We start from the raw sequence: 72,089 nt of genomic DNA, 5'->3' as shown, positions 1-72,089 counted from the left end.
AGAAGGTTCTGCAGAGTGACATTCTTTTTATCAATGAAATTGCTTCTATCATCTAAGTACCTGTTAGATATCTGGCAGCATGGATTCAAATGATGGTTTCTGTGATATCTATAAACCTATAGAAAACTCGGAAGACATCTCCTGGTGCTTCCCCCACCCTACGGATGAGAAAACAGTGGGTGGAGAACCATAAAGTTATTTCTCTTTTAAACTGTCATTTACTTCCAAATAATCACATGTCATGATCTTAACAGGTGTAGGGTAACCTGGATAACGTGCCTTACCTGGTTTCCCTCCAAATCAGAAAGGTAATCATAAATTGACTCAAAAATGTTAGTTGCTAAATCATGTCCAACTCTTTGAGGTCCCTTGGACTGTAGCCTGCAGTCACCCCTGAAATTCTCTGGGCAAGAATACTGGAGTAGGATTCCATTCCCTTCTCCAGAGGATCTTCCCAACCCAGGGATCAAACCAGGATATCTCCCACATTGCAGGTAGATTCTTTTCTATCTGAGCCACCAGGGAAGCTCAATAAAAATTATATCAGCATAAAAATAATCTCATATACATTTCCTGTTTGTATTTTTTATCATTTCTTTTTAGTTCAAATTGGTACTATTTTTTTAAATAATCAAATATGTGTTATGACCAAAGCAACAACTTTCAAATTTGTTAGCATAAAGAATGGTTAATATACTCCAAATTTTATTTCCTTGTATATTATAAATATAAGTAAGTAACCCAGACTTCTTGAATCAAAACAATTAGTACATTGTAAAATATTTAGCATTTTAGCTTTTAGACAAATGATCTAATAACAAAAGTTGGTTAATTCATTTTCTATTCTCTCCAGTGTTAACCTTCAGTGGGAGCTTCGCATGTGTTTTATCTTAAATTTATGCAAAAATAGATGAACATTTCCTAGCAATCATTTGTTTTGCATTTTTGCTGTCAGCCATTTTCTAAACCACCTGCTGTATTTGCCTTATGTTAAAAGTATGCTGTTGACAGTTACTAATAATGCAGATTAAATTTGCTTATGATGACAGGCAAAACACTAAGCAAAAACAAAACAATATAATCCTGCATTTGTTTTCTCTGTTTAAGTGGTGGCTTAAATACATTTGATTTGCAAGAGCACTAATTTAATACCATTTGGCAAGTCTTATTGAACTGAGATATAGACAGTATGTGAAAGAGAATATAATTACGCAGTCTTTCAAGTATGGGTCTGTTTTATAAAGTTAAAAGTATGTATGTAGTCTAAAACAAACCATGTTAGGTTCTTGTTATATTTTCAGAAGTCATGAGAATTTGCCACTAAGATATATTGTCCTTAATAAATGAAAACTTCTAAGCTGAAGACAAGCATCTTTTCTGAAGGCAAAACTTGTCAAGGCAGTCATGGATTTTCCATTTTGCATGTCCTTCTACTTTATTTTTCTTGGTGTGCATCTTAAAAAAAAGCAGCACAAAACAAGAACTTTTAAAGCTTAAAAGATGGTGATTAAGACCTGACCTATGGGACATTTGTTACACTTTACAAGCCTGTGTTTGGAGAGTAGGAAAAATGATGGATGTGATAGATAATTGTCCCTGAGACCCATGTATTTTGACCTGAAGAATTAGCCCTGCTTTGACAGACCTTCACTGTGAATTGTGGCTATCTCTGATGTTTCCATTTATTTAACAAGAAAAATATATGGACACTCATGATCCCATAGTCCTTGCCGCATGATCGCTTCTTGGATGCTTTTAACTCAGAGATTAATTCTTTGCATATATTGAGGCAAAAGCAATATAAGCAAATTAGATTCAATTTATCCTTGTAAATAATGTAGAAATTATAAATTATTAGGCAGAATGCTCATCTATATATCAAAAGTAAGCTTTTTATATTTAACACAATGAATTAATTTTTGACCATCTATGTTATCCTGATATATTGTCTCACACACTTTTGTTTAAAGGCCATCCATAAACAGATTCATATGAAATATCTGGTTTGGCCAATGCAGCATTTAATCAGTCCTACTAGGAGTGAAAGTGAAAGTGTTAGTTGCTCAGTCATGAAGCCTTTCCTTCTTATAGCTTACCTGTCCTAACCTGCCTCTCTCCAACCTATTCAATTAGGTTAGACATCTCTCTTGTGTCCTCAGAAGTATATTCTATATAATTCTTTCTTAAGTTTTCACAAATCATATTAAACATATTTGTTTTTATGTTAGTATTTCCCACTAGATGTTCAGCCACGTTAGGGAGGATAATATAGTTTTATTTTTTTCCTCAATTATCACTCTTGGCCCCATTTGGCGGAACATTGTCCTACACAATTATTCAAAATATAAGCAAAATATCATTAGTGCCACAACTAGCAACCAAAATGTTGAGGTTAGCCAGATGGTATGTCACATTACATATCGATAATGACACAATTACATGGCAAAGTAAGTTGAAGCAAACTGCAGAAACAGCAATGTGTAAACATTGCTGAAAGATCTGATGTAGTTACAACAAGTTTCTAAAGATCAGTCTGCTGAAAAAGTCCTTTGTAGTGAGAATGTTTTAGTTTTAATTTTTGATTTTGAAGTAATTTCAAATTTACTGAAAAGTTGTGAGCACAGTAAAGTATACTGCCTCTTATCCATCATATAGATTCACTAATTATTAGCATTTTGGCACATTTTCTTTTCTTTATCTATATTATTGTCATTATTATTTATGAACTATTATTTATTATTTATGAACTATTTTATTATTTACAAACTATATTATTTATTATTTATGAACTATTGTTACTGAATTATCTGAGAGTAACTGCAATAATTCAGCCACCTGATGCAAAGAACTGACTCATTGGAAAAGACCCTGATGCTGGGAAAGTTTGGAGGCAGGAGGAGAAAGGGACGACAGAGGATGAGATGGTTGGATGGCATCACCGACTCAATGGACATGAGTTTGAGTAAGTTCTGGGAGTTGGTGATGGACAGGGAAACCTGGCATGCTGTAGTCCATGGGGTCGCAAAGAGTCAGACACGACTGAGTGACTCAACTGAACTGAACTGGAATATGTATCTCATAAGAATAAATACATTCACTTCTATACCATCAGTATGATAATCAAATACATCTAATTTAAAATGTGTACATATTATTACCTAATGTATAGTTTGTATTATATTTTCCTGGTTGTCCAATAATTCCCTCTATGTATTTTCTTTTCCCAAATCAGAATCCCAACCAAGACTACCCTCTGCATTGAGCTGTCATCTCTTCAGCCTGCTTTAATCTAGAACTGTCTTTCATGACATTTCTGTCTTTGAAGATACAGACTTGTTCTTTTTGTAGACAGGGCTTGTCTGATGTTTGTTTTTGATTACATTCAGGTTATGCTTTTTTGGCAAGAACACGGCATAAGTGGTGTTATCTTCTCAGAGTATCACATTAGGAGGCACGTCATGCCAGTTTGTACTCAATATCGGTACAATATTGATGTTAACTTCACACTTGTGAAGTTGGTGCCTGCCAAGTATCTCATCATAAAGTTAACGCTTTCTGTTTGAAAGCTGGGAGAAAAACAACTTAAGATTTACGAAATGTTTTGTTCTTCACCAATTTTTCACCCAATATTTTTAGTATTTATTGATGATTCTTGGCTAAATTAATTATAATTATGATATTGATGGTTATTGATGATAAAAAGGATTATTTTATCACTGTTTAATTCTTTCTCCAGTTAGTAATTTATCTGTCACTGTAAGAAAGAAATCTTCCATCTTTCTTATTAATTAGCTAATTCATCCATTTATGTGGGCTTACCTTGTGGCTAAGCGGCGGTAAAGAATCCGCCTGCAATGTGGGAGACCTGGGTTTTATCCTTGGGTTGGGAAGATCCTCTGGAGAAGGGAAAGGCTACCCACTCCAGTATTCTGGCCTAGAGAATTCCATGGACTGTATAGCCCGTAGGGTCACAAAGAATTGGACACAACTGAGTGAGTTTTCACTTCTATTTATGTACTTATTTATAAATTTGAGCTTCGTGGATTCTTCTTTTTTTTCCCTTGGGTTTTCATTACTCTCTCTCTCTCTCTCCTCTCTCTCTCTCTCTCTCTATATATATATATATATATATATTTTTTTTTTTTGGTGCTTAAATTGTCTCCAATTTGACTAATGGAAGTTCCTTCAAGTAGGCTTTATAGCCTTTTGTCATGCTTAATAATTTTTCTTAACTCCTTATTTTCTGACACCCCTAGTAATGCCACAGTTACTTTTTATACTCCTTACCCTAACCTTAGTCTTTATGAGAAAATTCTTAGGTAGAACTGTGTAATTTTGTTATGTGTTTCCAGATTCCACTCCATAGGTATGGAGCCACTTTGTATTCCTGCTAGTCATGTGTAACACAGTCTATTTAGGCACATATCTTGTATTTCCTATTTGGCAAGTGAGTGATGGTATATCAGTATAATTTTTCATTTATGAGTGCTTTGTGAAGTCATCTGTAATTGTTGTGTTTTTCTTTTTTATAATTAGTGTATAATTGCTTTACAATGTTGTGTTCCTTTCTGCAGTATGATGAAGAGAGTCAGCTATATATATATATATAAAACCCCTCCCTCTTAGAACTCTCTCCCACTCCCCACCCCTATCCCACCCATCTAGGTGAGCACCCAGGCTGAGCTTCCTGTGCTTCATAGCAGGTTCCCAGTAGCTAACTATTTTACACATGGTAGTGTATATGACACAGTAATCCCACTACTGGAATATCCCCTGAGAAAACCATAATTCAAAAAGGTACATGTAGCCCAGGGTTCATTGCAGCCCTATGAACTATAGTCCACCAGGGTCCTCTATCCTTGGAATTTTCCAGGCAAGAATACTGGAGTGGGTTGGCATTTTCTCTTCAGGGGATCTTCCCAACACAGGGATTGAACATGCATCTCCTGCTTTGGGAGGTGGGTTCTTTACCACGGAGCCACCTCGGAAGTCCCTCCCTTAAAATGTTTCCTATCATACTCCAAGTTGCTTTTACAGTCGATTTTTCAATAGATGTGCAAAAATAGCTGTTGTTTGGAAGAGGAGTATTTCAGTACTTTACCACATCAATGAAAATTCTTCCCATCAGCAACTTATTCTTTTTCCCCAAATATTTAGCCAGCATATTTATTGGGTGGGCTTCCCTGGTGGCTCAGATGGGTAAAGAATCTGCCTTCAATGCAGGAGACCTGGGTTCAATCCCTAGGTTGGGAAGATGCCCTGGAGGTGGGAATGGCTACCCACTTCAATTTTCTTGCCTGATAAATCCCACAGACAGAGGAGCCTGTTGGGCTACAGTCCATGGGGTCACAAAGAGTCAGGCAGACTGAAGAGACTTAGAATGTATGTACCCACCATAGGTCCTCCAGCCAGGTGTCATTTGAGTTAATAGAGGGAGGCCAAGTTCAGTTCAGAAGCCAAGGAATCGGTTTTACTCTTTTTTTTTTTTTCATTTATTTATATTAGTTGGAGGCAATTACTTTAAAATATTGTAGTGGGTTTTGCCATACATTGATATGACTCAGCCATGGATTTACATGTGGTCCCCATCCTGAACCCCTCTCCCACCTCCCTCCCCACCCCATCCCTCTGGGTCTTCCCAGTGCACCAGCCCCAAGCACTTGTCTCATGCATCCCACCTGGACTGGTGATCTGTTTCACCCTTGATAATATACATGTTTCAATGCTGCTCTCTCAGAACATCCCACCCTCGCCTTCTCCCACAGAGTCCAAAAGTCTGTTCTATACATCTGTGACTCTTTAATCCAAGAGTGGAGAGCTGCAGGATCCCACCTCTGGAGCACAGGCTCTCCCCACAGGCGGCGGGTGGGGCTGCTTTGGGGCGATCAGGGCAGTAGGAGGGGATGGGGTTCTCTTGGGAAGGGCAGTGTGCTCCTGGGGCTCCAGATCGCAGGGCCCAGCTCGGCAGCCCTGCACGTTGCCCAGGGCTGCCTGCTTGAAATGAGTGCCATGAGCAACACTTTTGCACACGAACCACCAGGGATAGGAGCAGATGTGTCAGAGCAGACATTTAGCACCAGGACAGGGGTCTGAAGCTCTAAGAGGGAGGTTTCTGCATGCAACCCCGTGTGAGCACGGGAAATGAAGCACAACGGAAAAGGAAAAAAAATTTAAAAAAAGGTTAAACTTGGATTCTTTTTTATTTCCTAGTAATTGTTAGTGGGCTTTGTGGATGACACTCCCTCCCTGTTAATTTCATCTATCTTTTTTATAGAGTTCATGCGAAGAGTTGACTCATTGGAAAAGACCCTGATGCTGGGAGGGATTGGGGGCAGGAGGAGAAGGGGACGGAAATGAGAAGGGGACGGAAGAGGATGAAATGGTTGAGTGGCATCACCAACTCGATGGACATGAGTTTGGGTAAACTCCGAGAGTTGGTGATGGACAGGGAGGCCTAGCGTGCTGCGATTCATGGGGTCGCAAAGAGTCGGACAGGACTGAGCGACTGAACTGAACTGAACTGAACTGAACTATTGGATTTTATATTGTGTTTTATTAATATGTTTGTGATTTTTATTTTAACAAAAAGAGCACTCCTCTTTTAATTGCTGTCATTTTGGATTATACACTGATATCTAGCTATTCAGGCTCTTGACATGTCTCTTCAAAATTTTGGGCTACTTTCATAAATTTATTTCAAATAGACTCCCTCCCTGCCAATTCCAATAAGAACATTTAGGATTTTGATGATAAGCGCTTTAAATTTGTGTCTTATTTTGAGAGGAATTAACATCTTTACAATGGTGAAGCCTTCATAACTATGAACACAATTTATTATTTTAAGTACTTCTTAAAAAGATAAAGTGCTATTTTATTACCTTATGTCTTCCTGAGAAGTTACATTTTTTTTCCCCTCATTTAATGACTCTGATGGATTTTTAAAATTTCTGCTGTTTGTTCTATACCTACTGGTCTCAATTTACTTGATCCTACAGAGAGATCTTTCTCACTAGTAAAATAGGTGTTACTAGCCAATATTAATCCCTACTAAGGTCAAAAAATGTAAGGATTATTGTGTCTCAAATTCCTAGTCATGTCATTTTACTGCATAAATGTTTTGAATAAATGGCTGCTTGATAAATAAATGAAAGAGTTCATCAAATTATGCCCTAGATGTGACATGTAAAGCTATCATATTCAATCAACAAAAAAGGCAGACTTTTTCTTCCCCATGTTTTAAGGAAAAGATTAAATCAGTTACTTTCTCTTAATAAGAATGTGTGTGTGCACTTAGTCATGTCTGACTCTTTGCTACTCCATAAACTGTAGCTTGCCAGCATCCCCTGTCCTTGGAATTTCCAGACAAGAATACTGGGGTGGGTTGCCATTTCCTTCTCCAGGGGATCTTCCGACTGAGGGATCAAACCCACATCTCTTGCATCTCCTGCACTGGCAGGTGGGTTCTTTACCAGCTGAGGCACTGGGGAAGCCCCGGTGATAAGAATAGGAAAATCTCAACCATTTTTATTCTGAATTGAAACAGAATTAAGGCCTGCGAGTTGGGCAATTGAAATCAAAGCTTCTAAAAATCTGTGTGTTTGTGTCTGAGTGTTTTTTGTCTGAATATAGGTATGAAATATTTCAATATATAGTAAAAATATTTTCTATGCATTTTAGATATTGTTAATTATCAAGTTAAGATGGGTATTGCTTCTATCAAATACTGTAAAGTACAGAGATTATTATAGGCATAATAGAAAAATTTAAAAGTATAGGGAATGGTCAATAATATATCCAGAAAGTTTAGGTTTTTCCTTACACTTACTATCAAATGCCTTGACCATGATTACACATGTTAGAAATCTTGATGATGACTTTCTACCCTACCTTTGGTTTCCACTCCAGCCTCACCAATAATAAAACTGGTTTGGGAAAAAAAAAATTTGATTCTTAGATTTCATTATTAGGATGATGGTGGCTAGAGAGGTTGCAAAATTATGATTAATTACTCTCCTTAAAAGTTCATCAATAATTTCTAAAATAATTCCACAGTGACAAGAGAACAGACTGTAGGATTTCAGTATCTTTAGACCGTGAAATTTTTGCACCTTGCTTATGTCCCTGGATATGTTCCAGTGTCTCCTACTTTATAGTCTATGGGAACTGGAATAAAATTTGTATCCTACTGTTGTGTGAAAATAGTGTAAATCTTAATTATGGTGAATTAGTCCATAGCACTTTTCAGGTCTACTATATCCTTCTCTTTTCTGTATATTTATTTTATTAATTTTTGAGAGTTTTATATGAAACTACAATGAAAAATCTTAATTATTCTACTTTAAAAATAATTGTAATACACAGTGGAACTATAAGTAACTTTGTTCTGTATTTTCCAAGTCTTCTGTAAATGTATTATCATATTTTATAATTAGAAAATTGAAAAGAAAGAGAAAAAGTTCATTAATAAGAAATATAGGGAATTAAATAGCTATCAAAGTACCAATAAAAGAAAACTGGAACTAGAATACCTCAGTGTTTCTGTTTAAAGGTCTAAGACACCAAATGGTCTCATACCAGATGACTAGCCCCAGTTCCTTATATACAAATATCCCTGGGATAGAAAAGAATGCATTTGTTAAAGAACCAGTTTTGTAGAATAGCACTGAAACACATAGCCATCTTCTATCCAATTTTTATTCACTGGAAAAAATACTATTTTAATAAGTTGGTCATCTATCAGACTTTTCTAAAAGGAAAAGTTTTACATGTGGGAGTTATTTTCAAAAAGTATTGTTTTAAAACATTTTTGTAATTTATTCTGAATTATAGAGAAGGCCACAGAATTTTATATAAAACTATACTTTGTTGATTTTTGAGAGTAGGACACAAACTCCAGGATTGTACAATAGCAATACAGTTGAACCTACTGTATACCCAATCCCTTTTATTTCCTTCCAGTTTAAGATTTGTATAATTTCCCTCCATGTTTGTCATTTTTATTAGATATATTCATATATCATTAAAAATATGAGTATGTTTTATTTAATTTATATAAACTCTACCATATCATATGCTTGGTTCAACAACTTGCTTTATCCACTAAATTTCAATCTTGTCAATATATGAGACATTTCAAATAAATTATATAGTTATTTAATTTTTTAATATATTTGAGTTTATTTATATGCCTATTGACAGATTTTTAGGTGGTTTCCAAACTAAAACATTGTATCCTATCTATATTGTTTGTGTTTACAAACCTTGAACAAATTTTCTGGTAAGCAGAAATGATGTATTCTAGATGACTAGTTAGCCAGAGAAAGAGAAAGACAGAGAAAGAGGGAGAGAGAGAGTTAGGTTATAAATATATATTTTCAATTTTATTAGATTTTCTTAATATTCTCAAGAGTGGTGAAAACTGAAGTGTGTGCAAGTTCTTGCCATCCCATGTCTTTATCAACATTTGATTTTTATGAGTTTTTAATATTGGCCAATGTAATGGATATGCAATATATTTATTGTTTTCTCAATTTTATTTTCTGTTTAGTAGTGAGTTGAGCATGTTGTCATAGGTTAACTGACCACTTGGATTTACTCATATGTTATTTGCTTTTTATTTTTTCTGCCACTATAGGATTTTTTTTTATTATCAATTATAAGATTTTTTTTCCTTTGAAATGTATCTTTTTAAAAAATCTATGATGAAATTATATTCAGTTTGCTGCTTATCTTTTAACTCTGTACTGTCTTACAGTGCATCTGGTGTACCAGACTATTTAATTTTGGCCTAATCAGATATATTTGTTTGTTTATCTCTTTGCCTTAGTGATTTGTACTTTTGTTCTCTTATGTAAGAAAGCTGTTTTTTATTGAACTCATAAAAGTATTTATGCACTGTCTTTTTGGTTTCATGTAGTTTGGCACTACATTCTAGGATTTACATTTTTATTTATGATAACATGTAGTTGGAAACCACTTATATTCTTTCCACCGATGAACAACTAATAATCTGCCTAGAAATTCAGTTAATAGCTAAAGGTATATACTTCTGGGCTCTCTGGTTTATATGTTAATCCATTTGTCTCTTTCTACATCTCTATCAGACTGGCAATTCTGGCTTTGCAATCCATGTTGACATTTGTATGTTTGATTTACTGCCTGAGAGGTTTATTAGTAGATTTTTGTTTTCACTTTTCTTTCTTTTTTTTTTTTATTTGCATAGACTTTATTTTATTTATTTTTTTTTTAATTAGTTGGAGGCCAATCACTTCACAACATTTCAGTGGGTTTTGTCATACATTGATATGAATCAGCCATGGATTTACATGTATTCCCCATCCCGATCCCCCCTCCCACCTCCCTCTCCACCCGATTCCTCTGGGTCTTCCCAGTGCACCAGGCCGGAGCACTTGTCTCATGCATCCCACCTGGGCTGGTGATCTATTTCACCATAGATAGTATACATGCTGTTCTTTTTTTGTTTTCAGATGTTCAGTTTGTTTGTCTCTGAAATTTTGGTAGTTTCACTCCAATTTTTAAATACTTATTTGTCAACCTCAAAAAAATCCTATTAGAATTTGATAAGAAGCATACTGAATTTATTGATTAATTATATTTTTAAGATATTAATTCTTCCCAGTCTTGAATAAGTACTAATAGCTCTCAGCAGTCATAAATTGAAAGATTAAGTATTAAAAGATGTTAACCTTCATAAAACTGGTGCTTCCCTGATAGCTCAGTTGGTAAAGAATCTACCTGCAAAGCAGGAGACTCTGGTTCCATTCCTGGGTCAGGAAGATCCTCTGGAGAAGGGATAGGCTACCCAGTCCAGTATTCTTGGGCTTCCCTTGTGACTCAGGTGGTAAAGAATCTGCCTGCAACATGGGAGACCTGGGTTTGATCCCTGGGTTGGGAAGATCCCCTGGAAAAGGGAATGGTTACCCACTCCAGTGTTCTGGCCTGGAGAATTTCATGGACTGAATAGTCCATGGGGTTGCAAAGAGTAAGACAGGACTGAGTGACTTTCACTTCACTTTCACTTCCACTTCTCATAAAATTAATCTACAAAATCAAAGCAATATCTGACAAATAATTACATTTTGGGGACTTCCCAGGTGGCTCAGTTGGTAAAAAAAAAATCTGCCTGCCAATGCAGGGACATAAGAGACCATGGCTTCAATCCCTGGGTTGGGAAGATCCCCTTGGAGTAGGAAATGGCTGCTCACTCCAGTATTCTTGCCTGGAAAATTCTATGGACAAAGGAACCTGGTGGGCTACAGTCCATGGGATCACAAAGAGTCAGACCTAACAGTGCATGTGCATGTACAAACACACACAAAATGCACACTTAAAGTGATTGTAAAATTTATATGTGAATGTAAAAAATCAATGAAAGCAAAGGTAAATTTTTCAAAGAAAAAGAAGAAGATAGACTTTAACCAATAGAAAGATGTATTTTAACACTGAATTCATTAAGACAGGCAGTTCTAGTGTAAGAAATATGAGTTAGACCAGTGCAATAGAATAGAGACAGAAAGATTATGGTTTACTAATTTATGACAGAGAATACAATGAAATGAAGTTAAAAGGATAGTGTTTTCAATAATTATTGGAAGACCAATTTGTATCCATATTGGGTAAATGAAAAGAATATTAATTCCTATATCACATACTATATTCCTGACAAAAGTTGGTGAAAAATTTCTTTGAGCTTTGGGTAAGGAAATGTGTATTAAATAATACAAAAACAAGAATCATAAAGAAAAAAATGAAAATTTGTAAATTATATGAAATATGAACAATTTTTTGGAAAGACAAAATTAAGACAATGAAAAGATAAGCTGTAGACGTGGAGTATACACACACACACACACACACAAATATATATATATACACATACATATGTAAGTTCTTATAAGCAATAAAAAAGAGGCATAAGTCAAATGGAAAATTGGATAAAGTACTTGAGCTACTAAAGAATGGAAATACTTAAATGTTCACTACAAATTAAAAGAGGCTCTAATTCACTGATAATTAGAGAAAATAAATTCAAAATATGGTACTACTCTATACCGAAAAAAAATTAATGAAATGAAAAGACAGATAAGAGATGTTTTAATGGCAATGTGGAATTTCTGGAGTTTCTTGCTGGTGTTTCACTATAAAAGTAATTGCCAGTGTATAATAAAGGTGCCTGTAACCCAGTAAATCTGCTTCTAGATGGATCAGTTCAGTCACTCAGTCGTGTCTGACTCTGTGACCCCATGACTGCTTCATGCCAGGCTTCCCTGTCCTTCACTGTCTCCCAGAGTTTGCTCAAACTCATGTCCATTGAATTGATGGTGTCCATCCAGCCATCTCATCCTCTGTTGCCCCCTTCTCCTCTGTCCTCAGTCTTTCTTAGCATCATGGTCTTTTCCAATGAGTTGGGTCTTTGCATCAGGTGGCTAAAGTATTGGAGTTTCAGCTTCAGCATCAGTCCTTCTAATGAACACTCAGGGTTGATTTCCTTTAGGATTGTCTGGTTTGATCTCCTTTCTGTCCAAGGGACTCTCAAGAGTCTTCTCCAGTATCACAGCTTGAAAACATCAATTCTTTGGCATTCAGCCTTCTTTATGGACCAGCTTCCTTATCCATACATGACTACTGGGAAAACCATATCTTTGACCAGACAGACCTTTGTTGGCAAAGTGATGTCTCTGCTTTTTAATAGGCTGCCCAAGTTCTTCATAGCTTTTCTTCCAAGGAGCAAGTGTCTTTAATTTCATGGTTGCAATCACCATCTGCAGTGATTCTTGGAGCCCAAGAAAATAAAGTCTGTCACTGTTTCCATTTTTTCCCCCATCTACTTGCCATGAAGTAATGGGCCCCTAAAATATTTGTGCATAAATTGATATTTACCAAAAGTCATATACATGACTGTTAATAGAACTGTTTACAAAAATTAGCACAAATTCCATTCATGAATAAGCTGTGATACATCCAAATAATGGAATAACATATATATATATATATGAAGATACATAATAAAAAAAAAATGCTACTGTAATCAGTAGCACTGATGAAACTCAAAAGCAGTATTCAGTAAAAGATATTATTAAAAAGCAGTACACAGTATAAGATTCTGTAAAGTTTAAGAACAGAGTAAATGCATCCATGGAGTTAGTAACCAAAAGAGTGATTGTCCTCGTGGTAGAGAATTTAGACCCTGGAATGAGATGTGAGGGACTTGTCTTAGTTGCTAGAAATGCCTATTTCTTGTTCTAGGTGCTTTTAACACAGATGTATTCACTCAGTGGGCATCCCTTATAGCTCAGTTGGTAAAGAATCTGCCTGCAATGCATGAGACCTGGGTTCAATTCCTGGATCGGGAAGATCCCCTAGAGAAGGAAATGGCAATCCACTCCAGTATTCTTGCCTGGGAAATCCCATGGACAGAGGAACCTGGCAGGCTACAGTCCATGGGGTCGTAAGAGTTGGACACGACTTAGGGACTAAACCACCACCACCATTCACTCTGTGAAGGTGTTTTACTCTCTTTAGATCTTTGTGCTTGTCTTAATGTGTGTTTATATGAGTCTAATCAGGAGACAGTTCATCAATTATTTTTATAGGAATGCTTTACAAAAATAAATTGTTTACATATTGATGACCTAAAAAAAGGGGGATCACACCATAGAATCACAGCAGCAACAACTGAGAGAAGCATTCTCCCCACTATGACCAAAACATAAAGGGAAGACATTAGCGTTTTTAAATCATGGAAGGTTGAAAGAATGATGTCAAGTAACAAAAACATAGACCTTTGGGGAAGGGAGCATCACTCTGTACTCGGAGAAGGGGTCAGTGGAGTCAGCACCTAGACTCCAGAGCTAGAAACACCCCATAGTTGGTGTTAGTGTCTCTGAGAGACACGATGCAGCTGGTTCTTTAAATATTGCAGAAAACTGCTAAGAGTTGATACAAGGGAAGAAAACTGCAGTGGTAGAATCATTATGCCGGGGAAATGGATAGGAATAAACACACAGGGAAGCCGGCAGTAAGAAGCAAGTCTACCTCCTCCAGATCTGCAGCCTCCCTCTGGCACGCCTATTGGCAGAGCTAACTGGCAGGAACTGGCAGATCAAAAATGGAGTTTCAGCATCTCCTCCACTAATCACTAATCAGCATGCAGACTAATGAGCTCAAAGTAAAGAGGCAACAGCTTGACAACTGACAAAACATAATACTTCAACAGAAATCATCCTCCTACTGAAAAGAAAAAAAAAATTATACAGGAATTAGAACTAATGATGAGAGATTATTTTATGTCCATAATTTCTAACTGAGACACAAAACTAAGAAGCTATGAAATAGAGTTTATAGTCATACATTAATAAGTTATGAATGCACTTATCAATACAAACAAGGCTGAAATTTAAGTGATAAACTGAAATAAAAAACCACCCACTTCTCAAAGATCTAATTATCCCAAAATATAAGTGACTTCTATGATTCATTGAAAAGAACAGTGATCCAATAGGAAAATATGTGCATGTGCAAATTATTTGAAGAAGCAGTTCAACAAAAAGGGAATACATACTTCTCTTATTTATGTGCATAATTCCAAACTCATTTAAAATTAAAAGTAAGTTAAATTTAAAATTATACTAAAATTATATCAGATTGTTAAACATTTGACAAAATAGTGTGTTGATAAAGATATGGAGAAAAAGCAATTATATATTCCTGGTGGGACCCTAATGAAAATATTTCTAAAAATAACAGATGTTCATGCCATTTAACCAACACTTCCTCTTTCAGGAACTGGTCTGTAAAGATAATCAAATAGATGCAACATGCCATATTTAAAAGTGATTCATTATCTTTACAGTGTATTTATGGCTGTTAAGGAAAAATTGTTATTGCTAATCAAAAGTTATGAAACAAGCATGGATATTATATAATTTTTGCTTCTAAAAAGAAAATAAATTTATTAATTTACCTATATTTGTATAGAATATTCCTTAAATTAGGGCTTCCCTAGTGGCTGAGAGGTAAAGGATCTGCCTACAATGCAGGAGAGGCACAGGAGATGGGGGTTTAATCCCTGGGTTGGGAAGATCTCCTGGAGAAGGAAATGGCAACCCATGCCAGGATTCTTGCCCAGGAAAGCCCATGGAGAGAGAAACCTGGCAGACTACATACAGCCCATGGGGTTACAAAAAAGTCAGACAAGACTTAGGGACTAAACAACAACAAATTCCTTAAATATTATTCAAAGAAACCTGATAATAGTAGTTGCCTGTGGGGACCATATATACTCAGATTAGAAAAAGGGTGAGAGATACCTCACTATATGCTTCACACTATATTCAAAATATAAATAAATAAGGTTATTTTGTACTGATGGCAACCATAAGTTTTCAGTACTTTGAGTCTCCTCACAGGTCACTTAAATTATTAGAGTCATTTCCATTCATTTCTCCCATCCATGCTTTATTCAGCAGGAGAGTAAGAAAGATAAGGCAAGTAGAATGACATCACTCATCAGAAATAATTATTAATGACAAGTCATCATATTGCAAAGCAATGATTCATATAATTGCACTGGTTTGAAATAGAATAATATTTCTCCATGGGTAGATACTGTACATTTATGTTAATGGTAAATGTTTATTCAATTTCCAATATCTGAATATATTATTAGTATATTGGTATATTACATGCTATTAATATTGGTTCCACATTTTAATTTTTACTTGAAGATTTTAAGTGTTGATATTCTTAGGTATGTGAATAATACTGATAATAACAGAACAGTAAGGTTTTGAAGCTCTGTGAGATTTGTTGAGCTCTTAGAGGAATATTGCATTTTTCAAGCTAGTTATGTTTAGCACAGTTAATATTGAAATCTATAAACTACCTTTTTTATTCCGCTAATGACAAATAGAATTGTTATAGTTAAGTTAGTGATCAGATTTGTAGCTATTTCAACCATCTGTGAATGAGCTACAAACACAGAAATGAGCCCCTAGTAGAGATTTAACACAATTTGCATCATCTCACATCAGCTACTACTTTCAAATACTTATGCATAAGAGTAAGTTAAAATAGCTATCACTCATTAAGTCTTTATCAAATTACAAGCAGCGCACCATGCACTTTATACACAAATGTCACTGTCCAGCATATGACCTTGGGAGCACTCACTGGGTTGCCTGGTAAAAAACTGGTCAGAAAAATGGGGTTCTCCCATTTTAGAGGAAAGGCTATTCTTGCCCTCAGCTTTGAGGGAGAAAGATCCCAGTTTTCAGTCTCAGAGACTGCAGCCAGCTCTCCTAACTGTCCTTGAAAAGTTTGGCTCCAAAATTTTTGCTGTTATAGCATTGTTTGTCACTGAGTCCCTCGAGTCCACTCCCATGCTCTATTCATTAAAAACAGAACAAAACAGCAGAGGAGAGGCTTTTCTCGGCTGACTGGGGTCATTCTGCAGAATTCCAGACTCACTGTGTGGCCGGCTATGCCCTAGACCTAGCGCATGTTTCAAAAGGAGGCCAAGAGAAGTTGCTCTGTTCTATACATCCGTGCTTCAAATGCCAGTATTTGCTCCAAACTTCTTCCATAACACGTTATTGCTTTTCAGTTGTCATAGTCACATTACATATAACAACATTATACTAGGCTTGCCTCGTAGCTCATCGGTAAAAAAGCTGCCTGCAATTCAGGAGGCCAGGGTTCGATTCCTGGGTCAGGAAGATCCCCTGGAGAAGGGAATGGCAACCCACTCCAGTATTCTTGCCTGGAGAATCGCATGGACAGAGGTGCCTGGTAGACTACAGTCCATCCATAGTCGGACACCCCTTAGCAACTAAGCCACCATAACAACATTTTACTATTTAGAGTGTAGAACCATCTCTTTCTTTCACTTTGAGCTCAGAAGTCAAACAAGAACTGAATGAAGCAATAAACAGCTGTTGCCCCTTTTTTCTCTATGAATACGTTTTCTGTATGAATTCAGATTTTTTTCAGGAAAACAGAACAACATTTCATAGTGAAAAGAAAAATATGACAATAGCTACTTTATAAAAGTTTTACTCAACTGTCAGTGTTTGTTTCCTCTTCAGAGTTCATCTGAAATAATTAGTTTGATTGATATCTGTTACCGATAGATATATTTTGGCATGTGCAGAGATTCACAGAAATAAGAAACAACTGCTGATATAAATATAATCAGTTAGGGGAGACAGACCTGTTATTAGATAAATTACAACAGAGTGTGAGATGCAGAAGCAGAATTGAATGACTGACTTCCATTGTTTTCGCTTTCTTTTACTGAACAGTTTTCAAAATTTAACATGCAGCAGAACCACCTGGAGAGTTCACTCTAACAGAAGCTGCTAGGACACCTTCAGAGCTTTTGAACCTGCAGATCCAGGGTGAGGTCTGAGAATTTTCATGTTACCAGTTTCCAGGTGATTCTATTAGTGTTATTCTGGGACCATTCTTTGGGAAATTGTTTTTGAGTCTTTATTGCAACCCTTTCCAATACATAATATAATACACATACTATATAATGTGGGGCTTCCCAGGTGGCACTAGTGGTAAAGAACCCACCTGCCAATGCAGGAGACATAAGAGACATGGGTTCAATCCCTGGGTGATCCCCCTGGAGGAGGACATGACAACCCACTCCAGTATTCTTGCCTGGAGAATCCCATGGACAGAGGAGCCTGGTGGGCTACAGTCCACAGGGTCGCAAAGAGTCGGACACGACTGAAGTGACTTAACACATACGCACTATATAATGTAACCACATCCACCTGTGTAAAAAATTGCCTTAAAATGTCTTTGCTTTTTCCTCCTCTATTTCTCTATTTTTCCTTTTTTGAAGAACATTGACAGAGCGTTTAGGAAAATTACATTCTAACACCCAGTTAGAATGACATGTAGAAAGCAATTCCAATTTCCTAGCCTGCCTTCTTGTGATTTACACAAAAGCTTAGTGAACTCTATTCAAATTCATAGATAAAAACTCTAATCTGCTTTTGAATCAGGTAAGTTTTAATCAACTTCTACAGTAACACCAATATTAGTAAAACTGCTAATTTTCTTAGCTAAGTTTGATTTAAATAAAAAGTGGAGACAAAACTAAAATAGATAACATTATGCTACACATAGTTTTTTGACTTTCACATTTTCAATTTTTCAAATCATGAACTGTTCCATGAACAATAGGCTTAGACAGAACACAGTTAATAGAGTCTAGGACATATTTTTTACAAGTAAAATTTTAATCTGCCTTGCATTTTTAATTGTGCATTAAAAACTTGTAGATGTGCTCAGATGCTTCTTGACTGCAAATAACAGAAACCTTCTGTGACTAACTTAAAAAGAAACCCATCAGAAAATATTAGAGCTTTCAGTCTAAAAGGTGCAGTCTAAGACTGGAGCTCCCAACCAGTGGGCTATCAAAAGAGATCATGCCATTGCTCTCATTGTCTGGTCTGGTTGCTCCAGTCTGGAAATCTAGTCCTGGCTCCCAGATCTTAACCTCTCCATAGGTGTGTTAGTAAACTCTGACTACCCATGACAGTTTAGTTTCATTCTTGAAGAATTCAATCCCTAGTGTATGGATCCAGTTGGCCAAACCCTGTTATAGGCGAGCATGGAGATTCCAGAGAGTGGGAGAAGGACCATCTGACCCTTTTGGGCTACTAGAGAGGGAAGCAGTCTCCACTGCTCCTGTGTGTGATTCCTTTCAAACCAACAAGTGTTTAGATGCTTCACAGCCCCTCTGTAACAGGGGTAATTGTTGCTGTTCAGTTGCTAAATAGTGTCTATTTGTGACCCCATGGACTGTAGCTCTCCAGGCTCCTCTGTCCATGGGATTTCCCAGGCAAGAATACTGGGGTGGATTGCCATCTTCCTTGGAAGATCTCATTTCCAAGAGATCTTCCCAACCCAGGGATTGAACCAGTGTCTCCTGCTTGGCAGGTGGATCCTTTACCACAAAAACAAAAACCAATTATTCCTGTTGTTATCTTTTCATTCATATACAGTGACTCATATCCCCTTTCCTAATATAACATTGCACAGCTTGTTAAATTCATGTAAAAAAAAAAAAAAACTTTACAAATGATGTCATCATTTGATTTCACACCTTCAGGGACAAGAATTCAAAGGAGATGTTATTATTTTTTGAAGAATTAGAAAACCACACCTCAGAAAAGCAGTGTAATGTCTTCATAAACACATACAAAAGTCTGGAACAGAGAGAGGGTGCTTGCTTTGGCTTCCTTTCTACAGTAACATACTGGTAAAATGTTTGCTTAAAAAAATAGTTGCATGTTTACTTCTTTCAGCAATGGCCCTGCATCCATGAGGATGCATCGGACCTCAAGCTACAGAATACACAACTAGCATTGTCCTACAATTGTAGACAGTTGTTATATCACAGAAATATGAGTCTCAAATTGGGGCTGCTCCAGGCTAGATAATATACCAGTTCAGTGATGTCAGACCCTTTTCACTTCCATCACTCTTAGCTGCTCCTCATGGCAGCATTGCCATGCATAATGCACACAAACAACCCCAGCTACAGACAGGAAGTCACAGACTTGCCTTTTAAGCCTCTTGAATCGAGAGACCCTCCCCAGAGATCCAGGGCACTCTTCCCCTGAACCCAACCTGACAACAATATGGCAGTGGATGTCTAAGCCAATCACTTTTGTTTGAAGATACTGAAATATAGTTCCTCCTTGCAGAGAAAGTCTTGTAAATGTGTTGAAGATAATTTTCTTTATCATTGTTGCCTTTTCATTGCAGTTATTGCAAAATTTTTCAAGGCAGTAGACAACTGCAGCATTCATTGGGCACATTCCATAAAATGCCATTCAAGTCAGCTGTATAGGATCTGTGTAGGAGCTTGACATGTCATGAAAATTCTCTAGTAATGAGTGAATGTTTCCCACCTTGTGTTATGTTAGAAATGCTATCAGCACTTTCAGAATTTTTTTTCTTTTTTCTTTTTTTTTTTTTGACTTTTCATCATTTTATTTTATTTTATTTTATTTTTTTTATTAGTTGGAGGCTAATTACTTCACAACATTTCAGTGGGTTTTGTCATACATTGATATGAATCAGCCATAGAGTTACACGTATTCCCCATCCCGATCCCCCCTCCCACCTCCCTCTCCACCCGATTCCTCTGGGTCTTCCCAGTGCACCAGGCCCGAGCACTTGTCTCATGCATCCCACCTGGGCTGGTGATCTGTTTCACCATAGATAATATACATGCTGTTCTTTCAAAACATCCCACCCTCACCTTCTCCCACAGAGTTCAAAAGTCTATTCTGTACTTCTGTGTCTCTTTTTCTGTTTTGCATATAGGGTTGTCGTTACCATCTTTCTAAATTCCATATATATGTGTTAGTATGCTGTAATGTTCTTTATCTTTCTGGCTTACTTCACTCTGTATAATGGGCTCCAGTTTCATCCATCTCATTAGGACTGATTCAAATGAATTCTTTTTAATGGCTGGTGTATATGTACCACAGCTTCCTTATCCATTCATCTGCTGATGGGCATCTAGGTTGCTTCCATGTCCTGGCTATTATAAACAGTGCTGTGATGAACATTGGGGTGCACGTGTCTCTTTCAGATCTGGTTTCCTCAGTGTGTATGCCCAGAAGTGGGATTGCTGGGTCATATGGCAGTTCTATTTCCAGTTTTTTAGGAAATCTCCACACTGTTTTCCATAGTGGCTGTACTAGTTTGCATTCCCACCAACAGTGTAAGAGGGTTCCCTTTTCTCCACACCCTCTCCAGCATTTATTGCTTGTAGACTTTTGGATAGCAGCCATCCTGACTGGCGTGTAATGGTACCTCATTGTGGTTTTGATTTGCATTTCTCTAATAATCAGTGATGTTGAGCATCTTTTCATGTGTTTGTCAGCCATCTGTACACTTTCTAACACCATACACAAAAATAAACTCAAAATGGATTAAAGATCTAAATGTAAGACCAGAAACTTTAAAACTCCTAGAGGAGAACATAGGCAAAACACTCTGCGACATAAATCACAGCAAGATCCTCTATGACCCACCTCACAGAATATTGGAAATAAAAGCAAAACTAAACAAATGGGACCTAATGAAACTTAAAAGCTTTTACACTACAAAGGAAACTATAAGTAAGGTGAAAAGACAGCCCTCAGATTGGGAGAAAATAATAGCAAATGAAGAAACAGACAAAGGATTAGTCTCAAAAATATACAAGCAACTCCTGAAGCTCAATTCCAGAAAAATAAATGACCCAATCAAAAAATGGGCCAAAGAACTAAACAGACATTTCTCCAAAGAAGACTTTCAGAATTTTTTAACTTTGTTTTGTTATTAACACTGTGAGGTTTAACACTTTATGTTATGTTAGATATGCTCTCAATACTTTGAGAAATTTTTGTTTTGTTTTAAATAGTGTGAGTGCTCCCTGTCTGATGTGTAAATTAATGATTAAGAATGCTGGCAGTTGTTTGATATTGGGAATGATTCACTATTGAAAAGACACTCTCCTAATAATTTCAAATTTCTGGCTTGGTTTAAGTGAACAAGGCATAGAAATACCAAGACAAATTGTTTATTAAAGACTGTCCATTTGCAACTGCACATGTGGGAGAATCAGTTTGAGAGGTCAGAGGTAGTGAGGGGAACAGAAATAGAAAGTGTTTATGTGTCTGTGTGTTTGTTTTGAAAGTATAAGAAATAAGTTTTTTAAATAATATGCAGAGATGTAGACTTATAAGTTTTGGTTATAAAGTAAACCTTATGAAATCTAATGCTAGGCTACCTTATCAATATGAAAAGAGAAAAATTAGAGAAAATTTTTATTTCAGTTACGTCAGGGGAAAAAGTTGGAATAAATGGAGTGAAATTTTTCTAGATTTAAATTTTGCATCTTTTTCCTGTCACAGATACAATTTTCTCCCAAGTTTTACTAATGAATAGGGAGATGTAAGATTTGGAAAATGTAGTAATATAATCATTTAAGTATTAAAGACAAGCATTTTTTCAGAAATTACATTTATTTATTCAGGTGAGTTCAGTTGCTCAGTCGTGTCTGACTATTGGCGACCCCATGGAATGCAGCACGCCAGGCCTCCCTGTCCATCACCAACTCCCAGAGTTCACCCAAACTCATGTTCACTGAGTCGGTGATGCCATCCAACCATCTCACCCTCTGTCGTCCCCTTCTCTTCTCGCCTTCAATCTTTCCCAGCATCAGGGTCTTTTCAAATGAGTCAGCTCTTCACATCAGGTGGCCAAAGGATTGAAGTTTCAGCTTCAGCATCAGTCCTTCCGATGAATATTTAGGACTGATTTCCTTTAGGATGGACTGGTTGTTTCTCTTTGCAATCCAAGGGACTCTCAAGAGTCTTCTCCAGTTCAAAAGCATCAATTCTTCAGCACTCAGCTTTCTTTATAGTCCCTCTCTCACATCCATACATGACTACTGGAAAAACCATAGCTTTGACTAAATGGACCTTTGTTGGCAAAGTAATATCTCTGCTTTTTAATATGCTGTCCAGGTTAAGCATAGCTTTTTTTTTTTTTTAAGAAGCAAGCATCTTTTAATTTCATGGCTGCAGTCACCATCTGAAGTGATTTTGGAGCCCAGAAAAATAAAGTCAGCCACTGTTTCCTCAGCTATTTTCCATGAAGTGATGGGACCAGATACCATGATCTTAGTTTTCTCAATGTTGAGTTTTAAGCCAACTTTTTCACTCTCCTCTTTCACTTTCATCAAAAGACTCTTTAGCTCTTCATTTTCTGCCGTAAGGGTGGTATCATTTGCATATCTGAGGTTATTGATATTTCTCCCGGCAATCTTGATTCCTGCTTGTGCTTCATCCATTCTGGCATTTTGCATGATGTACTCTGCATATAAGTTAAATAAGTAGGGTGACAATATACAGCCTAGACGTACTCCTTTCCCAGTTTGGAACCAGTCTGTTGTTCCATGTCCCATTCTAGCTGTTGCTTCTTGACCTGCATACAGTTTTTTCAGAAGGCAGGTCAGGTGGTCTGGTTCTTTAAGAAAATTCTTTAAGAATTTTCCAGTGTTTTGATCCACACAGTCAAAGTCTTTGGCATAGTCAATAAAGCAGAAATAGATGTTTTTCTGGAACTCTCTTCCTTTATCGATGATCCAATGGATGTTGGCAATTTGATATCTGGTTCCTCTGCCTTTGTGGGGTTGCAAAGAGTCAAACAGGACTCAGTGACTGAACTTAATTGAACTCCTCTGCCTTTCCTAAATCCAGCTTGAACATCAGGTAGTTCACGGTTCATGTACTGTTGAAACCTGGCTTGGAGAATTTTGAGAATTACTTTATTTATTGCAGTTATAGATATTATGGTATATTAAGCATGTTTATTTAAGCTTAAAAGTAATCACATCAGTCCTATTTTTTTGTTTACTATGGATACATGTTCTTTGGATTTTCTTGTGTACTACTTAGAAAAATTTTATTTTTCTAATGTATCAATTACTATCAGAGGCTGTTAAAATCTGCCATATGATTGTGGCTGCATCAATTTCTTCATTGTAATTCTGTGATTTTTTTTGTGTCATGTAAATTTCAAAATGCTTTTATTATTGTCATAGCAAGACTTTTATTTTTCCTTTATGCCTATTTTTCTGTTATTCATATAAATCAATACTAGCTTCCAATTTGTCTTTTTGTATCCCTTTCGTTTTCTTTTTAGTGACAGGTTTTCTTTGTTCTTAACTTTTAGTCATGTCTTCTGTAAACAGAGGAAAAAAAAGCCAAATTTTATCTTTTGATCAATCTGAAATGCATTAGCTTTCACCTTCTGATGTGTTTAGATACCATTTCATTTTGTGCTTCCTTTCTTTTTTTTATGACTTTTTTACAGTGTTTCCATCTATTGGTTTTCATTATTATTTTTTCTGTCACATAGACATAATTTCTCTATATTTTAGTGAGTATACACATATTCAGTTTAGTATATCTGTACTTAATCAGTATCTCTCACTTTATCCTCTCAAAACTAAGAAATTTACAACATGATAGTCTAAAATCAAGTTCTCCCATCACTTCTTGGCAGATTTCTGTTTAGTATTTTAGTTTGACCTTGATCCTGATTCATTCTAATGTATACTTAATTTTACCAAACAGCCATTATTATTACACAGCTCTGAATTCTAAATTAAACATTTATTCTCAAGGAAGTAATTTTATTATTCCATTTTAAATAGCAAAGTCTTATTTACATGTGCCCATTTGCTTGCCAATATCTTTACTCCCACTGCTTCTGGCACTTCATCTCTTCTAGGATATTTCCTCTTCTTTCTCAAACACATCCTCTAGTGATTCTTTCAATAACAGATGCATTTGTTTCCCTGAAAGAGTATTTATTTCATCTTCAGCTCTGAATGATCATTTAAATAAATACAAGCTTCTACGTTGAGAATTAACTTTTTCATTATTTTTAAGATATCATCACAGCATCTTATATTTCTTTCCTGTTGCAGACTCTGCAGTCAGTTTAATTTACTTATATTAGAAAGATTTTTGAGCAGCTTTGTCTCTGTTGCTCTAGAGCTGCAAATCTTGCCTGGGAGTGGGCTTATTATTATTTGTGGAATTTAGGAATCTGAAAAATCCTTATTTACAACTCTTTGAATATTTTCTCTTGCTCATTTTCTTTGTTCTGTACTTCTGGAATTTCTCATTAGTATATATTGAATCTTATCCTATTCTTTATGTTATTTTTCTGCATGACTTTTTGGTAAACATCTTTTTAAATTTCCCAGTTCATCAATTCTCTCTGCAGTTGTCTCAGATCTGCTGTTTAGTCCTTCTTCCCCACTGAGTTTTCATTTCAATAATGCCATTTTTATTTCTAGAACATCTATTTTATTATTTTGCAAAATCACACATTTGGCTTCATAGTGTGTTATTATTTTCTCATGTTATTAATTTTATATTCATTATCAGGGAGCGCTCTGTTATTTGAAGTTCCCTGGTACATAATCCTCTGCTTTAGTGCCTACTGCTCCTTAGTCATTGAGGATTGCTTTTATTTTATGTCATTTTAGCTATGATACATACCTACAGTGAATCAGTGGTAAAGAATTCACTGCCAGTGCAGGAGACATGGGTAGGGGAGGTCCCCAGCACAAGGAAATGGCAACCCACTGCAGTATTCTTGCCTAGAAAATCTCATGGACAGAGGAGTCTGGCAGACTACAGTCCATGGGGTCACAAAAGAGTCAGATACAACTTAGTTGCTAAACAGCAACAACATACCTATAGGAGGTCATTCATTCACTGAAATTCTGCAGGGCTTGAGTTCAAGGTATGCCACTCCAAAGAAGTCTCGCTTTTCCGTCTCCGGAGCACTCAAGGGTAATAGCATCTGTGAAAATAAAATTTTGTGACTATGTTTTATTTTGTGTGTTACTAGATGACCTGGGTAATCTAAAGTTGAACTTCAAATTAATGTGAGGGAGAAGCCTCTGGTTATGAATTCTCAAGGAGTCTTCTTTGCTCCCATTCAGAACTCATATAAACATCCTAAATATCATTTTCATACATTGGGCCGAAAGAGGAAAATTTTAATTCTCTCATTTTCATTGGTGATGTAGCACTCTGGTGACCAAAATTTTGCGTGTTTTCTCACTTCCAGCTCCCACAACTTGAAGCAGAGCGTCCTACCTCACCTCCACTATGCACTGGCTTTAAAACACAGGCTCTTGGACAAAACTCATAATCTCCCCCATAGGGGTCTACAGGGTCAGTTTAATTGCTACATGTCTCTTCAGGTTTTAATTCTCTCTTTAGTTGCTCCTGATAATACTCCATTTATTTTATTAAAAGCAAATGTATGTATCTAAAAGCATCCTTTTGCAGCATTCCATACATATCAGTTTTAGGGGAGAATGTTTTTTCTTTTCTTAGTATGTTTATTTGCCATTCAAAACACCAGTCATATTAACCATACAATATCAGTGGAAAGGTTAAAGCAAATATTTAGCTATTCCTAATTGATGGAAAATTTTTTCTAGATTTCAGTGAGCCCACATAGATCAGTTTTCCCAGACAATGGCTCAATTTTTATTCCATCTTCTCAGGTATTCCAGATAGCAGTTTTTCCTCGTTTCTTTATATTTAACTGAAAATAATGACAGTCTTTGAAAATCTTACTATGATTTTAGTAACAGTAACCAGTAATGAGACCAGATATCATGAAGAATTTATATTTTTAACAACACAAATGCAACAGCTCATGTAGCAATTTGCTTTGAAATGCAATTATTAATATAAATCATGTAAACTGAATAATAGTTGTCAAGAAAATGAAAAATGTGCATTTTATATGTTCTTCTTTTCTCTCAAATGTTTACAAAAATATCCACAGTTTGGCAATTTTTAATAAACTACAAATAATCAGGACGCTTCTACAGAGTAATTTGATTTTAAGGAAAACTGTAATAGCAAGAGCATAGTCATTGACTGTATTTATGGGTGAGAATAGCAGTGAGTTTTGAAAGGAAATAATGAGAGAAATGAGCTTCTCTGATAGCTCAGACAGTAAAGAATCTGCCTGCAGTGCAGAAGACCCAGGTTCAATCCATGGGTCAGGAAAATCCTCTGGAGAAGGAAATGGCCACTCCCTCCAGCATTCTTGCCTGGAGAACCCCACGGACAGAGGTGCCTGGTGAGCTACAGTCCATGGAGTAGCAAAAAGTCAGACATGGCTGAGCTACTAATACACACACACAGTAAAAGAAACAACTCTAATTCTGGAAGAACTAAAGAATTTCTACTCCAGCTAAGACAAAATATAATAGCCACAAAAGTTACTTTCTCAAAATAACGTTTTTTCTGTTGTCTGTTTTTTTCTAAGAAAAAGAAATGATGCCAGCAACTTTTAAAAATATTACCTTCCCTAAGTATACTGAAGTGGCCTTATTTTATATGAACATTACAATTCATTTTACAATGAAAAAAAAAGGCCCATTCTGGGCTGCCTTTAAAAGTTTGCAACTGTGTATAATTAAACAAGAAAATATCCTTTAAAGTCAATAAATATTTTTCTTAGAATTTTGAAATCTTTTGTCAGCTTATATGATTGACACATTTATCTTTGTTCCAATACAAGAACAGGATTTTTTTTTCTGATGCCATCCCAAGTTATCTTTGTCATACAAAAGAGAGCTATTATCATTTATAAACTACTTCATTATGCATAATTTTATGATTTAGGCATGGGAATTGCTGTACTGACACATTGTGCTTGTCCTAGCTCAAATGACTGAGGAAGTTTTTCCCTGACCATCTAAAATTCAAATTCCTTCCTCCACGCTCCTGTAGCATGTTAAAAATATTTATTTTTGTCATTTTAGCCACATATCTAGAAATGGTAAAATACACTGACATATTCATTGAAACAAAGCAAAACACACTTTTTTCCCTACCCAGACTCTTTTCACTGGACCTGGGCACACTTCCCTAGCTGCTGCAAGAAGTGCCCCTGACTTAATAGAAATAGCCTTACCCCAAAGGTTATGTCTCCACTTAACGATAGACTTTTCGGGTTCAAAACCCTGTATCAAGGGAAGACACATTCGGCAACAACTCTTGCTCCAGAACACTCTTGGAGTCAGGCTGAAGCTTTTCTCCTTGCTTACCTTTCTTCCTCTGCACTGGCCTGCTTCCCTTACTTCTGATGTTCCTGTTTCTACTCATTTTGGTCTTTCAATTTCTGTGCTTTCCTTGAATGTCCTTGATTATCCATTAATATTTAAAAGGGAGCCTTTAAAATATTAGTTTTGTCTCTGTAAGTTGGGTTGGATTTTTGTAGAGAGTGGACTTTTATTGGACCTTATATGTATCTTTTCTATCTGGCCACCATTTCTCCAAGGAAGCTTCTTACCTATTGCCTGAGCATTTATTTAAGCTTGGCTGCCAACATTTTGGAAACTAGGAGAGGGAGGAAAACTTGGGGAATTCTATATTTAATGTATATATTTTAATTTAAATTTCTGTAGTTTCAACCCATGGCCTCACTCCTGCTCTCAACCTTGCCAGTACCTTGGGCATTTCTCAAAGAACGAACCTCTTTAAACTTGAGGTGGTAGGGGAGTAGTAATTGAATTGCTCATCCGAGGAGGGTGTGTGTATGTTAATTTCTCAGTTATTTCTGACTCTTTGTGACACTGTGGGCTGTAGCCCACCAGGCTCCTCTGTCCATGGAATTCTCCAGGCATGAATTCTGGTTGCCATTCCATTCTCCAGGGGATCTTCCTGACCCAGGGATCAAACCTAGGTCTTCTGCATTGTAGGCAGATTCTTACCATCTGAGCTACCAGGGAAGCAGTGGGAACCAAAATAACTCTTCTTTTTCACATACTATTTTATCCTCATCTCCTGTGGTATCACATACTTCAAATACCTAATAGATTAAAGGATTCTTGGGGTAAGTTTTTTGATTTCCTGCTGCATATATCTTTGTAGACACATAATTTATCTTTCATCCACTGTATAATAGTTACCTTCACTTATTCAGCAGGTATGTATTAATCATAATTACCCAGGCACTGTTTGCTCTCTGGAATACAAACAGGACACAAATGAAAACTGTCATCACCATGATTTTAGGAATAATATAAAGATAACCAAATAAATAAGTTATAGTGTTTCAGAGAATGAGAGTATTAGGGAGAAAATTAAAGCAGGGCTAAGGATAAGAAGGCTAGAATAACTCAACTTCAGGTTTTCATAGACATATCAAGGAAGACCTGTAATGGTGAGAACAGACCATGGGTGGAAAGGAAAGAATCAAGGAGATTTTAGGAAACTCATTTTAGTCATTTTGAAGTGAGCTAATGAAATTTTGGAAAAGATGTTGGTGACTTGGCAGGAGAGACTAAGAGAAATGATAGATACTTGGTATTAGCAGAGATGACGATAAGTAATTGTGTTCTGTATGAACTTGAGGCAAGATCCAACAGGATTTCCTGACAGAATAAATATGGGAAGAAAATGAAATGGAGAAGTAAAGGGTTAACCCTGAGGAGATCATGCATATTGTTGAAACACATTTTTTAAGTTCAAGGTGGAGCCACTCCTGCCCAGAGCGTCACATCAGCCAAGCAAAACTTGAGTAACTTTTGTGTCCCTGTGAATGTTCCACTTGACCAGAAATGAGGTGTTTTCAATCAGCAGATCCCCAAATTCCCGGCCAACTCTGGGCTCTAAAGTTACTTCCTGTTTCCTTAATCTCCCTAAATAAAGGTGAGATACAACCCCAGCCAAGCAACTTAAGCAGAGAACTTCTTCCTTGTTCCTTGGCTTGCTTCTTTGAATTAGGCTTGCAGCCAGTCCTTTTCCCTACCTTGCAGTTCTCCACATTCTTGAGAGTGGAGACTATCTGCTTCACGAAGTGTTACCTAAAGTTTGTATCATTTTAATTGTCTTTTTTGATATAATGTATGAGGTTGGCAAATGACTATGAAGTCTGAAATTCAGAAGAGAGATCCGGTATGAGATATGAATTTGGGAGTACTTAGAATATAAATGGAGAAGAAAATGACAACCCACTCCAGTGTTCTGGCCTGGAGATTCCATGGACCGAGGAGCCTGGCAGGCTGCAGTCCATGGGGTTGCAAGAGTTAGACACGACTTAGAGACTAAGAGAGAGAGAGAGGATATAAATGATATTTGTATGCGGTAGCTCTAGGCTATTAATATCATTAGGTAACACTGTAAGGGGAAAAAAAAAAAAACAAATGAAAATATGGACTCAGCTCTAGGTCACACCTACTTTAAGTGGTTGAAGAAAGAAGAAACCATCAAATGAAACAGAGCAAAAGCAGCCTGTATGTGGGAGGAAAACCAAGAGAGCATGATATCTGAGGACATATGAAGAAACTGTGGCAAAAAGCAAGAAGTAATCAACTGTGTCAAGTTGGCTGTTGATTAAAAAAAAAAAGTGTGAGGACTGAGAATCACTCATTGAATTAAAGAATGTAGAGGTAATTGATGACCTTGTTATTGATATCTATTTGCTAAGTTACTTCAGTCGAGTCTGACCTTTTGCAAACCTATGGACCATAGCCCACAGGCTCCCCTATCCATGGGATTCTCCAGGCAAGAAAACTGGAATGCATTGTTGTGCCCTCCTCCAGGGGATCTTCCTACCCAGGGATCAAACCTGCATCTCTTATGTCTCCTGCATTGGCAGGCGGGTTCTTTAAAATCTGATTGGATTAAATGTAGGGGAGAAGAAGAGAGGAGATATTGGATGCAGTGCTTATAGACAGATTTCCTATGGAGTTTAATTTTTTAAAAACAAAGTAAAGAAATGCAGCAATATTCCCAGGAGGCAGCAATATCTGGAACCTGTTGTTTGTTAATAGGAAGCATAAACAACTTCTTTGGGTGCTGGTGGGGATGACCCAATACAGAGTTGTAACAGAGGGGCAGAGTTTCAAGTGGGCAGAGGGTATCTGAGTCAAGGTTCTGGCATAAGACAGAAGGGATGGGATACAGTACACAAATGAATGATTTTTAGATAGAAGCATGAAAAGTTAATGTTTCCTTTAGGTGGAAAAGTAATAGATTAGTCCCAAGAAAAGACGCCCTTGAGCCTGCTGGGGCCAAGAGCTCAGTCCACAGATGAATGGTAGTTGCTTGAATAGAGGAACAAATGGAAGTGTGGAAAGATGCTTCCCAAAACGAGCAGTACAATGCTACTGCCAGACATTTTTGGCAAGCAAAAACAATGGTATACATGTGTAGGTGTGTGTATTAGTCGTTCAGTCATGTTGCGACTCTTTGTGACCCCATGGACTGTAGCCCACCAGTCTCCTCTGTCCATGGAATTCTCCAGGCAAGAATACTGGAGTGGGTCGCCATTTCCTTCTCCAGTGGATCTTCCTGACCCAGGGATTTAACCTGGGTCTCCTTCATTGCAGGTGGATTCTTTACCATCTGAGCTACCAGGTAAGCACAGTAGTATGTGTAAATCAACTTCCCTGGTGGCTCAGATGGTAAAGAATCTGCCTGCAATGCAGGAGACCCGGGTTCAATTCCTGGGTCAGGAAGATCCCCTGGAGAAGAGCATGGCAAACTACTCCAGTATTCCTGCCTGGAGAATTCCATGGACAGAGGGGCCTGGCAGGCTACAGTTCATGGGCTGCAAAGAGTTAGACACGACTGAGCGACTTACACACACACATGCGTAAATAAGTCCAAATAGTGAGGCAAAGAAATAAATGTTTATTCATTTTATTTTTAAGATGTGACTTCAATTTTTGCTTAAACACATTATTTGCGCTTTTGTTTATTATTTTGATCACAAATTATTACAATCATCCATTAAATTTTAAAAACATTCTCATTTTGAAATTGAGTCTGTAATTTCTCACCTCTAGGCTTTGACTATTTTGAAAACAGGAATTTTTCCTAGCAGAGTGTCTGTTACTTAGAACTGATCAGTGGGTGACTGTTGAACAAATGCCAAAAAGAATATCCACTTATGACAACATGGTGCATTTATAACATAATAGAGTTGAATGGGTCCATTCACATAGTAGGTGATTTTTCTTATGGTGTATGGTTAGATTTCCTTCTGTATCCTTAGTAATACATTGGTTCACAGTTGTTTTTGTAGGAGTTGCTCCAATGCTCTAACTTGAGATCTGGTTAGGGTAAATAGACCCTTCTTTCAAAAAATTTTCTGTTGTATGCATATACTGTTTGAACGAACATCTTTTGATTGATTTTACTCTTCTTGGTTATATGTAATTATAGGAGTATTTTTTTAATAAAAGCAATTTCTATTACATTAACATAAATTGTATTGTATGTGTTTGTGCAATATATATACAATATGTAAACTATGCAAACTTTTAAATAGGAGAAAATAAATTGACATTTTTATTGTGTTAAAATAAAACAATGCTTAATTTAACAATATAATAAGGATGCTCTTGAAGGTATGTGGCAATCATATTTTATAGGTTAAAATTCATATAATAAATCAATTACTAAAAGAAGGAAAACAAACTGGCATTTTTAAATTTAATAAGTGTTTCCAATTTATAGGAATTATGTACTTATGATAAATGTCTTCATGTGTTCCAGAATGTGTTTACATTTTCATAAACAAGAAAAAAAAGTGAATAAAGCAATAACGCACAAAGATATCCACAAAGAAATGATTTATGTAGTGTGTCAGTATAAAAATAAAGGCTGGAGAAATGAAAAACGTACCTCAAAACTGCATACACTCAAAAACAAATAAAACTCTGAACTAAGAAGTAACATGGAAAGAAAGTAAATGATAAAACTGACCTTTATCTACTTCACAAAGAGAAATGGCTGCCTTTTTGTTCATCTCGGTCAATTATTCCCATTATAGGCTCCAGATTAGTCTGCCCTTTTTCATTTTAAGTCGTTGAAAAGAATCTATAACTCACCAACTGTCTTCATGGGAACTGAGGTTTATTTACATTAAAGAAAGTTTTTAAGTGTTTTTTTGTTGTTGCTGTTAAAGCTTGTCTTTTACCTTGCATAAAGGAAAACTATCATATATTTTACAGCACTTCTAACAATTTGATTTACCACTACATTATATGGCAGCAGCATTATCTAGCAAGTCAATGTACATTTATCAAGCTTTTACTCAATACACTATTCTAAGCGTGCTTTTGAAATGTGTACTGACATTGACACTGACACTTTTCATTATCAGCAAGTAGGTTATTTTAATTCAAAATGGCATAATCAATTGAAGGCAAAGCTCTTTTACAGAGAGAGTAAGTTACTACTTTCTTAGTAGAATGTGTTTTTGCATATCTTAAAAGTTTTATTACGTGTATTCTGGTCATTTATATCCAGGTTTGATTAACCTTAATGTTTTAGATTGGAGAAGGAAATGGAAACCCTCTGCCGAAGATTGTGTTTTTTTGAAACAGATTCTGGAGTGGAGTTTAGAATACAAGATGTAGGTTCAGCCGTATTACAGGTCTAGCAACAGCTTTGATTGAACCCTTAAGAGGTCTGGTGCTATATGACCTACCAGGGTCGTCCCAAATATAATGCCATATAATACCAGGGTTTTGTTTTTAGTTTTGTAAACATTTCTGTCCCTCTCTTTTGTATTTATTTACTTTTTATTGGAGAAGAATTGCTTTACAATATTATATTGGTTTCTGCCACACATCGACATGAATCAGCCATAGGTGTACATATGTCCCCTCCCTCCGAGCCCCCCTCCCATCTCCCTTCCCATCCCACCCCTCTTTGTTGTCATGAGCACTGGGTTGAGCTCAATGTGTCACAGAAAATTCCCACCTGTCATCTGTTTTACAGATGGTAATGTATATGTTTCCAAACTACTCTCTCAATTCTTCCCAACTTCTCCTTTGCCCAATCATCCACAAGTCTGTTTTCTATGTCTATGTCTCCATTGCTGCTCTGCTTTATACCTTGCCTCCATTAGACATTAGTTGCAGACTGCGAAGGGCATGATTTCTCAGATTGGATGGGCAGCTGAAAGGTGTCATTCCTGGCAGCGGGTCACTGAGTCTTTGCACAAAGCAGGATTTGGGCAGCATGTTGCCATGTCTGCTACAGATTCCAAATATTCTTACTTGGAAAGGTATTTAAGTTGTATAGCTTTCATTGTCTGGAAAATTACTTGTTGTGGTGTCAATGATGAGACTATACTATAGAGAATTAAATGTTAGGAAATTAACCAAAGAAACAGGGTAAATGTATTATAATTTATACAGTCAGTTGCCCTCAGTATTTGCATTCCAAATTGGATATGAAACATTTGAAAGGATTTTGTATCATTTAGCCTAATTTAACAAACTATGAAAGGAATTAGGGTATTTCTGATCATTAATCCTAATAAGAAAGGATTTTACCAAAATTACAGCATTGATTCCCATCTTGCCTAATGATGAGGATAAAAGCATACTTGCTTCTTGTTGCTTTTTAGTCCAAGAGAGTCCTGAGTATGCATTTGGAATGTGATCATATTCCCCTTCACCAAGATATAGTAGAAGACAGGTTCTAACAGTCACTCTTGTACAATTTAAACAAAAAAAATGACAGTTCAGTCTTGTTTTTCACTTCTATAGGTGCTTAATACTCTAGTACTCTTCTACTTCTGGCCACAGAAATCTCCTGCTAGTGGTAATTATAAAAGTGTTTCTCTTTCCTTCACTCGGGATTTTTTGGTATAGTGATTTTTTTCTTAATAAAAATACTTAATAGACAAAAATGTAAATTTTTGTACACAAATCAAGGCTCAAACATATAAGCTATTTTTTACTTTAAAATTGATATTCCAAGTTTACATTTAAACAAGGATAGAAACTTTCTATTCTTTTAAATTACCTTTTCTATTAAGTATTCTTTAACAGATGTAACAGGCCATAAAGAAGGCTTAGTGCTGAAGCACTGATGCTTTCAAACTGTGGTACTAAAGTGGTGCTTTAACTGTGGTACCTTGAGAGTCCCTAGGATACTAAGGAGATCAAACCAGTCAATCCTAAAGGAAATCAACCCTGATATTCATTGGTAGAACAGATACTGAAGCTGAAATGTGACGAGCTGACTCATTGGACAAGACCCTGATGCTGGGAAAGACTGAGGGCAGGAGAAGAGAGTGACAGAGGATGAGATGTTGGATGGCATCATCAACTCAATGGACTTGAGTTTGAGCAAGCTCCAGCAGATAGTGAAGGACAGGGAAGCCTGGCCTGCTGTAGTCCATGGGGTTACAAAGAGTTACAGATGACTGAATGATGAACAACAATATTAAACATTCACCAATGATTTTCACACCCACACACACATATATATATAATAAAAATTAAACAGAAAAATATAAGTCCTTTGTTAGCAATGATTTATCCAATATTTCTTGATAACTCTGTTCAAAAGTACAGGGATATATGTTACCCACAAGGATAATATAACTACTTGATATTTCATTTTGTGTATGTTATTTGAGTGTTTCAATAGATTATTGAATGAAAATAAACATTTAGTAAAACCATTTTCAGGGTAAAATATTCAGTAGCTTTTCCATTCCTCTAAATAAGAACATTTTGCCTTGTATTAAAAAAAAAAATCCTTCCTGACTTAGCATTTTCTTTTTTAGGCTTTTCCTCAGGCTGAGAGTTTACTAGCTAATCAGCAAAACTCCCATAAGTACTTATCTAAGAAGAGAGAGACTAAAAAGACTATAAAATTACCACATGCTTTCAAGCCCTTAGTGATTTGGAACTTTTATTAAAAGTTTGCTGAGAGTTCCAAGTATTTGCAAGCCCAAAGTAAGACCAAGCTATTGATATGTTCCCTGTTCAACTGTCAAATGACATTAGCTTTGCCCTCTGTTATTAGTGTCTTTCATAAAATGCTATGGATTATGTGCAATATTATGGACCAATCCATGCACTCTCAGAGTTGGCAGGAAACTTGGTCTATTTCAAACCACCAACTTAAGACCAGAATTGAATTGCTTCACTGACTGTGTTACTGCCTCAACTCTCTTGAAAAGAAGTTGCTTATATCCTTTTCACCAATTCAGGTTTCAGCAAAGTCACAATTAAACTCCTCCCTCAAGAGTAGCATAAACTCCTAATATAGGAAATCTGTGTGGCAGATTTTAGAAAGTTAACTGCAGCCCAGCAAGAATATTGACACCTCATTTCTACATAACTTTTGAGATAGGTGTCAGAAAAACTTACAAGATGTTAAACATAAATAGGCATTTACGTCTATGCTGAAAGGGCTCATTTAATAAAGTTGTCATATAGAGATTTATTATCTACTTATAGTTATTTGTATTTTCTTTGTAAGTATTTGACAGTTTCTCCTTGATTCTGACATCATAGAAATTCCTTTGTCTAAATAATATCACCAAAAGAAGAACACTGACCACAAGGCCAATCTTTACTAGTCCATTTTATTTCCCTTCTTAAATCTCTAGGTTAGTAAAACTTTGAGGGAGAAGTTTGGCATGAAAATTGCAAGCCGCTCTGAAGGTAAAATGTTATATAGCACCTTGAAGGGAGAACAAGAAAAAGATTTGATGGGATATATCAGAAATCTGAGACATAAAGCAAACATACATTCTCTTTTTCAGATTTTATTGGCATTCTGGACCTAAGAGATCCATAATGCTATACTGGAGTCCTTCATGGATCATGGAGTATTAAGGGCCAGTTCTTCAGAGAAAGAGTTATGAGTGGACTTCATTACAGCAACTGAGGATATCATATTTTATCAGCAACAACAACCTGAAGTGCTTATCCTCCCCCCCAAAAAAGGACATAGTATTGTTCCATATCATTACACAAAACATTAAAAGTTGAATACAAAATGCAGATATGTTCGATGGCAGATAATAGGCATTAATTTCCATTGTACTGTTAGGTGATTGTGGTTTTTCTGTTTAAAGGATGTGTTTTATAAGAAAACACATAGAACTTGTTTCTCCTTAAGCTAGTAAGAATCAGGTATTTCAGTGACTAAATTTTCACTCTTCAAGCCCTGAGGGTAAAAACATGAGATTTCTTTATTCTGTGTCTGATGGAGTGATGTTTTATATGACTACTCAAACTCTAGTAATAATAACTCAACAAGTAAAATCAGAAATGCATCTGATGCTTCTGTATTATGTAATGTAAAGACAAGGAAATATTTATTTTTAAAAGGCTATTCTAAAATATATATTTTTTCATATGAAGAGCATTTTCATATGAAGAGTTGCTAGGTTGTTTCCAACTCTTATGCGATCCCATGGACTGTAGCCCACCAGGCTCATCTGTCCTTGGGATTTCCCAAGCAAGAATATTGGAGTGGTTTGCCATTCCCTTCTCCTGTAACCCAGGGATCAAAACTGCATCTTCTGCACTGGCAGAAGAATTCTTTACTATTGGATCACCTGGGAAGCCCCATGAAGAGCATATAGCCCTCTTGTTTGTGCTTTCTCAAAATATAGTCTTTTCCTACATGGAAAGGAAAGTAATGTTCAATCAATAATTTTTTAAAAGTGTTTTATTTTGTATTGGGGTATAGCCAATCAACAGCATAGTGATACTTTCAAGTAAACAGTGAAGGGACTCAGCCATCATAAGAGGAAGGGACTTTGAGGGAGAATGGATGCAATCAATACATTTTTATATCACTGTCTATATACCTATATATCATATGATATATAGGTAGATTGTATGATAAATATAATGAGTATAGGCTATTGCTGAATTTTACAATTTTTCTCTCAGGTATATGTATGATAGAAGCAGCCTATACATGATGTTTAAAGGAACACATAATGCTAGACTATAGGAATTCAGCAGTAAGCAAGACAGTCTTCTCCATGAGAAATTTGTAACTTAGTAAGGGGAGAAAAACTTTAAGTAAAATTTAAATATTTAAAATTTTACATAGGTAAACATAAAATTGACTATTTAAAATTATAATAAAGTCTACAAAAATGATACTCTTATCTCTAGCATGACAGGTTAGAGAAGGCCTACTTTGAACAGGACAGGTAGTGAGTTTTCTCTGAGAAGATAGTATCTGAGCTGTAAGCCAAAAAATAAGAAAGATAACTGACTCAAAATTCCTGAGTGAAAAAAAGTTCAGAAAGTAGGGTGAGCAAGTGCAAAGATAATAAGGTAGCTGAAATGGGTAAGAGGGAGATAGACAAGGAGGACAAAAACAGGATCAACTGTGGTTGGAAGACCAGTTAGTCATCTTTTTTTAGTGCTCTTTGAGAACTAATTTCTAGCAAAGAAATTTCCTAAATTTCTTTTAAGTTCTAGAACTTTTTCTATTGATTAAAAATTCCTGATCAGTAATAGCTTAGTGATTAAATGGGGATCAACATTACTTTCTAGCCACAGATCAGTGAGATCTGTGGCACCTGGGTTTTTACAGAGTGTTCGGGTGAATGCATTCTCAGCACAGCACTGAGAGATGTGTGGCAATTTTCTTAAAAAGGTCCTGTCTTTGACTCAGTGCTATGAACTATAAACTTACCGGGAAAATTTAGGTTTCATGTTCAGAAGGAAGGAAGAGCTGGACTGGTCAACCTAGGACCAGAATTGTAACCATGCAGACTTGCTCATGATGTAATCGCAATCTATAGCTGATAAGGGTTTCCCCGGTGACTCAGCAGTAAAGAATCAGCCTGCAATGTAGGAGACGCAAGAGATGAGGGTTTGATCCCTGAGATGGGAAGATCCTTTGGAGGAGGAAATGGTAACCCATTAGGGTTGGGCATGGGTTCTGGCTGGGAAGATCCCATGGACAGAGGAGCCTCCATGGGCTCCTCCATGGACAGTCCATGGGATCACAAAGAGTCGGACACAACTGAGCAAGTGAGCACTCACTCACTGATAGCTGATAAATGGCCGACCTGAGATCTGAATCTTTGTCTACATAATCTATTATTTCTCTCCTCCTTCATGCTTTCTTTCTTAATTATTGTATTCTTGCTTGCTTGCTTGCTGTTTTCTTTTTCTATTTTCTTTTTTTTTTTTTTGACATTTTACAGGTTATTTCACTCTTTCTCCTAAAAGTATCTTCCCTTACAAAAGTTGTCCTTTCATTAAAATCTCTTCTTAAAAAACCATAAGGGGTGATAACGTTTTCTGTAGAGGCTCCAACTGATAGACTTATCAAAACACTGAAATGTCAAGATGTCAAAACGAAGACCCGCATATGGGACAGAGTCACAGAGGAAAACGGTGGGATAGGGGCTAAGATTTTCAATGAATAAAGTTGTGGGACCAGGATATGGATTGTTGATGTGGTTTGTCAGATGCCAAAGGATCTAAGTTTTTTGGAATAAGAAGTGAGGAGAAATGACTTGAAAGTGACAATGAAGAGCAAGGAGATCATTTTTCATTTTTGACCCTGTGTTACTTGAGAGGCATGCAAGCAAGTAAGTTTCAGAAGTAGTCAGATTAAAATTAGTGCTGGAAGTGACTAGAAAAACAATAGAAGAAGATGAGGCAGAGGAAACATATACTGTAGATTATATGCAAGTTTCCTAGGATTCAGTCAAAGAAGCAGCAAGAAGAAACGTTTGTCTGCTATTAAAGTAGGCCAAGTTATTCAAAGCCTGTGAAATTCAAAGCTGCAGAAAGGCACGTTTTTGGAGATATTAATAGCAGCACCATTGTAGATTTCTATGAATAATTTAAAGGAAGACACAAGACAAGAGGGAGCTTTTAGCACTTGGCATTATTTAAAGGTTTAAGGAGCAGTTGCCATTCCAGCATAAGACTAAACAACAACAACAAAAAAATCTGAGTTTTAGAAAATCTGGGAGAAATCAGGATATGTATATTCTGTGGCCTATGTAGATTCATGGTACTTTTAAGGAGGAGAAGGGGACAACAGAGGGTAAGATGGTTGGATGGCATCACTGACTCAGTGGACATGAGTTTGAGTATACTCTGGGAGATGGTGAGGACAGTGAAGGCTGGTATGCTGCAGTTCATGGGGTTGCAAAGAGTTGGACACAACTGAGTGTCTGAATGACAACAGAGACTGTAGAGAGACTTCCAACTGTCCATAAAACCTCATTCTCCTCATTTGCCATCTTAATGAAGAGCTGGATTCAAGGCTGTCCAGCTAGTCAACATTTTTCAACCCCCCTGATAGTTAGGTATGGCTACGTGACCAAATTCAAAATGATGGTTATGAGAAAAATGGTTAAAATTTTTAACTTCTTAATATATTTCTAGGGATTTTAAATGAAAATGAGGACAGCTATAAACCAGTATTTTTTTCCTCAGTTTGCACAACTGTAATATCTGCTTCTGTATCCTTTTATTCATTTAAACTGTTTTATTGCTATTCCACAGAACATAAAAAGTAGAGTCATTGTTTGACTTTTTATAGTGTGCAGTATTATGTTTTAGAGAGTTATTATATTTTATCTAAACACTCAGCTTTAGTAGATTATCTGGGGCTATTCATTAATTCAACAAACATTTATTAAGTGCCTACTAGGTTGCAGGATTATTTCAAAACTTTATCTATGAACAAACCAGATAAAGATGAAAACTTCATGGAATTTCTGTTCTAGATGTAAGAGACAAGTAGCATGGCAACAGTGTTCCAATCAAAGAGAAGGACCTTATTCCAGCACATGCATTCTATTTTGGAGGAAGAACAAGATAGTGGGTGTGCCTGGAACATGGTAGGCGAAAGGAGAATGGTAGACGATGAAGAAAGGAACAAAGAGCAGCTGCTGGCAATACTGGAACAATTCTTTGAGTGAAATGCCAGAACCATTGCATGCTTTAAGCAGGAGGTTGATTTCACTTACTTTTTTTATCACTGACAACATTGCAATAAATAACTTGTACATATTCCATTTATGTATCTACAAATATGGTATGATCATTCCTAGATTTAGGGTTATAGGAAAAAGGATATATGCTTTTGTAAATTTGACAGGTATTGTCAAAAATGTCTCCCAATGGAAGCTGAATAATTCATACTCCCACCAGCAATATATGAGTGTCTGTTTCTGTTTTTATTTATTTCTGTATTCTTTTTCTGAAGTTTGTGTGTGTTGGCATTGCTCTATTTCTTTAACATGAGAGAGCTTGCCTTTTCCTTTTTTTCTATTTGCTATTGTTTTGAGAATTTGAGCAAATTCACATGAAGATATAAATGTTTCCTGGATAAAAGGGACCATTTGATATTCTAAATGTACATGGGTTAATTAATAATGTTCTTAATAAATAAATAATATTTAATAACATTAATTGATAATGTTATATCCTAAAGAGTAAGGACAGTACATCACTCATACATAGAGGAGCAAATATGGGCCTGACCCTGGTGAGGGAACTTTCATTTTAATGAAAGGAACATGTGTGTTCTGGTGCAGATAGGAATGCTGGTTTTTTAGAAGCCAGAACTGGACTTCTCAATGTACTCTATTTCCTTTGTGAAATGAGGGACTACATCATCTATTGAAAAAGGGATTTTGGAAGAAAAAGAAACAAGTGTAGAAGATAAAATATCTCTTATATTACAGGATAAAGGGACATTGCCTAGTAAAATATAATTCAATTGAAATCACTGTTAGACACTGATTAAACAGGTGACCATAAATGTGGAGTGTCACCAATTGGCTCAGGTATGTGATTTTCTGCAGCAGCCTCAGAAGTCTGTGTACATACAAAGATTCACCCACCACTAGACACTTGCAAGGCAGGTGGGATAAAAAACACCAGGTCAAGTTTGTTTAGAAATTCTTCAGGGAGGCCTTGAAATATTGGGCTGTGGAATTTAAGCTAGAAAGAAAGCAAATGTATTGTAAAGATTTTGAAGGAAATGTTAATTCCCTCCTTCCATTTAATACTATATGCCATGGCCCGTGAGCTTCTGTGGTGGCTCAGTTGGTACAGAGTCTGCCTACAATGCAGGAGACCTGGGTTCGAGTCCTGGGAAGATCCCCTGGAAAAGGAATTGTCAACACACTCCAGTATTTTTGCCTGGGAAATCCAATGGGCAGAAGAGACTGGTGGGCTACAGTCCACGGCATTGCAAGAGTCAGACACAACTTAGCAACTAAACGACCGCCACCAGCATAGCCTGTATCATGCTATGTGCTAGCAAAGCACAACCTCTGCCATATTAAGACATATTTTGATTGGCGTCCCTAATTAACAAAACTCACGGAATATGACCAAAAGGAATTTTTCCCCCATATACTCTTTAAATCTCCTAATAAAGGGTAGTCTGTCTTTCATCACAGATGACACTCAGGCAGACCCTCAACATTGCTGATCACTCTCAGTTTAAAAAAAAAAAAGATTTTGTAATTTTAATTTTAAGTTAAGAACAGACTCAATTCAGCAAATAATTAACACTATGAAGATGACTTTTTTTTATCACCAAGTTGTGTCATGGTCTATATGAAGAGATTGTCAATTTTCTTTTTTCAAGCCTATTTCCACCTTTACTATTAGAGGCCATTTTCACCTTCCTGGAAAAAAAAAAAATCAAGGGGAGGGAGCCACGGTAAGGGTAGCAGAAAGTTCTTTATTGACTGATATTTTCAAATCTCATTTGTGATCTTTGGGCCTGATCCAACTGTAAATCTCACACTCTCCCACGGTGCATTTATTACACCATGGTCTTCAGAGAAGCTAATATTACTATGAGTCTTTCATTATTATTTCCCTTAAATGGAATGAATATGGTTCTTTGGTGTTTACTTTTTTGTGATTGCCTACAGGATGATCAGTAGTCAACTCCTAGCTTCTTTCTCCTCTGTTAAGGCAAGAAATACCAAATGATATCCATGTGGCTCTTTCCTCTTCTGCAGGTTGCCGTGTGTGTGTGTGTGTGTGTGTGTGTGTGTGTGTGTGTGTGTGTATTAGTCTCTCAATCATGTCTGACTCTTTGCCATCCTGTGGATTGTAGCCCACTAGGCTCCTCTGTCCATGGAATTATCCAGGCAAGAATAGTGGAGTGGGTAGCCATTCCCTTCTTCAGGGGATCTTCCCAACCCAGGGATCGAACCCAGGTCTCCTCCATTGCAGGCGGATTCTTTACCATCTGAGCCACCAGGGAGGCCTGCATATTATCTTAGGGCCACAGAAAACTCTAAATTAACCTTTATTCTACATTGGCAGGAGTTCAGCTATTTCTCAATAAAGTTTTGTTTCTCAGTCTCTATTTCTCTCTCACTCTCTCTCTCTCACCCACCTCTCCATCCCTGTTTCTGCAATCTCTATCTCTGTCATCTCTTCCCTTCTTGATCTGCAAACAGCCTCTTGCTTTCAGACTCCTCAGCCACATATCAGACACAAGTATGTCCCTCTAAAAGTCAGAATATAGGTATGAAGCTCTTACCTTGTGGAAGTCTAACATCTTGAAGAGAAGGAGGAAATGATCTTATTTTCTGTTGGAAGGTTGGATGGGTGAGTTGTAGAGGACATATCTTTTCAAACAACTATCTTTACAAATTCTTTTCCCTTTAATATCTGACATTTCATATGGGTTTGGATGGGCTATTTCTAAGTTGTGTGGGTCCCTGAGCCAATAGTTTTTGAGAGGATTCTGTCTATAAAACCATTTGATTATAAACATATTCTGCCTGCAATGCAGGAGACCTGGGTTCAATCTCTGGGTTGGGAAGATCCCTCAAGAAGGGGATGGCTACCCACTCCAGTATTCTTCCCTGGAGAATCCCATGTACAGAGGAGCTTGGCAGGCTACAGTCCATGGGATTGCAAGGAGTTAGGCACGACTGAGTGACTAATACTTTCACTTTTTCATGTTATAAAATTCATGGGTCCTTGAGATATATAATGATTTGTCGAAGAAAATTTAGAATAATCAGAAAGAAAACAATTTTTTTTTGGTTAATTGTCCAGTCAAGGTGCCTAAATACTAAATGTACTATTCAGTACCATATTTTCCTCCTCATCTCAAGTCCAGGCATCATCTTTTCATGTTCATTATTGTTAAACCCACCATTCATAGTTAATTTTCTATCTTCCCCTAAAGAGAAAAGTAGCAATATCATTGTTTTCCAGAGTGCTCTGACTCTTGGTAAACTGTTCATATCAAAACAATATAGATTTTCGTGCCTCTAAAGCCCCCCAATATTCTGTATTTAATCTGGTTTTTATCATTATACAAGATGCTATATCATCCATCCTGTTCCCCATATATACTGCACCTGAATACCAGGGAGGAACTTAGAACACTTTGAGGAAGGCATTCCAAAGTGTTGAGTCCCTGGATCAGTTTTCTCAGTTTGCTATAACAAAGTGCCACAGATTAGGTGGGCTTCCCTAGTGACTTAGCGGTAAAGAATCCACCTGCCAATGCAGGAGATGCAGGTTCGATCCCTGGGTTGAGAAGATCCCTTGGAGAAGGAAATGGCAACCAACTCCAATATTCTTGTCTGGGAAATCCCATGGACAGAGGAGCCTGGTGGGCTACTGTCCAAGGGGTCGCAAAAAAGGACCACAACAACAGATTAGGTAACTTAAAAAAAAAATTATTTTTTTGCAGTCCTACAAGCTAGAAGCCTGAAATCAACATTTCCGCAAAGTCATACTCCCTCTGAAGGCTTTGGAGAAGAATCCTTGACTCTTCTAGTTTAGGATAATTGCTGGCAATCTTTGATGGAACTTAGCTGGTAGATGCATCACATCAGTCTCTGCCTCTGTCTTTAAGTGGCCTTCACATTTCTGTCTCTGTGTCCAATTTTTTTTTTAATATAAGGACACAAGTTATATTACATTTAGGGGACACACATTAATCCATTGTGATCTCATCTCAACTTGATAATATCAGCAAAATACCCTATTTACAAATAAGATCACATTTTGAAGTTCCAGTTAGACCTGAATTTGATGGAGATTCTATTTAAGTAAGTGCAGTTTCTGAGACATACCGCCTTAGATGAAGGCTGCACCTATCGAGGTCAAAGGACAGTATATGAGTATGAAGCGATGAGTTGTAATCAGTTTGATATGCTCTGACTCATATGCACTTTGACATTTAACATCTATTTAACCTTGTTACTACACTCAAAACTTCCAATTAACTATTTCCTTATAAGTATATATGTTCAACCAATAATGAACTTAGAGTCATATCAAGAAAATAATGTCTACATAAAATAAGAGGTAAATATATGTTATAATCAATAGTATAATCAAGTAATATTAAAAATGTTGCAACAGCTCATATGGAAATGTATAGCATACAGCTAAAGATATGAGTGATTGTTGAACAGAAGTGAGTATATGGGGAAAAAAGTCTGAGTTGTACATTAGAATAAATTTTTAAAAATTCACAGGGTGAATTTTATGATATATGAATTTTATCTCAATTAAGCTGTTTTTTGAAATGGTGCAAGAATTGTCAGCCTGAGATGAGGTTAATTGAAGCCCACCTTTTAGAGTAAATCCACGTTAAGATATCTTCAAGAAATTGAAAAATGTAAATTGAAATTAGAAATTAGTTTTAAAAATATCGGCATCTTAAGGAGTGTGTGTGTGTATGTGTGCATGTGAAAATCTTTTTTTTTTTTTGGAAATAAGGTTCATATTTTAAAAGCTGAATAATTATGAAACTTAACTAGTATTTGATTTTCTATAAATGCTAATATAAATTTATATCAATTAAATAAGTGACAATTTTACCCTGAACTTATACATATCATAGCCTGAAGGAAGATTACAAATCTTCAAATTATCTAAGACAAGCAGCCTAATTCTTCACAGGACACATACTGAAACCATCAAGAAAACATATTATCTAGTTGAGGTGATATGCAGTCAGGGTAGAGAGGGCATTTTTATTAGGTTGTAATCCTATTTAACATCTTTGCTAATCATCCAGTGGGGAAAGAAATACAAGTTAATGAAACTTAAATCACAATAAATTGTCGTGTTTTAACACCAATTAGTGCAGAAATGATAAAAAAGGGATCTTCGGTGATTAAAGGGCAGCCACAAAATGAAATTCAACTTGGAAAATGTAAAATGGTAGGCTAGTAGCCCTTGAAAGTAAAAATCAAAATGTGTAACTGTTTTTTTAAGGTCACCATTCTAAAGATAAGTGAAAGATATTTAGTGAAATCCAAGAAGAACTTACATTTGCAATGTTAATTTCAATGTCAGCTTTTTCATTGTTAATTTCATTTAAAAGTTTTAAGAACTATTTTCTCACCAGAAAGCTTATGGAATTCATAGACAAAGGTTTTTGTCTATAATTCATATTTTTGCCTTTGATTAATATTTTTCTTGCCTTAGAATAAAAATTTGAGGAGGTAAGAAAAGAGAATGAAGAGGTTTAAGAAAATGAAAAGAATTTGAGGGTTACAAGTAAGTTACTTTCATTATCCATCATATAGAAGTTAAAACAATAATTTATAAATATTGCATGAAATCTTTGGAGTCAGATTTTCCTTCAGTGTGTTAAGAGACATCATGACTTGGAGGTATCCCCGGAAATGGGCTGTCATTAGTTCACTAAATAATTCCTGACAGTTTCACAAACTATTTAGAATGGAGCTGGATCTGCAATTTTAATATAATATCCCCAGTTAAAAATGGTGTTAATTAGTATTTAACATACAGAGAATAATAAATGTAAGCCCAAATGATAATTTGGGCAAACAGTATCTCACAGACTACTCCTATAATATGTGAAGAGAAAAAAACTACCTCTTCATGTAATTTTTTCAATGTGACTTTAATCATTAGCTTTAAGAAGGGTTTTAAATATTAAACTTTATATAGGTTGATTGCATAATTTTCATAAACATATGACGTATAAAAGCTAATTTCAGGATAGAAGTTGCCACTTCCTCCTCCAGAGGATCTTCCTCTCTCAGGGATCGAACCCTTGTCTCTTTTGTCTCCTGCATTGGCAGGTGGATTCTTTACCACTGGTGCTAAAATTAAAGATGATCCAGTAAAATATTCAAATGGTTGAAAGAGGGAAAAATATTTTGAGCTATCTTGTAGGAATCACTTAAATTACTGACTTTCATATTTTAGTTTAGAAAAATATGAAAGTAAAATGACTGTATGTTATAAAATTGAGTAATAGCTGTATCTAAAAATCAGTCCACACTGGACCTGATTTACATAAACTTCTGTATACTTTGCATATCTTTACTTTGTAAGGTCTTCACTTTGAATTTGATGACAGCTTGAAAGCAAAGGAAAAATAAAATCAGAGTATAAAGCAGTGAATTTTTCAAAGATAACAGCAGATGTATAATCTGCATTTATAGCCATTTGCCACAAAATACACCTGGCTATTCAATGAATTTTATAAACTGAAAATATTTTTGAATAATAATTTAGCTTTGAGTAATGTCTTTTGTGCATTTTTCAAGGTTTTAAACAATCTATACTTTGGTCCTAAGAATCAAACTTTGGCAATGTCAATTGTATTTAAAAAGAAAAAAAAGTAGGAATGGCCATGTAACAAAACAAAAAGAAAAGAGGCAAAAAGGCAAAATTGTCTTGATCCTAAATTCTCATTTTGCCCCATTCATTTTATTTCCACATACTTGTATGCAATCCATAATGACATCGGAATGTGTTCTAGTTTGATTTTTTTTTAATTTTTTTCTTGAATTGTAGGTGTATTTCAGCTAATTATAGTATATTCTTCCTCTTTAGCTTTATGTGTGGTAAGACATTTATAAGTTCCATCTTTTCTCCATAACACACTTTGGCATGAATCTTGGCTTCATATCTAAATTGACGTGGTGGTCTCACAGTGGAGATAGAGTATTATTAACGTGGTGGTAAGCATGCATGCATGCATGCTCAGTCATATCTGGCTCTGTGTGACCCAATGGATGGTAGCCCACCAGGCTCCTCTGTCCATGGGACTCTCCAGGCAATAATATTGGAGTGGATTGCCATTTCCTCCTTCAAACTCAAAACTGTTGTCATCTTTCCAGAGCAAATCATTGCTTCCTCATGGGTTCTGAAAACTTTAATAAGTTCTGAGAATAGGATAAATTCTCTAGAATAGCTGAAAACTAAACATCTGTCAATCTGTGTCCATCCTAAGTCAAGCATCAGAACTCTGACACAGTTGCCAACATTCTTCCTGGTGTCTGTAAACAGATCATCTTAATGTACTATCATATGAAAGGTTCCAAAACAACTCTAATTTTATCTGTAGCCTATGTTAGGGGATTTTCTTCCCCAGCAAATTTAAAAGATGAAGTAATTTAAGTAAAAATTAGTTTGCAAGTATAATGTGAAGTTAATTACTTAAATATTTACACATGATGGAAGTAAAATCAGAGTAAAGATTCCACTTTATGAAAATCAGAGTAATACATTTTACTTATTGATTACATTGCTCTATGCCAGGCACTATACTCAATGCTTGGGGCTTCCGCAGTGGCTCAGTGGTAAAGAAACTTCCTGCCAATGAAGGAGATGAAAGAGACACAGGTTCAATCCCGGGGTCGGGAAAATCCCCTGGAAGAGGACATAGCAACCCACTCCAGTATCCTTGCTTAGAGAATCCCATGGATAGAGGAGCCTGACGGCTACAGTCCCTTGGGTCACAAAGAGTCAGACATGACTGAGTGACTGAGCGTGCACACACATAATCAGTGCTTATGTTTTATGCCACATTTAGTCCCCACAACTGCTCTGTGAGGTAATTATTGTTGTGAAAAGTTGAAGTGCTAGTTGCTCAGTGGTGTTCAACTCTTTGCAACCCCACGGACTTTAGCCCATCAGGCTCCTCTGTCCATGGGATTCTCCAGGCAAGTTACTGGAGTGGGTTGCTATGACCCCCTCCAGGGGATCTTCCCCACCCAAGCATTAAACCTGTCTGTGTCTCTTATGTCTCCTGCATTGGCAAGAAGTTTCTTACCACTCATACCACCTGTTATATTTAACAAATGAGGAACCTGAACTTATGAATTACATTGGACTAAATTATGTTATAGTAATGAGTGAAATATGAAGAATTGATGCTTTTGAACTGTGGTGTTGGAGAAGACTCTTGAGAGTCCCTTGGACTGCAAGGAGATCCAACCAGTCCATCATACAGGAGATCAGTCCTAGGTGTTCATTGGAAGGATTGATGCTGAAGCTGAAACTCCAATACTTTGGCCACCTCATGCGAAGAGTTGACTCATTGGAAAAGACCCTGATGCTGGGAGGGATTGGGGACAGGAGGAGAAGGGGACGACAGAGGATGAGATGGCTGGATGACATCACCGACTCGATGGACATGAGTTTGAGTAAACTCCAGGAGTTGGTGATGGACAGGGAGGCCTGGCATGCTGAGATTCATGGGGTTGCAAAGAGTTGGACACAACTGAGCAACTGAACTGAACTGAACTGAACTAAGTGAAAATTGCCACATCTCATAGGATTATGGCAATAGATGCTAAAATCTATCACACAGAGAGGACAAGGTAGATCTGAGCGTTTCTTAAGGGCAACTGCCTTTGGTGTGTCCACTAAGTGATCCATCCAACACAAATGAGGCTGATAAACAGTCTTGCACGTGTCTGGGAGTGGAGAGAGCTGTGGATGCTGGTGGGCACACTTTTGGTAGGTCATGGTACAGCTCATTTCTGCACCAAACTCAATTCCTTTTCTCATGGACACATAGCTTGATGAAATTTCCCAGCTTGCTTTGTGGCACTGTAACTGAATTCCAACAAGGAAATGTGAATATAGTGATAAATTTTATTCCCAACCTCGATTCATACACAATTCCCAAGCATAGTCGCCCAGGTTCTTTTCCCTCCTACCACTTTGATGCAGATAACTGCCAGCATCCTGGAAGTCATATGTTAAAGATGGACCAGGCCCAAGACAGAAAGAATCTGGATCCCTGAATCAGTTCTCAAAAAGAGAGCCATAAGAAGAAGCACCCATTAAATACACTGGGGAATAATGTATTTATTATTATTATCTGAGGAATAAATTTTTGTCTTGTTTCAGACACTGTAATGTTTATAGTTTATATAGCTTCCTCATGACATCAAATCTGCATTCATTCTCCCCTACCCCACAAATCTAATACCCCTGAAGACAGGATGCATAATACAATCAAAGGTGTTTGAAGATTGTCTACTAGCGCTTTTTCCTTCATCAAAAAATAATGTTAGTTTTTACAATCAAATGTCAGATTTAATGAAATGTAGTAATCCACAAGTCATCTTGATTTCAAAATCCATCATCTTAATCTCTGCCTACATTGTGCACCCCCTTAAGTTACAGACTGCATCAGATATGGTATCTATTTGGTTCATGGTATTATTGTTTGTAACCAGATTTCATTTTGCTTTTTCTTCCTTCCTGCTCAGTAATTCACGTGGAAAAGAACATGAATGTTTTTATAGACATATTTTTAAATTATTCCCCAGGTGTGTAGGCAAAAATTGATTTTTAAATGTGTTTTCTGCTCTTTAGAAAATCCAAAGCCCGTGATATAAATTGAAGATATTGCACATATTTTCCAGAAAAGAAGCTGCCATGTGGTCACACGTGAAATAAGGTTTGGCACAGATTAAAATGATTTGTATCATAAATTAAAGTACACTTAATGGTAAAGATCACAAAGAGATGAAATACACCTAGCAATAAAGATCAAGTGACCATTTGTTACAGTGGACTTATTCTATGATTGGGCAGCAGAAGCATGGTTAGCCTGATAAGAATATAGATCTTGACTTGTCTCTGTAATGTCCTAGCTTTGTGAACTTGGGGGTGGTATTTAAGTCTACAAAACCTACTATTACTCATCTGTAAAATTATACTAATATTTATCTTATAAGTTTATTGTGAAGATTAAAACAGATACATTAATAATAGGTGTCTAGGAAATGCTAGATTCTTCTCCCTTTTATCTTACAGGATTTTCAGTTGACTTTTAAATTTATCTGATTTATGACTTAACTAGATGAAAGTGAATGCAAAATTAGCTGCCATCTCACATTGCTTGCTTCAATAAAAAAGTGAAAGCAAATCTAAACTTTTCCCTGTACGCCTCATTAGCTCAGTAAAATCTAATTTTCACTAATTTCTTTCTCTTCCTATGGGAAAGACCAAGTGATTATTGGAATTCATAGTCACATTTCAGAATTTTTTCATACCTCTCTGGACTTTTACTTTGTACCAGAGAACCTGGATTTGATTTTGATTTTAGGCTGCAGAGGTAAGGGAAAGTTGATGGCATATTTTGAGGAGAAATGGCAGAAATTTCTTTCACTATTTGTGAAATTTTCTCAAAAGTTGCTAAAATCTCACAAAGGAATTGGATACATTCTCATATCTATGGACAAAGAAATAGGCCATTGGCAAAAGAAGAGGCCATAATACCTCCCCTGAGGTAGCTATACTTCTTTTTTATTAAATGGGGAAAAATAAACTGCTGAATTGGATGGCAAGATAGCTGTGACAATGTTGCTCTTTTAGTTACTAAGTCCTGTGTGACTCTTTGTGACCCCATGGACTGTGGCCCACCAGGCTCCTCTGTCCATGGAGTTCTCTAGGCAAGAATACTGGAGTGGGTAGCCATTTCCTTCTCCAGGGGATATATGCAACCCAGAGATCAAACCCACATCTGCTGCACTGCAGGCAAATTCTTTACCACTGAGCCACCTGGGAAGCCCATCTGTGACAATACCACCTACTTATTATGGGCTAGCAGATATAGCTAGAAAATGCATTTTTAAAAATAGTTATAATAGTGTTTTTCCATAGTGTTAATGTTAGTCGCTCAGTCATATCTGACTCTTTGCAACCCCATAAACTGTAACCCACCAGGCTCCTCTGTCCATGCAATTCTCTAGGCAAGAATACTGGAGTGGGTTGCCATGCCATCCTCCAGGGGATCAAACCTGGGTCTCCTGCATTGCAGGCAGATTCTTTACAATCTGAGCCAATAGGGAAGCTCTTTCATAGTTTTAGAAGTCTCATATCCTTTAATACACTGATACTAAGAAATTTTAAAAAGTGGCAATGTCCTTTTACAAAATTTATTAATGGAGAAACAGTCACAGCACAGTTTTCCATTGAAGATGAGGTCTGGAGAAAAAGAGAACACTGTGCGCTGTGAATGATTTAAGAGCAAAACAATGATTATAGTGAGTACCTTCCCTGATAGTTCAGTTGGTAAAGAAGCTGCCTGCGATGCAGGAGACCCTGGTTCAATTCCTGGGTTGGGAAGATCCCCTTGAGAAGGGATAGGCTACCCATTTCAGTGTTCTTGGTCTTCCCCAGTGGCTCAGCTGGTAATTAATCCACCTGCAATGGAGGAGACCTGGGTTCAATCCCTGGTTGGGAAGATCCCCTGAAGAAGGGAAAGTCTACCCACTCCAGCATTCTAGCCTGGAGAATTCCATGGACTGTATAGTCCATGGGGTCGCAGAGAGTTGGACACGACTGAGTCACTTTCACTTCACTTTCTTCTTTTGCAAGAAGTACTGATTTAAGGAACAATATAAGTAAGCTTGGAGAAGGCAATGGCAACCCACTCCGGTACTCTTGCCTGGAAAATTCCATGGACAAAGGAACCTGGTAAGCTGCAGTCCATGGGGTCGCTAAGAGTCAGACATGACTGAAGCAACTTAGCAGCAGCAGCATAAGTAAGCTTATGAACTTTCAGTAATATTGAAAGCAGAAACCATTAGGAAAAGATGGCAATAACTATGAATTCATTAGATGAGAACTTAAGGGTATTATCATTTGGATATTATAAGACGTGAGAAAGATTGAGGAGGTTAGTTTATCATTACTTAAAGTAATGTTTCTATTAAAGCATAATATGTACAATATTTGATATAATAGTTATATTTACATTCAGACAAGTACAAAAATAACTGTACAGATAAATTAGTTTTCATGACTGAGTTGACTCATGTGATCAACAGTCAGATCAAGAAATATAACATGATCACCAGTCAGATCAAGAAATATAACATTATCACATATCCTCCATTGTCCTGCTTAGAGTCCCTGTCTCCCCTCAAAAGATACCCTTCTTTAGCGTCACTAGGTTTGCTAATTTTCAACTTCATATAAGTGGATTTATATAGCTTAATATTATCAGACTAATCCATGCAGTAATTTATTCACTTCCATCAATTTCTAGTATTAAATGAGTATACAGTATCTTTATCCATTCTACTATTGATAAGCATCAGGGTTCTTTCCATTTTGGGATCCTTTCAAATTGTATTGCTATGAATATTCTTATGCATACCTATTGTGAACATATATCATGATTCTTGGGCTATATATCTAGGGCTATATTACTGAGTCATTATATGTGTATATGCTTAGTGTTCAAGACACAGTTAAATTTCCAACATGGATATGCTAATTTATACTTCTGACAGCAGCATGTGATAGCTGTTAACAACAATTGATGATATTATTTAAAAAATATTATCCAGTTTAATGGAAATGTGATTATATACTTAGCTTTTATTTTGCTCATCCTTTACTACTGATGATATTCAACATCTTTTCTGATATTTATTGATTCTTTGAATACATTCTTTTATAGAGTACCTATCCCAATCTTTCACCTATTTTCCTATCTTGTTGCTTGCTAAGAACTAACTGATTTGTATTCTTATATGTTCTGTATATCAAATTATGTTTAGGACTGCTGAGTTTACTGATCAGTTTAGGGAAATTGATATCTTTACAACATTGAATCTTTCAAATTATGATTGTGGTTCATGGTTTTACTTATTTAGGCCTTTTACAGTTTCTCTGATAAAAACGTTTAGATTCCTGTGAAGAGGTTTTGGACGTCTTTCATTGGATATGTTCCTAAATATTTGGGATTTTTAATACTATTATAAATGGTAATTTTGTATTTTATTTTATTGTCTTTTCTTTTTCTCTGTTTTCTTTGGATCCATGTACTTTGCCAAATAAACAGATAAATTCTTATAGCTTGTAATATTATTCTCTATTTTTCTAAGAATATAGTGTGTTATGTGAATAATAGCCACTTTACTTTTTGCTTTTTAATTCTTGTGCCTCACATTTTCCTCTAGTTGGATTGCCTTGAGCAGAACTTCCCATGACATGCTGAAAAACTGTACTGAGAGCATGCATCTGTGTCTTTTTTGCCCATTCTTTAAGGGACAGTGTCCAAATTTTCACTAAAAATTGTAATGTTGTTAATTTTTCTAGATATTATCATCAAATATAAGAAAGTTCCTTGTAACTCTTATATTCTGATTATTTCTTAGATATAAATGAGATAAAATTGTATCAAAAATTTTATATCTATTAAAGTGATCATAGTTTTCTTCAGTTTGTTGCTAGTGTGTGGTTAATTAATATTGGTAGAGTTTTGACTGCGAATCCAAATTTTACATTGATGTAAGAAATCTAAAGAAATTATAGTATATATTCATGTTTTATGTATTAGTGATTCCATTTGCTTATACTTTATTTGGATGGCATCAATGACTTAATGGACATGAGTTTGAGTAAACTCTGGGAGTTGGTAATGGACAGGGAGTCCTGGCGTGCTGCAGTCCATGGGGTCGCAAAGAGTCAGACACGACTGAGCAATTGAACTGAACTGAATATTTTATTTAGGATTGTGCATTTATCTTCACGAGAAATCTTGGTTTCTAATTCTACATCTTTCAATGGCTCCTTAGATTTTGGTTTCAATATCATGCTGGCCTCAGAAATTGGGGTAGGAAGTGTTCTGTTTTTCCATTCTCTAGAATAACTTTTTAAAATATTGGTGTTATTTGTATCTTAAATGTTTCAGTAAGTCACCACGAAAACTATATGGAGCTAGTGATGTTTTATAAGGATGTTTTAAAATACAAATTGAGTTTCTTTAGTAAATACAAGACAATTAGAGTTTTCTTTTTATTCCTATTTCTGCTTTTAGCAAATTTATCTTTTTGCTCCTCATTCTTTCTTACATTTCTCTGTTCCAGACTCAGATCATGTTCCTTCTGTCTGAGAATTCCTATTAGTATTGTTTAGGTACAATATATGCGCTTCCCTAGTGGCTCAGCAGTAAAGAATCTGCCTGCAATGCAGAAGACACAGGAGATGCAGGTTCCTTTCCTGGGTGGGGAAGATCCCCTGGAGGAGGGCATGGCAACCCACTCCAGTATTCTTGCCAGGAGAACCCCATGGACAGAAGAGCCTACCAGGCTACGGTCCACAGAGTCTCAAAGAGTCAGACACGACTGAAGTAACTGAGTGTGCGTGCATGCAGGTATAATATATAGGTATTATGTATATATATATATTTATAATATAATATAATATATTGACTGGTTTGATCAAACCATTCAATCCTAAAGGAAATCAACCCTGAATATTCTTGGAAGGACTAATGCTGAGGCTGAAGCTCCAATAATTTGGCCACCTGATGCAAAGAGCCAATTCATTGGAAAAGACACTGATGTTGGAAAGATTTAGAGGAAGAGAAGGGGGCGACAGAGGATGAGATGGTTGGATGGCATCACTGACTCAATGGACATGAGTCAGAGCAAACTCCAGGAGATGGTGAAGGACAGAGAAGCTTGACATGCTGCAGTTCATGGGGTCGCAAAGACTCATATGTGACTTCGTGATTGAAAAGCAACATATATATCTATATATATGTATATCTTAAAAACATTTCATTTTGCTTTCATTCTAAAAACTTTTTTCTGGACATAGAATTTTAGTTTGTCAATTATTTCCATTTTTCACTTTAATGATTGCATTATATAGTCCTCTGGCTTTGTCAAATTTTCTGAAAGGCAGTTCGTGGTCTTATGTGTTGCAATTTTAAGGTTGATGTAGTTTTTTTCTCTTGCTGCTTTCAAAATATACTTTATTTGTCTTTGGTTTTTAACAGCTGGACTAGTGTATGCCTAGTCATGACTTTCTTTTATTCAGTAATGAGTGAAGTTTGTAGTTTCTTGGGTTTATGGGCTGACATTTTTTATCAGTTTAGGAAAATCATAGATTAAATCAAATCTTGAAAAATTCTTTTGCCTGATTTTCTCTCTCCTTCTAGGAACTTTTTTACAGATATGTTAGATATTTTGGTGGTATAGGTACATATATACATGTGTGTATATACACATATGCACATACTTTATTTTTGGTACCTTCAATTATTCTCCTTTCTGTGCCTTATCCTGTATATTTTCCATTATCTATGTTCTAGATCTCTCTTCCACTAAAAAATAATTTGTTGTTAAAACTAGGCAGTGAATTCTATACTGGTTATTGTATTTTTCAATACAAGTATTTTACTTTGATCCAACCCTTTGCGACCCTGTGGACTATACAGTCCACGGGATTATCCAGGCCAGAATACTGGAGTGGGTAAGCCTGTCTCTTCTCCAGGGGATCTTCCCAACCCAGGGATCACACCCAGTTCTCCCGCATTGCAGGCAAATTCTTCACCATCTGAGCCACAAGGGAAGCCCTTTACTTTGATGCTTTATATAAATTTCAGTTATTTGAGGAATTTTCCATATTTCATTTCCTTCTCCTCTATATAACTACATTTTCATGTTTAGAATCTTGTCTGAAACCTCTAAAATCTGTTTCAACATGGATCTGTTTTTACTATTTGTATTTATTTTCTCCTATTGACTTTCACCCATTTAGTCCTTTCTCTTGATATGTTTTGTTTATGTTTTGATTGATACCAGACCTTATAAAAAGAGCATTTGTATAGCATCTATAGCACCTTTTCTTAAGGAGCTTTTCTGTTTCTCTTGCTAGGAAGATAGGGAGGAAGTTGATCACACTAATCCAAGTTGGCACGACCTGTCTTGGGTCTAGGTTATTGCTTTCATAAGTCTTTTAGCTCTGGTCTGCTCAACCTGATCCTAGGTCATAACCTTGAGGGGTCCCACCTTAAATTTTTGGTCTTTCAAAGTTTCCTCTTCCTCCCCTGGCCTCTAAACTATTATTTCATTCATCACAGCTAAGCACCGGATGAAAACTCCATTTGATTGTGCTCAGCCTTGCTTGATCTACTAATAAGCCCAGTGAAGTGAAGTGTTAGTCACTCAGTCATGTCCAACTCTTTGTGACCCCATGGACTATATATCACCAGGCTTCTCTGTCCATGGGATTCTCCAGACAAGAATACTGGAGTGGTTTGCCATTCACTTCTCCAGAGGATCTTCCTGACCCAGAGATCGAACTTGGGTCTCCTGCACTGTAGGCAGATTCTTAACTGTTTGAGCTACAGAGAAGTCCTTAAGCCCATCAGAGGCATTCATTATTTCTGTTAGTGTTTTTATTGAAAGCATTTTGTTTTTCTTTTTTGGTTCTTCCTTAGGAGATGGAGACATCTCTCTGCTGACATTGTTCATCTGTTCCTGGATAGTTGTGTGTGTGCTCAATTGCTGCAGTCATATCCGACTCCATGTGACCCCCATGGACCATAGCCCACCAGACTCTTCTGTCCATGGGATTTTCCCAGAAAGAATACTGCAGTGGGTTTCCATGCCCTTCTCCAGGGGATCTTCCTAACCCAGGGATAGAACCTATGTCTCCTATCTTTGTTGCATTGCAGGCAGATTCTTTACTGTCTGAGCCCCCAGGGACACCCCCGTATGAATCCCAGTTTAAAATTTTCAGTATAGCAATTCCAGCATACCTGTCATGTCTGGTTCTGATGCTTGCTTTGTCTCTTCAAATTGTGGGGTGGGGAGGGTTGGAGGTTTTTATTTCCTTTTTGTCTTTTGGTATGCCTTGTAATTTTTCCTTGGTAGTTGGATATAATGTACCAGGCAAGAGGAACTTCTGCATATAGGCCTTTAGCAGTGTGTTGGTATATAAGGAGAGAAAACATTCTACAGTCTGGTTAGGTCTCGGTCTTTCCGTGAGTCTATGCCTCTGGCCTGGGGAGATCACAAATGTTTCGCAGGATTTTTTCTCCCTGATTAGGCAAGATAGCAGACTAGAGTGGGCAAGGGGTTTAGATACTTATCTTCCCCAGGGTAATTAGGCTCTGAAAATACCCCTGCAGGTAAGGTTCTGGTTAACTAGTTTCTCCTGGGGATAGGTCATGTTAAGAGTGTTTTGGTATATTTGAAAATGGTTCCTTTTTCCATCCTCCTGCAAGAAACTCAATGGGATTTTTTTTTTTCTCTGATATTTACTGTGTGTGGGAACCTGCTTGAACTCCTGAAGGTAAATCTCACAGTATTTTGGGGACCCTCCTATGAAAAAAAAAAAAACCCTGGACTTTTTTAACTCTCGGCATTGTTGTCCACACCATGTCTCCAGCAGTTTGTCAATTATATAGTTCAGATTTTCCTGCAGTGACTATGATCCCACAGTGGTTTCCTTGAGTCTGAGCTCTGGGAATCCATGGGGTCACGAAGAGTCAGGACAGGACTGAGAGACTGACATTTTCACTTTTCCTTTCCTCTAATCTTTAGGGTCATGGTCCGCCCTTACCCTTCCCTCTCTTTTGGGCCCAACAAGAGTTGACATCTCAGTCTATTCAGTTTTACTTGTTAGGATGTGGAGTAGTGACTTCCAAGCTCATTACATGAGGACCTGGAAACTGGAAGTCTTTAGTTTGTGTAAGATTTCATCTTAGTCTCCAAGATGGTATCTTTGGCTTTAGAACTCAGTAAATATCTAAAACAGAAAAGCTGAAGAGCTTGGAAGTCATTTCTCTTCCTCTCTCTCTCTTTTTTTTACTTTCTTAGACTTATACCTTGATCCTAATTCACAAATACTCTGTGTGATGTGTATTTTGTGTTAGTTGCTCAGTCATGTCTGATTCTGTGACTCCAAGGAGCCAGGCTCCTCCATCCATGAGATATATCAGGCAAAAATACTGGAGTGGGTTGCCATTTCCTTCTCCAGGGGATCTCCCCAACCCAGGGATCGAACCTGGGTCTAATTTGTCCTTTTCTGGTCATTCTGTCCCCATGAGATTCCCTAATACTGTGTTGTTCTTCAGAGTCTTGAGCGCCTTATCTCAGTTTGTGTGTACCTTAGGCTTATACTTCACACTCAAATGGGAGAAAAACAAATGAACAAAAACAACTGCAGGATGTTGTCATACCTCTCCAAAAGGTTTTGCTTCTTGGGCATTTTTTTCCTTCTAAGTCCAGATTGCTTCCTCAGCTCTCTAATATGTTAAAATACACACACACACACACACACACATACACACATTTTAAATTTTCTCTGAGTTTTCTACTTCCTGGTAGGAACATAGCATTGCTAGAAGTCTTTAAGTCAAAGTCATTCAGTCGTTTCCAACTCTTTGGGACACCATGGACTACACAGTCCATGGAATTCTCCAGGCCAGAATACTGGAGTGGGTAGCCTTTCCCTTCTCCAGCAGATCTTCCTGACCCAGGAATGGAACTGGGACCTCCTATATTGCACGCAGATTCTTTACTAACTGAGCTATCAGAAGTCTTCAAAGCTACTACTTAAATTGTTTCTAACATACTCACTGGCACATTATATTTTTTTCTGAAAGTATATCTTCGTTGCATCCACAAAGGTCACTAAGCCTCATTTTCATTATCATACAGTTCCAAATATATTAAATTTCCATTGTGATTTCTTTTAGACCCAAGTTATTTAGAAAATTTTGCTATTTTTTTAGACTTTTGAGGATTTTTGAGTTATTTTTTTTTGTTATTGCCTTCACTGTGACCAGAAAATATATTCTGTGTTATATGAGATCTTTTAAATTTGTTGATGCATGCTTTATTGTGCCTATGATCAGTTTTGGTAAATGTTCCTAGCACACTTGGAAAGAACATAATGTTCTTCAGTTGTTATTGGTAGTATTCTGTATGTCAATTTTAGGTTCAATTTTTTTTTAAATAATTTTGTCTCATCTTCCATAACATTAGTGTTTTTTATATTCTTGTTCTATTACTGAAAGGAGTACATGAAAAGTTTCCCAATGTATTTGTGGTAATGGTTATTTCTATTTATTCCTATTAATTTTTTGCTTTACTTAGTTTAAACCTGGGTTATGATATGCATATGAACTAAGATTGATGATCCTCCTAGCACATTGACCCTATTATCATGCTGGAGTATCTTTCTACAGCTCCAGTAATTCTTACTGCTTTAAAGTCATCTTTGCCATTAACATAGCTATACCAATTTCCTTATTGTTTTTTTCATTTTGTTTTGGCATATTTCCCATCCTTTCATAACATTTCCTTTATTTTTAAATGTCAGGTGTCTTTTTAAAGCAGTTTATATTTAGATTCTATTTTTAAACCCTGAATAACTATTTTTATTTGATAATTTCTCATCAATTACTGAATTTGTTTATACACTTGGATTTATGTATACCTGTTGTTGTTGTTCATTCCCTCGGGTGTGTCCAACTGTCTGCGACCCCATGGATTGCAGCATGCCAGGCTTCCCTGTCCTTTACCATTTCCCGGTGCTTGCTCAAACTCATGTCCATTAAGTCAGTGATGTCATCCAACTATCTTGTCCTCTGTTGTCCTCTTCTTCTGACTTCAATCTTTCCCAGCATCAGGATCTTTATTAATGAGTAAAGCCTTTGCATCAGGTGGCCAAATATTGGAGCTTCAGCATCAGTCCTTCCAGTGAATATTGAGGATTGATTTCTTTAAGGATGAATATCTATTACATTACTTTTTCTCCTCCTGTTTCTTGCCCACTTTTGAATTGATCAAGTTATTTTAAATTTATTTTTCATCTCTAAAAGATTGTTAGTTGCAAGCTCTTTTTCTATGTTATTACTCAAGAGACTATAACAAAGAATCTTTGACTTAGTAAGATTTAATACATATGAATACTTTCCCTGCTACCCTCAAAATGCTAAAATTTTAGAACAATGTGACATTATAGATACCCTTGCAACCTTCTGTGCTAGTGTTGCCTAGCATTCTCATTTAGTAAATAGAATACATTTATGCAATTCCAGCAACACATTGTTATTAATATTTTGTAAATTTAGAGTTTTCATTGTTCTTTGTATTTTCTTGCATTTCCATGCTTCTGTTCAGGGTAAGTGAGAGAAGCTAATCTCAACATAGGAGATAAATCAAAGAAATTGAGAAGGAAAGGAAAGAGTATTAAAATCCATTGATTTACTACTACATGTCAGGGAGTGTGCTCTGGGTTAGTAACAATAAAATTAATCATTAATTTTCTGCATCCCAGGAGCCAGGCACTATCCTAATTCTTTCTACACAGTATACCTTTAAAGCTTCAGAAAAATCTTCTGGAGGTTGGTGCAGCCCCTTATGATATATGGAAATAGGTAAAGCTTACCTTTCAGTAACAGATATATTTTGTATCCTTATATGTGCTAGGAGCTGCTTGAAATGCTGGGGATATAGCATAAGAAATGATAGGCAAAAGCCTGGTCATTGTGGTGACTACCTTCTGGTGTGAAGAGATAGGCAATAAAAATAAGCAAGTTAATTATGAATGGCCAATGATGTGAGAGATGATGATATATGCTAGTGAGAAAAATAAAGCATACATTTGATTTGCTATATTCATAGGGTGGTAAGAGACGGCCTCAGTGACAAAGCGTCATATGAGCAAATTCCTGATTAAAATATCAGACTCTGAAAATTAATTAGGGCTCAGAAAAGTTAAAAACTATAAAATTTGTAAAACCAATGGAATGCTGAGACAGTGTCCCCAGTTACAAAGTTGAGGCTATTCCACTGGTCGACAGAGGTCAGAAGACTAGAGGTAGGGAATACCTGGGGGGAAAAAATCAGACCTCAAGATAATATTAACCTTTTCCAGATAAATATTTTCTAACCCTATCATTCTTTATTTCATTAGCTTAGCTATTCTACTTCCTCCTTCAATGGCAAAAAAAAAAAAATCTTATTTCTTAAAATTAATAGGTATTTATAAGTTATCCCCAAACTCTGCTTTCTTGTAATCAAGTATCAATCAATACCAATTAAAAATGCATACGTTGATGACAAAGAGCAGTAAATTTTACTTTTATGTTAGGGATACAAAATAAATTGTATTTTATAATATCTCCTATCATTCATACTTTTTTTCTGTAGCTTTCCCAAAACTTCAACGGAAACTGTTGTTGCTGTTATTTAGTCGCTAAGTCATGTCCAGCTCTTTTGAGACCCCATGGACTATAGCCTACCGGACTCCTCTGTCCATGGGATTTCCCAGGCAAGAATACTGGAGTGGGTTGCCATTTCCTTCTGCAGGAGATCTTCCCAGCCCAGGGTTTGAACTCATGTCTCCTGCATTGGCAGGCAGGTTCTTTACCACTGAGCCCAGGGAAGCACATTCAGTGGAAACTATCTTGTGAAAAAAAATTGTGTTTCACTTGGGAGGAGATTGAAGGCGGAACTAATGAATCTGAATTTCATCAAAAACTGATCTAGTATGCAATAGGTAGGATTGTCAGATAAAATAAAGACACCCAGTTAAATGTAACAAATAAACAATAAATAAATCTTTTGTATAGGCCTGTCCTAAATATTGCATGCGACAGACTTACACTAAAAAAAATAATCACTTTTATCTGAAATTCAAATTTAACTTAAATATTGTATTCTATTTGTTAAATATGGCAACCCTAGTAGTAGGAACAACTTATAAGATGATCCAGAAATTGAACCAATTCAGCAGAAAGAATTTCAAACCAGAAGGAAAATAGACTCCCAGAAAATAGGCTGTCTTACTAGCCCTGTAATGTCATGCGTTTTGAGTGTCCAAGAGGAGTAGGTGGAATATTGGGGGTGGGGGAGAAGAGGGAGTTGGTATAATCTAATCTGCTGGGGTGGTGGCAGGAAACCTAACTTGAAATTTGAATTATTTTTGCATTAGAAAACTTTATAAAAACATTCTTTCTCTGAAAGCAGTGTGTTGATTGAGTTTCCTAGGTTTGAGTCTCAATATCTCCCTTGTCTTAACCTCCTTTCATAAATACTTTATGAAAGATTTTTCTAGTTGAATTTTTCTATTTTCTAGAAGTAAATCCATAAAAAACTGCTACTTGCTCATGCCAGAACATCCTTACAGGCCCCTTAACTACCCTATCTCAAAAAGATTCTCAAGAGAACATTTTACTTTTTATTTTGTTGGGTTATAGCCAATTAACAGTGTTGTGATAGTTTCCAGTGAACAGGAAAGAGATTCAGCCATACATGTACATGTATCCATTCTCCCCCAAACCCTTCTCCCATCCAGGCTGACACATAGCATTAAGCAGAGATCTATGTGCTATCAATAGGTCTTTGTTGGTTATCCATTTAAAATATAGCAGGGTGTACAGGACCGTCCCAAACTCCCTAACTATCCCTTCTAAGTCTGTGAGTCTCTGTTTTGGAAGGAAGATCATTTGTATCATTTCTTTTTAGATTCCACGTACAAGGTACATCATACGGTATTTTTCCTTTGCTGTCAAATTTACCTCACTCAATATGGCTTTAAGAGAACAATTTTAACATTGTGAATCATCATGTTGATTCTCTTAAAAATGTAATTATCAGTTTCATGATATATTTTAGAAAATATCCCATATATGCTTACCAATTGACATTTTCAAATGTAAATATATATGCGAAAAACCACGCTGAAGTTATAAAATAAAAATGGTTTTACTTTGTGGGCAAACTCTTCAGTACTTTAAACCATATTATGCAGTGTGATATATATATATACGGATTCCATGTTAAAAAGTGTTTATTAACATTACCAAAAGTATAAGAATGAAATAACAATAACAAAAACAGAAAAAACATTTACAAAATTATAAAGGTATATCATTATCCTGTAGAAATTAAAACATTAAATTAAAACATTGGCACAAATTACTATGACATGCAGTATTATTTCCCAGTTGAGAATTACTTGGAAATTTTTATTGATTGTTTTTCTTTATCATTTAGTCAGATTTATTACAAATAACTAGAAGGGTGATCCAAATCTATGACTAAACTTAGATTATTCATTTTTATTTTGTTATGTCATAATATATTTCTCATCCATATAAAATTTCACCACTTGAGTAAATTGTTTAAAATTCTTCACAGATATGCAATATGAGGAAAACCAAAGCTGCATGGAGGTAACCATAATTATTAGCATCTATTAAGTATAAATTATTTAACCAACTTGTTTTTACACAGCAGTAAAGGCTTTGAGTGCACTTAGTTTGTCAAAAATGTTTAAAGGCAGTTTGCATTTATATTCCAGTGCACTGCTTCTAAAGGTCATTTTTCTAAAGCATGCACAAAAGACAAAAAGACAAAGAAAATCCATTTATTCTCATATTACCCTTTCATCAAAACTAGGACTGAATTGCCATAGGGAAATACGATATTGGTGACATTTTGTGAGACAATGACATCTATTTCATCGGGAACTTTTAATATTTTAGACTTAAGAGGTAGAAGAAAAAATAATATCTAACATTTAACATTGTGTCACTCTGCTTGTATCATCCAGGCTCTCCATAGGAAACAGATTTCACACACAAACAGGGTATATTTAAAATATATCTGAAGACATATTAGTGAAAAGACTATTTACAAAGTGTAAGCAATTCAGCAAACCAAAAAGTTTGGATGAAGCCCACTTGGGGCTAGCAAGAACTGTTAGTAGTCCTATATCTGAAGAGGTAAAAGGATTGCACAGTTCCTAGAACTGGGAAATGTAACTAAGTTGGAAGAGTGGGCTCCCGGGGAGGAGCTGTGGTGTTTAACAGACTCAGCAGGAGTCAGTTTAATGTGTACACCGGTCTTAATGTCCTCCTTCCATCCTACCTTTACAAGTGTTTCCCGCTGATTAAATCCAACCCTATGGGAAAGGAGCCCATCGGTGCATTCTATAAAGTTAATTTCCTGGGAAACAGAATAAGGTGGGAAAGGGTGAAGAGAAGACCTGGAGGTGCAAATAAAAATATCCAACTCAGTCCACCCCTTTTGCTTCTCAATAACTACTCTCATTCTTTTTCTTGATGAGAAACGTGTGTACCCATACAAAATATCCTAAGCTTTCATTTAATCATAATATGATAGCACTACAGATAAATGTCCACCTAAAGTATGAGTTTTTAGCCACCACCATTTCATAGCATAGGGGGAGAGAAAGGAGCAATTAATATGAAACCTGGCTTTAACAGTTCCGCTTCTGTACCTGCTGTCTTTCAACACCCATTTATTGTTCCTTTTACCCTATGCAGTTACTTAGAATGGATGCAATTCTTTATCAAGTGGAGTGACCCAAACCTTGATTCTTGAGATCTGAGTCCTTTTGGCCCAATCTTTATTAGACTGCTGAGTGTTCCATTGACTACTGAAGGGTAAAATGCTAAAAGGTACTGAAAATTCAGTGAATCCTCTGGTTTTAAATGTTGTCTTTCTTGTCATATTGTGTCGCAGCAGCCAGCTGCTTTCTCCTTGGTAATGAAGATCAATCTCTTCATCAGGGTACTGACCCTTTTCTCTGCATGACATGATGAGCCAGAGAGCAATTTCACTTTTTGGTATTTTTTTTTAAGGAGCATAAAACGATGTTCCCTAGTAGAAGAATTTCTACCTTGGAGATCGGGATGTTTAAAGCCACTAAAATAAAGGTCATGGAAACAGAAAGCAAAAATTCTTCCAGTGATTTATTGTATGTAACAGTAAAAAAGAACACCCCCACCTCTAACCCCATAGTTTCCCTAATTTAAGTACTCTAGCTATAGTAAAGGGAAAATCAGAGTGTCTTTTGGTTTATGGCATATAATACATGGTAAATGGAGAATGTCATGACCTTAAAGAGACTTGTCTGCCAGTCAGAGCTGTAACTAAACTTTCAGCAGGCTGTTTCACCATTCTATAAAGTCAGCTGCAATTGAATCATGAGCTTGTGCTAAGTAAGTAAATTTCATGGATGCCAACTCATTGCTTCACTTCTTTGCCATACAAATGAATAGAATGCACTCATTGGCAGTGTTGTTATGTGCCATGTTAGAGAAAAGACATCTGAAAGTCTGTGAATAGTGTCATTGGCAGACGTATTGCAAATAGGAAGGCATGTTTGCATCTAGCTATCATCTATCCCTGGGGACAATGTAATTAACCTGCTACCAGGTGGATAGCTATTTTCTTGGGAAATCATACACTATCAGGTGATGAGCATTAGCCTCTGGTCCACAGTAGCCAGAGCAGCTTTGATGAGGATAATTCTAAGCCACCGACATCATGCATGGCCTTTATGCCAACCTCCATGACTACTTCATATGTGGCTCTATCAAGCAAGCAGAAAGATATTTGGGAAAGAGTCAGTGAAATCATCTGAAGGGTCATAGTCTCCATCCTTTTGCTTAAAACCTTCTCTGAAATGAATCTACTCTGATGATCATTTATAACAAACAAAATTCCCTTCATCATTGATACCTATACCAAGAAGTTTGTTCAATTACATCTTGTCTAGACTTAACAGAAGTCTTGCAAATCTTGTTCTTTTCAAAGCCTTGACAGGTCGTCCAACCCATTAGCTAGCATGGTGTTGTTCAGTCGCTAAATTGTGTCTGACTTCCCATGGACTGCAGGACACCAGGCTTCCCTGTCCCACTGGACTGCAGCACACCAGGCTTCCCTGTCCCATGGACTGCAGCACACCAGGCTTCCCTGTCCCATGGACTGCAGCACACCAGGCTTCCCTGTCCTTCACTTTTTCCCAGAGTTACACTCAAACTCATGTTCATTGAGTCGGTGATGCCATCCAATCATCTCATTCTCTGCTGCCCACTTCTCCTCCTGCCCTCAATCTTTCCCAGCATCAGGGTCTTTTCCAATGAGCTGGCTCTTCACATCAGGTAGCCAAAGTATTGGAGCTTCAGCTTCAGCATCAGTCCTTCCAATGAATATTCAGGACTGATTTCCTTTAGGATTGACTGGCTTGATCTCCTTGCAGTCCAAAGGACTTTCAAGAGTCTTCTCCAGCACCACAATTTGAAAGCATCAATTCTTCAGCGCTCAGCCTTCTTTTATGATCCAACTCACTTTTACATAGTCTCTCCCTTTACATGAGACAAACAGATATGCATCCCCAAGTTTGTCCACTAGGAGGATTTCCCTCTATTGAGACTTTTAGGTCTTCCCTGAGTGGGGCCATAATACATTGGCTACCCACTGCTGGGTGCTGTCATATACCAGGCCAGTGACTGCTTTCCTTTGAAATACCAGGTTCTCATAGAGAATTCCTTGTGAAGCCTGAGACATGATATGAAGGAGGAACAGTAAAACAAAAGGAACAGTTACACAGGGTGTCTAAGGTACCTATTTGTCCATTGTATTTGTTTCCTCCAACTCATCTTTGTTTTGTTCTTAGACACTTCACCTTTAGTTTTCGCTGGAATGTTGAACTATACACCACTGTTTGACGTAGTGAATTAGATCATGCTCAAATCATTATAGGCATTTTAGTTCATGCTTTTCTCTGGTGCTTTATTATCAGAAGTTTGGATTCTAAAAACAACCCAAGAGTCACTTTTCCAATGACTTCTGAGGTTGGAAGATGGGACATTTAATGCTGGAAATATCTAGATCCATCTGCATGAAGGGATATCTATGATGTTGAACCCACACAAATTTAATCCCTGAAAGGAGAGCATGACCATGGTATAAGACTCAAACTGAATCTGAGCCATGGTTTCCTCTTAAGGTCTGTCAGAGGCTCCACTACAAGTTTTTGTTGTTGTTGTTGTTGTTGTTTTAGTACTGCAGGGAGTGTCAGCTTTTCTATAAAGGGAAAAACTGTAAATATTTAAGGCTTCATGGGCCATACAATTTCTGTCACAGCTATCCATCTTCATTATCATAGCACAAAAGCATCTGTAGACAATAAGTGAAAGAAGAGCTGTAGCTCTAGTCCAACAAAATTTGCTCTGTGGGTATGGAATTTAGATTTCATGTAATTGTCACAAGTCATGAAATATTACCTTGATATTTGTTTCAACTATTTAAAAATAATGTAGAATTTATTCTTAGCTCACAGTTCAGTTCAGTTCAGTCCCTTAGTCATGTCCTGCTCTTTGTGACCCCATGGACTGCAGCACGCCAGGCTTCCCTGTCCATCACCAACTCCTGGAGCTTATTCAAACTCATGTCCATTGAGTCGGTGATGCCATCCAACCATCTTATCTTCTGTTGTCCCCTTCTTCTCCTGCCTTCAATCATTCCCAGCATCACGGTCTTTTCCAATGAGTCAGTTCTTCGCATCAGGTGGCCAAAGTATTGGAGTTTCAGCTTCAGCATCAGTTCTTCCAGTGAATATTCAGGACTGATTTCCTTTAGGATTGACTGGTTGGATCTCCTTACAGTCCAAGGGACTCTCAAGTCTTCTCCAACACCACAGTTCAAAAGCATCATTTCTTCGGTGCTCAGCTTTCTTTATAGTCCAAATCTCACATACAAGACTACTGGAAAAACAATACCTTTGTTTAGATGGACCTATGTTGGCAAAGTAATGTTAGCTCACAGTCCACATGTAGACAGATGACGGGCCAGATTGGGCCCACAGACTGTAGTGTGGCACCATCATCTATGGGGACATGAGGCCCAAGTAACAGGGCAACTTGAGCTGCAGGCTCACCTGCTGAATATGTGGTTCTAGCATTAGCTTCAGGTCTTCTCAAACTAACAGTTTTATCAATTGCTCAGTAAAAGCATTGAAGTAGCATGCCAAATTGTGGTACAAGTTGACCTCAAAATCCAAAAGCATCATGAAACATGGTGACTTTTTCTTGGTGGTAAATGTTAAAAAACCTCTCACTTTAGAAAGGATAGTCTGATATGATGAATTTCAGTCTTTCAGCAATTTCAACCATGTGTCAGGCCCCTAAACATTAACAGAGTTTCTCTCTCATGCTTTGGCCTGCTTAAATCCCGCTGAGGCATCTAGAATATTTACTGCATCACTTCATCTATCTAACATACCATCTTCAATATAAATGAGTAACATGATGGTCTATTGGTACATCGATAGTTCAAGATGCTTTACAGATACTTTTTCCAATTATAAGTTTTATTAGGCCTCAAATATAAGTTATGATATTGGTTTAGCTGATATAATACTAGCTTGTTATGATAGCACTTATTTCTCTGTTTTGTATGTGATAGGTTACAGCTGACTCTTATAGGTTTGAACTGCACAGTTCCACTTACATGTGGACTTTTTTTTCAATAGTAAATACTATGTGATCTGAGGTTGGCTGAATCCATAGACTCAGAACTGAGGGCCAGCTATAAGTTATTTATAGAATGTGGACTACACAGAGGGTCCCACTAATGCTCACATTGTCAAGGGTCAACTGTATATAAGAGTGAAGACACAATAGACTGGATGCTAGGTTGGGAACTTACATTTCCCCATTTTGTTAATAACCTCTTCTTGAATGTTGCTCTTATCTGCATAATTCATCACTTAGTTGGTATACCATTCAGCAGGAAGGAGTGAGGAGAAAATGATGAGCATGTTCATTCCTTGGCATGGGACAGCCTAGGAAATGAACACATTGCTTCTATTAATATCCCATTGGCTACAATGTAGTCACCAGGCCAGAAATAGCAACAGCAAAGAATGCTGCATAACATATCTTTAGTTGGCTCCATATGTGCCCAGACTTGAAGATTCTAATCTTAATGAATTATTATTAGTATTATTATATAGAAACAAGGTTTGTAAAAAGAATTCTAAGTTCTAGTCAAATAACTATGACTCAGTCATAAATATGACTAACTTTAACAGAAACAATTGTCTTATTGAATAGTAGAATATTAGAACTAGAGAGAAACTTTGAAATGATTTAACCCTAAGCATTTATTCACTTTAGAATAAACTGAATCCCCCCCCAAAAAAATTAATTAAAGTAACAGAGTTACTTCTGGCAGACCTGGGATTACATCTCAGATCTTCTCTGGTGGGTAAGTGAGTAAAGAATCTGCCTGCAATGAGGGAGACCTGGATTCGATTCCTGGGTTGAGACGATCCCTTGGAAGAGGGCATGGCAACTCACTCCAGTATTTTCTCCTGGGAAATCCCCATGGACAGAGAAGCCTGAGGGGCTACAGTCCATGGGGTCACAAAGAGTTAGACACACCTGAGCGACTAAGCACCGCACAGCACAATCCTACTTTATAGTCTCTTTCCTTATCATGTTATATCTAGGTTCTGTGTGGGGATGCAAAGGTGGGTAAGGCATAGACTTACACCTAGATTGTTACGCACTGGAACCAACAATATAATAAGAAAACATGCATACAAATAATTAAGGATAAACCAAAGCATAATAAAATAAATGATTTTACATAATGTTGAAACAAAGAAAAAGCAATGCATTCCCATGTGTAAAAAATAGAATGTTTTATACCTGACATGTCTATTGAGTTAAGTATGTCTTTGTAGTAAGATTATAGATCACAATTTTAAAAATAAACAACAAAAAAAAACCTGTTCTCTAGAATATTGCGAATTATTTTTCCAGTTTGAATAAGTATTTTTTAATTTTGTCTTAATTTTTATTTTGTATTGGAGTATAGCCAATTAATAACGTGATAGTTTAGGTGGACAGCAAAGAGACTCAAGTCACACATATACATGTATCCATTCTTCCCCCAAACTCTCCTCCTTTCAAGGTTGCCACATTACATTGAGCACAAATTACTTTAAATTGGGCTACACTGGACTGGAAATGTAGGCACTAAACTAAGACAAAGTTTAATTCATAGTAATGTGTCAAAGACTTAATTAGCAGCATGCCTTTAGTCTCCAGAAATGCTCATAGAGTTTGTTGATATGACCAACATCTACTATAGTCAAGTGCTATTCAAAGTGAAAGTGAGAGTCTCTCAGTCATGTCTAACTCTTTGCGATCCCTTGGGACTGTACAGTCTATAGAATTCTCCAGGCCAGAATACTGAAGTGGGTAGCCTTTCCCTTCTACAGGGGATCTTCCCGACCCGGGAATCAAACCTCAAGCCAGAATCTCCTGCATTGCAGGTGGATCCTTTACCAACTGAGCTATCAGGAAAGCCTTAGTACTATTCAAAGTACCACATTTAAACTGACGAATCACACAGAATTGTATCTTCAAGTAAGAGAATGGAATTTAGAGACTTCAGAAAGTCAATACACATAAAGTGTTTAGATTGTGCCTAAGCATATTGAAACTGCTATGTCATTGTTTGATATTAGTGTTGCTTTTTTATCATAATGAATATTCATTCTATCATTTTGCTGATATTTGATAGATACATCCTAATCATCTGGGATAGGGTCCCATTGGAGTAACAATTATTCCCACATGTAAAAGCTCTCACATGAATAAGTATATTCATTAGATGGTCATGTTTGACTAACTTTTTGTGATGGTAACTGTATGATATCATGATTGCTAAATCATGTAGTTACAGCAGTCACGTGGAATGGGGAATGTATTATAAAATTATAAATGAAATTATAAACTATACAATGTCATAAATACAGCTATGGCTAAGATTCTTTCAGAAATAAGCTATTTCATCATATATTTTTCTAGAGTGTGGTGCATGAACTGAAACTTGAATGACTAATAGGATCTTGCCAGACATGCAGGTCAGGAAGGGCAAGAAAGTCGTGGGACCAGAGTGGAGCTTGAATATTTCACAGAGGGAGGCAATAATAAGGAGAAGCCTGGTGACTTTGGAGAGCTTGATAGTGTAGCCTGGGATGCAATTCTGAGCAGGATGAGGAGTGAGAAGTGAAAGGAATGCAAAGCCAGTTCTAGCCAAGGTAGAAAGTTTAACTTTCTCCTCCAGTCAAATGGTAGTCACTCAATGGGGGAGTAAAATAACAAGATTGGCCTTTTAGAAAAAGTCTTCTATATCCATGTAAGATAAAGATTAGAGGAGCAAAACTTGGAGCAAGAAAACTCGTTATATGACAGTATTGAAGTTTAAAAGATGAAAAGTGTCCAAACCAAAATAGTAGACAATAAGAATATAGATTTTCTTGAAAAAACATAAGGCTGCCAAGTCTCAGGTTAAATTTAAGATGGGTTTCCAGTCATTTCAGGAACAAAGGATAATGTGTAGAATATCTTATACATAAACTTGGGTGTTAATTTGGATAAAACAAACTATATATATATATATATATAGAGGTATAAGTTGCAGCATTTTATGGAACATATATTTTCTTTTCAATTATTAAGGAAATAGAATGTCATTCAGCTTTGGCAAAATGACTTGTAGGTTAGTTGGTAGGCACTTTGTGATCTCAAGTGTATGTCAGCTGATTTTGGTCAAGTCTACAGGCAAAACTCAAGTCTTCAGTGTTCAGAGTAAATCCACTAACAGTATGTTAAACTGTAGGAAACACTGGTGGCAGTAATAGTACATTCTAAATGGCTTTGCTTTAAGTCATGAAAATCTATAAAAAAAAAAAATCAGCTGACATACACTTCAGCTTTTCTTCTTAGGGTCTCATAAGGCTAAAATAAAAGTATCAGCCAGGGTAAAAGCTCTTGTTAGACAACACTTGAGAAAATGGA

The 72,089-nt window shown here is 36.6% G+C and overlaps 1 long non-coding RNA gene across 1 annotated transcript; it reads right to left on the bottom strand.

The window, feature by feature from the left end:
- Positions 1 to 36,798: 36,798 nt before the first annotated feature.
- On the bottom strand, positions 36,799 to 61,807 carry LOC122425484. The gene is made up of 2 exons (XR_006264868.1): positions 61,706 to 61,807; positions 36,799 to 36,858 (listed from the first exon to the last, which is right to left on the bottom strand). It is a non-coding gene; the product is annotated as an uncharacterized LOC122425484 (long non-coding RNA).
- Positions 61,808 to 72,089: the final 10,282 nt, after the last annotated feature.

Source organism: Cervus canadensis, chromosome 23 (genome assembly GCF_019320065.1).
Source record: "Cervus canadensis isolate Bull #8, Minnesota chromosome 23, ASM1932006v1, whole genome shotgun sequence".
NCBI lineage: Eukaryota > Metazoa > Chordata > Mammalia > Artiodactyla > Cervidae > Cervus > Cervus canadensis.
The sequence above is the reverse complement of the archived record's forward strand: the minus strand, read 5'-3'. Positions and strand labels throughout refer to the sequence as shown.